Below are 60,866 nucleotides of genomic sequence, written 5' to 3'. Positions count from 1 at the left end.
GGTCAAGCTGTTCTCTGACCTTCAGCTTTCTTCCGTGTACCTTTTCCATCCCACAGGACTGGCAAGGACCAGAAGCAAGAATCTAAGGTGACATGCTCTTAAAATTGGAAGTAGCTACTAACTAAAGGATTCATGGCTTTAGAGAATGTCTCAAGCATTATAATTTACAATGTGACTTTCAATCAAATCCTTTCAATATTTTTGAAACACCATATAAAAAGAACAAGTATTTGGTTTGAAGAGGGGTAGTATATTAATTTATGTTTCTTTCTGTAAAAAAAAAAAAACGAAGTAAAATGCAACATTAAATAAAACAAAGAGCTAGAGATCTGGTTACCTCTGTACTTAGCATTGTCAAAGAACAGAAAAGACAAATTTCCAACTAAAAGCACTTCATTTAAAAACAGAATCAAAAGACCATTGCCAAAATTACACTCTATATACAACGAGTTTATTTCTATTTAGTTATTTATTTTGAATTAAGATCTCGTTCTGAAGCCCAGGCTCACGTGAGACTCACGATGTAGCCTGTGCTGGCCTCAGTCTGACAGCCACTTCTCCTGCCTCAGCTACCAGTTGTTGGGATTACAGATGTGAGCCAAGCTTATGCCAAATTCCCAACTGCCTCACCAGCAGGGATTTCTCTGTGTATCCAAGATGATCCTTCTAAAAGTCTGGACCTAGTTTTCATTATGCAGACAACCCAGCCACAGAAGCCAAGCCGTATTTTAAGACTGCAGTATTTACTAATGGATGTCTGGCTAGAAACAGTGTTGGCAGAATCCTGGCAGAGGCGTCAACTCTCTCTAATGATGTGGAACTGGGCTGCATAATTATGTCCACTTGGATTAAGTCGAGTCAAGACTGTCATGTTTTGCAATGGAACCAGAAACAAGCACCCGCCCTGTGCCACAGTGCTGGGATTTTCCTACAATGACATCAGAACATGAGAACTTGTTCAAACATTCCCCAAATCTTCACTCTAGCCATTCATTTCATTTTGGAGCTTTCTTGGGGGGAGGGGGGGACAAAACTGGCTTCAGATAACATTTTTGTTTTACAGAACACTTTGGTCTAAGGATGGTATATACCATAAATATGATCCCAGATCAGAGAAAAAAAAGTGCTTTGGAAAGAAGTACTCTGTACTCTTCTTGAAGATATATGAACACATTCTTAATATAGAAGGACACTCCATCTAACACGTACCTCCTGCTCCAGAAAAACATTTGCCCATTTTACATTGTTGATTTCCTTTCTAGCTGTTTCTGAGATGTCAAGCATCCATATTTCTTTATAACTAAGGAAGAAATACAAGGGCTGGGAAGAAGGACCACTAAAGTACTTGCCACACTTATGAAGACCTGAACATGATTCTGGCAGAGACCACAGAACAAGCTACAAAGCTGGACACAGCCTCGGTCGGGGGCCTTTAATCCTAGCACTGGGAAGCTGGAGACATGAGGAAGTTCACTGGAGTTAGCCGGCTAGCTGGTATGGCTGAATAAGTGAGCTTCAGGATCAAGGTCTCATCAGATAATAATTGTGTTTTTATTAGAGCTGGGACATTGATATTTGAATACCTGCATTTGAAAAGCTCTAGTCCTGCCAAGGTTTCTATAATGCATCTCCCTTTCAAAATAAGTGATGACTGCCCTCTGGCAGGTAGGGGGTAAAGACCAATTAGGAAAAACACTGGACACCAACTTCTGGAGAGAGAGATGGAGAGAGAGAGAGAGAGAGAGAGAGAGAGAGAGAGAGAGAGAGAGAGAGAGAGAACCACAAAAGGGGAGAGGGGAGAACCACAAAAGGGGAGAGGGGATGAGAACACTCATGTGGTTGCCTGGACACTTTTACTGTATGTGTTAGCTAGCTTAATGTCAACTTGCCCCAATCTATGGTCATTTTGGAAGAGGTAACCTCAACTGAGAGAATGCCCCCAACCAGATTGTCTTGTGGGTAAGTCTGAAGTGCATTTTTGGCTGATGATTGATGTAGGAAGGTCCGGCTCACTGGCTCACTGTGGGTGGTGCCATCGCCGAGCTGTAGTCCTAGATGCTACAAGAATGCAGACTGAGCAAACCATGTGAATAAGCTAGCATTCAGCACTCCTCCCGGGCCTCTGCTCTAGTTCCTGCCTCCAGTTTCCTGCCTTGAGTTCCTGCCCTGATTTCCTTAAATGATGGGCTCTGACCTGAGAGCTACAGACTGAAATAAGCTCCATCCTCCCCAAGCTGCTTTTGATCATGGTGTTTTATCACAACAATAGGAACTCTAACTAACTAAGGCTTCTGTATCGGACTCCTGGAAAAACATATTTTTGTCTATTAAAAGAGTTAAATTGTAAATTCAGATATGTGGAAAAGCATTTGATTTTATTTGAATTCAAGTCATGCATGCAGTCTTAGGAAATGAAAATTAATAAAGCATTAGGCAAGGAAAGTGAAGAACAGCAAGCCTTTCAAATGGAAATCCCTAGAATAAGGGAATAACTCTTATTATAATATTAACACTATTCAGGATTGAAAATGTTGATAGTATTGTCAGATTTCTTACCCTTCTGCCTAGTTTCCAGACCTCTGAAAGACGCTACATCACAGACTTCAGAAGTGGACTATGAAGTGAGGATGCTGAAGAATACATTTTTGTAGATTGCTACTAAACAGAATCTTTATCCTGTACTAATTTAATGCCAATGCACATGAAACATTTTAAATATTTGGAAATGTTAGAACTATTCATGATCTGAATCCAAATATTATGACTGTTTCAAGTGAATTGGAATTTTTATCTGAAGCAAGAACAACTCAGTCTCCCTCACTTCCTCACCTCCTCCCCTCTGAGACAGGAAGCACGCAGCATAGGCTAGCCTCAAAGTCATCCTGCGATTTTAACTTTCCGAGACTACTGGGATGTTAGGCACGTAGCACATACCTGCCTTCCTTTCTTTATTTTTATCTTATTTTATTTTGGAATTTCTGAAACAGGCTCTCATGCTGCCTAGGCTGACTTCATAGAAGGTTTGTGGTCAAGGCTGACCTTGAACTCCTTATCCTTCTCCCTCACTTCCCAAGAACCAGCTCCTTTCTTTCATGTACTCTTTCTCCCATTCTTAATGCCTTCTGGTGTTCCCTATCTAACTATGGCAATCTTACACTGGTGAGGGAAGGTTCAGGAAGCAATGTGCCAACATGCTTCTGTGGTGACATTCAACGAAATTATATTCTTGCAAGCAAGATGCTGTGCTGCTGCTACACACACACACACACACACACACACACACACACACACACAAACACACACACACACACACACACACACGCACACACACACACACACACGCGAGCGCGCGCATACACACACACACACACACACACACACACACACACTATTGCAGANCACACACACACACAAACACAGGCACACACACACACAAACACAGGCACACACACACACACACGCGCACACACACACGCACACACGCGAGCGCGCGCATACACACACACACACACACACACACACACACACACTATTGCAGAGGCAGCAGGAGCTTAGCCCTGCTGAGCATCATGGTACACAGCTGTAATCTGAGTTCAGGAGAGAATCACAAATTTGAAGCCAGCTTGGGCTATAGTAAAACCTGGTCTCAAATAAGGAAAAAGCTATTCATTTACTCTTTAACACTGTCTAGGTTAATACATACCCTTTACTTTTTTCAACATGGTCAATGTTTATATAAACCTTTTAATTTTTAACATTACCAAAGTTAATATAATCCTCTAATGTTTTCAGCTGATCAAACACAGGAATGATCACTATGAAGTAGTTGTGTCAGTAGATTTTCCAGTCAGTAGCCAGTACATTTCAGTGAGTATGATATACTGATAACTTCATTTAGTTGCAAAGCTTCTTTCGGCAAACAAACTTGTATCAAATTGTACGTTATATTGACAACTCCCTGTAGACCACTGCCCAGAATCTCAGGTTTCATTCCATCTTTTTCTGACCTGTTCTTTCTGTATCTCCCCTGGGTTTCATTCCCTGGATGTGTCCTGTCTGCCTCTCTCTCTCCCTGTCTGTCTCTGTGTATATCTGTGCCTCTCCACTCCCCCTTTCCTTACTCCCTCCCTCTCACCGAATGAAGAAAAGTCACAACCCGCTCTTTTGACGCCCTTCCATCTAGGTAATTCCCCTAGGTTTTAGTAATCCTGAGGCTTAGGACACCTCCCTAAAATGATGCTTGAGAGAATAAAACAAGAGCTGATCCAAAGCCATTTCTGGCTGCCAGCATTAGTGCACTCGTGCACGAAGAAATTCTGAGACGCAAATTCAGAACATTCCAATTTCACGTACAATGCTTCATATGTATTCTTTACATATGTTTCAGATCATTGTGAAACCCTATTTCTTTATATTTTTAAATGTTATTTCTGAGAAACCCAGATTCTTTTTATCTTGTTTACTTAGAGTTTTTCAAGTGACTAGAAAACTGACTTGAACAACTGGCTTTTGAAGCTAAGTAGAGTATATTTGTGTGGTTTTGTAGAGTAACCTTGACTAATTAAGATGCAACACATAACTTCTCAATGTTTTAACACAGCAGAAACAAATTGAATCAGTCTTGAGTGTCTCCCACTTTAGAAAGACCAACCACTCCCTGAATGTATGGCTTGACTTTCTTCTCCACTTCCGGGACTGTCTCAAAATCTCCATGTCACTCTGTCACCCACCCAACCCTCTCCCAAGTCTGTGTGGGTCTCATTTAAAAACTCCTGCATGGACAGAAATGTTTTCCCTTGACAAACCTGGCTGGTATTTTCAAGAACAGCTTTTACTAAACATGAGGGGAAACAGAAAAGAAATAATTACAGAAAACATACAGAGTATAAAAATAGCCATGTTCCCAACTGCAGGTTTCTGCTTCTAAAAATCACAGTGGAAACAGGAAAGTTTTGCTGGGCACTGAGTTCTTCAGCCGTGGGCAGCCACGCCCCTTCACTTCCCCTGAGTCCTGTCAGGATGCTTCCTCCCACAGGGACCTCTGCCTGCTCTGAGACCCACCATCTTAAGCAACTAGCTTAAATTCTTGAAAAAAATTTTAAGAACTTTAAAAACAAGTACTCTCCTAATACAGGACTCACAAAGAACTTTATTTATTTTTATTTTTATTTATTTTTTGGTTTTTTGAGACAGGGTTTCTCTGTGTAGCCCTGGCTGTCCTGGAACTCACTCTGTAGACCAGGCTGGCCTCAAACTCAGAAATCCGCCTGCCTCTGCCTCCCCAGTGCTGGGATTAAAGGCATGCGCCACCAATGCCCAGCTGCACATTTAAAAATTTAAAACCAGTAAGCTTTAAGTATCAGCCCCTCTAAATATCAGCATAAATCACACAGTAAATTCTAGGATTTATTCCCAGGAGGATAAAGATACTGTACAGTGATGGGTAGGGTCATGTGTTTTAATTAATTTGGTAGTGCTATGTTAAGGTAAAGTGTATAATTTTCTTCACTATATAACTTTTAAAGCCTCTTCATGTGTGCAACAAATATTTATTGAGCACCTGTAATGTGCTTGATATGAGGAAACCTCAATAAAAGATGGACAAGATAGCTAGAATGTCAGCCCTGGCCTTGTAGAATTTCCACTACATGTGATTAACAAGAAAATGTGATCATTTCAAATATTGATGTGGATTGTGAAGCCTTTAAGCCATGATGCTGCCAAGATTTGCTGGAAGTGGCAAGTCCAAAGACTTGGCAGGAAGAAGTCTGGCGTGTTGGAGAAAGAGAAAGGAACCTTTGTGTCTACAGCTGAGTAGCCAGGGATGAATGTAAGGAAGATGAGATTTGATCTCAGAGACATAGCAATGTGCAGGGGGAATCTACTTGAAAAGTTCTGACATAAGACGATTTGAAAAAGAAAAATTCTCCATCAAAATTCCAACAACGAATTAGAAAGGGCAATCTGCAAATTCATCTGGAATAACAAAAAACCTAGGATAGAAAAATTCTCTTAGTTGATCTGTGAGAAGGGAATTTAGGGGCCAAGGTTTTAATGACAATGGTTAAGACAGTCTCACAGTAAGTAGTTCATCTGAGAAGTGATGATTGATGTGTTTGTGTTTACCTTTGTGTTTGTGGATGGCTCTGGCAGGTCCTTGAGGGGTAGGAGCAGAAGGATTCTTCCTAAGGGTACTGTGGTAAATGAGGGGGGCAGGGCAGTGATGACTTCTTGCTATGGTAGCGGTATTGGCCAAGCTTGGACAGAGTAGGGAGGCTTAAAGGATGAAGACACGTTATTTATTTAAGTTCAAGATAATTACACAAATAAGAGGTTTTAACACACATACACACACACACATATGCAAGAAAGAGAGAGAGAGAGAGAGAGAGAGAGAGAGATACCTAAAGCTGCCTCAGATCCCAGTAACCTCCTAGCACCAGATGAGTGCCCTTTCAGTAATTCCTTGATATGTGGTTTTTTACTTACAGGCTTCTGAGTAGTTTCTAGTACTTAAAACTAAACAACTTCTCACTAGAAAATTGGGGGCAGAGGGATAAAATCAATATAAACTCCTTACAGTAATCAAAGGTGTTCTGATAATAGTATGTGCAGGTAGGCATACTCATATGTCAGTATCCGAAAAGTTACAGGAAAAAAAACAACAACAAAAAAGAGGTCAACTATTTCTCTGTCTTGGGAGCATCAGCCTTCCTCCACCACCCAAATATCTATGGCAAATATGGAGACTGGCAAAAGCTTGCCAATGTGAAATTATGCTCAGCAAGGCTGTAAAGGAACTGTTCTCATTACCATTGGCCTATGCCTGCTACCTGGGTTTTGGGCTAGGTCATGAAGGTAGCATTTCACTTAGAAGTGGATGGGCTTTTGTGGGAACATTTATCTACAGAGAAAAGAATGCTTAGGTCTCCTTACACAAGTGGTTCTCAACCTTCCTAATTCTGCAACCCTTTAATACAGTTCCTCATGTTGTGGTCACCCCCACCACAAAATTCTTTTCATTGCTACTTCATAGCTGTAATTGTGCTACCGTTATTAATCATAATGCAAATATCTGTTATGCAGGATATCCGATAGGTGACCCCTGTGAAAGGGTCACCCCGTCCCCAAAGGGATCATGACCCACAGGCTGAGAACTGCTGCCTAAGAAGCTCATCTCTTTTGCCACAGTGGAGGAAAGCTAGAGAGGAATGAAAAGGATTTCCCAGAGTGTTTTCCTTACAAACGCAGCCCTGTAAGATGCTATGTGGCCAAAGGTTCTAAGGTCATATGCATTTGGGGTAGGTTGCCTCTCCCTTCTCCTCTCGCGGAGTCAGGATGCACACAAGCGTGCAGAAAGTCTCCTTTGTTGGCTCTTAGTGTGTATCGGTGCCTTGAGGTTTGGCTTTGGGCCTCAGCTACTTCCACACTGAGTAAGCTTCTCCACTTCTATGACTTTACAGTATACTGATGACTTTCCTACTTGGTACCTCAAGCCCTTCTCCTGGGCTGTGGGTTTATTTATAATCTCTCCTCTTTCTCCTGCCTAACTCCTCTCCCCTCTCCTTTCATCTTCTCTGCTCCTTGTATTATACACACCTGCACAACCACACAGAGACTCGAGAGCTTTATAGTCTTGCTCTCACAGTATCTCTGAGATCGCTCATATTTTACAATTATAGACTAAGAAATCGAAATAAAATGTTCTGTGTCTGCCTATTATAACCTAAGTGGACTACACTTGTTTTTGAGGTCTGCATTTATAAAGGGAAGAGCAACACACATGGAGGGGAGATGAGACCCAGGAGAAGCAGTCCTAAAAGGGTTTAGTCACCTGAATTTGCCTTGTGTCTGAGAGTAGGCAGGTAGCTTAAACAGAGTCTCAAAAGGGGGAGAGTGGGGCTGGAGAGGTGGCTCATTAAGCTGAATGATTGCTATATAAACATGAGGACCTAAGTACAGAGCTCTGTCACCCACATTAAAAGGCAAGAGCACATTAAAAGTGCACATCTGTAATCCGGTACTGGGGAGACAGAGAGACATAGAGCATTGGAACTTCCTGACCAACCAGCCTGGCTGAAATGGGAACAAATCTGTGGGCTTTGGACTCAGGGAATGGTCCTGTCTCAAAAATTTATCTCTGGCTTCCTTGTGCATGCACAACGACAAACATACATGTACATACACACGTGAAGATATATACCACACACAGACACACATAGACACACACAGAGAGAGAGAGAGAGAGAGAGAGAGAGAGAGAGAGAGAGAGAGAGAGAAACTGTGGAGGGTAGGGATTAGATAGGGACAGGTGATCTTTACGATGCTCTCATGGTGTGACTTGGCTGGTGTCATGTAGCTGATCACATCACGGCACAGTAGAACACATCTCTCCTGCCACCTGGTCCAGTCTTCTGTTTTTATTACACCATGCTACATGAAACTTAAAACTTTTGGTTTTATCTAATTCATTTTTCTCAGCTGCTTTGAAATTTTGTAAAACCATTGTAGAAAGGTACCATAGCACAGCAGACAAAGGATACAACTTGAGACTAGTAAGCCCTGAGTTTGGGTCTAGGTCTATTTTCTGGTCTGTGATCTTGGATGAGTCGCATGACTCATCTCAGACTTAGTTTTGTCACCTGTCAAATGTGACTGTGGCATGAAATAGGGATGCTGGTCAGATTAAGTGGGATTGTGTCTCCAAAGCGGTGTGGACACAATTAGATAAAACCTTTCGCCTCCCCTATTCCGTGTCTCCATCTTCTGTAACTGGTGGGGAGATAAGGAAATAGACCGGCAGCTTCATTTTCTGTGCATGCAGTGTTTACACAGAGAACACTTTGGTTCCATTCTTCTTGAAAACTTGTTCCCCCTCTGAAAAACACACACTGGGAATACAATAGGATCTTTCTTGATTCTTGAAGAGTCTGCCATGATTTTTTGCTTACTCTGTTGAACTTTATCCAAATTGTTCAGTTGCTTAGAGATCACACAGAAGGGATAAACTTACAAAGTGTTGCACTTAGGAAATCTAAAAAGTCTATTGCTTGTTTTGAATTGAAATTCTTGTTAATAATTTCTCTGTGGTTAACATTTCTAAATAGTACACACAGTAAATTTATAGTGGAAGATGTTGGAAAATATTTCCCTGGCTGAATAAACAATGAACAAACTTTAATGCTAACTTTGTGTAGGAAGTGAGTGAGGCAGGATTTTAGACACAAGGAATTACAAAGACTAATTGACTGCAGGACCTGGAGGTGTGTGCCTGTAATCCCAACACTTGGGAGGTTGAAACAGGAGGATGGCCAGAATTTTGAAATCACCTTAGGCTATACAGAGATCACTAAATCAGCCTGGAGCACCAGCATGGGGTCCTGTGTTTACAATAAAAATGGCAATGAAAAGAAATGTTTATGCAGACTTCCAGGCAAAACGGCAGATGAGTAGCCATGGTTAGTACAATTGGAAGACAAGATACTAATAATAATAACTAAATCAGGTTGGGTTCCAGCACTTAGAAGGTGAAGGCAGGAGTGTCAGGAGTTCAAGGTCACCCTTTGCTACATAAGTTCCAGGCCGTTAAAAGCCATATGAGATATTGTCCCTTGTTTTCAAAGGTCCTATTCACATAAGTGAAAGGCTAGAGAAGACAGAAATGAGGCTGAGAAGGAATTTCTCTGCACAGGAGCAGCCGAGCTGCCTGCACCACATTGTACTGTGCCGCTGTGCCAGCCAGTGTTAGCAGTAGCTGAGAGGCAAGTGCCAGAGAGAGAAGGCCCCCTATGTCCAAGCACCCAGAGGCTAGATCTGTGTGCCCAAGGAGACGTCTAAAGCAGAAACGTAGCACAGGACCCTGAAGCTGACACGAGAAAACATTTGTTAGAGAAGGCATCCTTCATGCTCACACATACAGAGGCATACTACACACACATATAAACACATACACACAGGCACTCCGCATACACCCATAGACACACACACACACACACAGAGGCACATCATACACTACATAAACACACCACACACACACACACACACACACACACACACACTGTTGTATGGGATCATGGGAAGTGTGCTGACAAACTTGGCACAATATCCTGACTGTAGTGAAAAAAGGGCCTACATGCCCTCCACAGCCCTTCTAAGCACAGCCCTTGGCTGGAAAGAATGATCCCCAAATACCAAAGATGAGGTTGTAATTTGCAAGCAGAGAGCCTAAGACTGGGGAATTCTGGCAGAAAATAGGCTTTGGTCACAAGAATCCTTCTCATCTGGCAGGACACACTGGCTGTGTTATCTGGATCTTCCCCCAACCAGGGAGGCCTGAGACAAAAGGCCATCCAGTGGAGGAAACAATCCAACAAGGAAGGAATTCTGACTGACTTCATAAATCCTTTCTTTGATTTTTCCTGATTGTTTTAGTTTTACATATTTCTTTGCACATTTGTACATTATAAGTGCTCATTTTTTGTGCTTTAACTTGTGTCTCCTCTGGAATGGGCTTTTATGATTTGTGGTGTGTTTTTTTTTTTTCTCTGCACATACTATACAAGATGTTTCTCTACTTCTCATGCCCCTAGCCCGCGTAGACTCATTCGTTTTCTTTTCCCCTTTGCCAATCTGTCTTCATTTAACTACATAACTATCAATACCTTTACTCTAAGAAGAACTGTAAACCACATTTCCCGCAACCAGTAAGTACCCTTTGCTGCTGCCATCCTGAATCTTACTGAGGACACCAGTGAAACCCACAAGTGTCTGCAGCAAGTCTATACAGACACTGCTGTCGAATCATTGTGTCTGCAAGTCGCCTCTCCTGAGAGGAAACACAGATCCACTGAAGATAAGTCACCAGAGGGACTCGCATAAACTAAAACAAGCGAAAAGAGTGGGACCGTGAATGAGTTCCAGGCCAGCCAGGGCTCCCTAGTGAACCCTGACAAAATGTGAGAGGAAAAAGCCACTAAGTGCTGGGGAGGACACATGCTTCTCAACAGATGTGCAAACGCACACACAACTGTGAAGCAACCCGGTAGGACACACCCACAAGCTGACTACACATAATACTGTAAACCCCGATTAAAGATAGATGAAATGCCAGAAAAAGACTCAAAAGCCCTACGTTTAAAAGAATAACTATACACAGGACTTAAGAAGACATTAATAAAGTTAGGACATCAATTCAAGATCTAGACAAGGAAGTTATCTAAATGCATGAGACAGTAACTTAGAAAAGAAATTAAAAACATAGAAGAAAACCCTGAACAACGGAGCCAGGCAGTGGTGGCGCATGCCTTTAATCCCAGCACTCAAGAGGCAGAGGCAGGCGGAGCTCCAAGTTCAAGGCAAGCCCGGTCTACATACACAGTGAGTTCCAGAACAGCCACAGCTACACAGAGAAACCATGTTCCAGAAAGAAAAAAAAAATGAGCAAGGAAATATCCAGCTCTGTTGTTGTTTGAATAAGAGTACCTCTCATAGACCCATACACTTGATGCTTCATCACCAGGGAGTGGCACTATTTGAGAAGGATTAGGATGTATGACCCTGTTGGAGGAAGTGTGCCACTGAGGGTGGACTTTGGGGTTTCAAAAGCCTATGCCGAGTCCAGACTCTCATCTACAGATCAGGATATAGCCCCCAACTACTGCTTCAGCACTATGCCTGCCTGCCATTCTTCTCCCTGCCATGATGATAAAATGGACTAAGCTTCCAGAACTATAGTAATTCCCCAGCTAAATGCTTTTTATATGAATTGTTGTGGTTGTGGTGTCTTTTCACAGCAATATAACAGTGACTAAGGCAGGCTTAAAAAAAAAAAGAACAGAACAGAAATTCTGGAAATGAAGAGTATATCAAAATGTAACAGACGGGAAGGCTGGAGAGATGATTTGGCAGATCAAAGTGCTTTGCCACACAAGGCTGATGACCTGAGTTCAATACCAGGGACCCACATAAAATTACAAAGAAAGAACTGATACCTGAGAGCTGAGAGACATCTTCTGCTGTTCACATAATGCCAGTACACACATCACATCACATCACACACACACACACATACACACACACATCACACACATCACACACATCACACACACACACATCACACACACACATGGGAGGGGGGTCATTAACAGACATGACAAAGAAAGGCAGAGCAAATTTCAGGGATGGATGACAAGGTCAATATAACAATTCATTCAGACCAAGCAAGAGAAAAGTTTGAATAAGTTCACAGGGGCAGGAAACTTGGAATTTCTCCAATATAATTAAAGCTAACACATGAAACTCCATTTGAGCATTCATAGTTAGTTTTTAGTTAGTTGGTTAGTTAGTTTGTTTGTTTGTGTATTTGTTTGTTTGTTTGGAACAAAGTCTTACTCTGTAGCCCAGGCTAGCCTTGATCTCATCACAATCCTCCTACGTCAAGGGCTGCATTACAGATGTGTGTGTCACCACTTTCAACTACATTCCTAGGTCTTGATAAAATGTACTGAGTATCTAGACACCTAAGTGTTCCTCAGGCCTCTGTAGTTATGACAAAGTGATCTGTCATGCATTCTTTTGTAAGTTATTTTACTCTTGTGGGCTGACAATGTGTGGATCAGAAAATTCTATAAGTAGCACATTTTCTGTTTGAGCCCTACTTCCACCTGTTGGCCATCAGACATGCCCAGCTACCAATATCTGTTCTCCTTTCTAGAAAAACTTCAGAGATATAGGATAGGTTCTGTGTTTAGATGTCTACTGCCCCTCCTTAGATGCTCAAATAGGAGTGTGGAGGAGGGAGAGAAGCAAGTTTCTCTCAACTCCTGTCCACTTGACTCATCTGCCCTCTTGCCTGTCAGGTGAGCCTTCTTACCCATTTCTGTCACACTAGACACAAGAGCATTTTTTTCTCAGAGGAACAGCAGCATGCGACCTAATAATCAACAAATGTACATACATCACTATGAACGTGGAACACGTGAGAAAAGGGTAGGCGGGGGGGTTCTATGTAGCACCCTAGTGCTTTAGAGCCTAACTCAGGCAACACTCCAAGAGAGGTAAAAGGATGTGTGAGGGTGATGCGTGTTCCATAGTGAAGTGTGTGGGTAGCAAGCAGCTTGTCAACAGTTGCTATGTAAATGCTTTCTCAGGCATCTCTAAGGATTGAGTGTGCTAGGTCACAGACCCTTTGGCCACTTTTCTGTCTCCAAGAAACTGGCCCATGACTCTCCCCTGTAGTCTGTCTGCTAGGACAAAGGACTGACAGGTGCGATGCTGTGCCTGTCACTCATATTCAGGACTTGGCAGAGATGGTACCCTGAGATCCCCACCCTGCTGCCTAGGACAAAGACAACATTGAACTGTCTTCCCGCCCAGCGCTTGTCTCCATGACTGCTGGCTAGGTGATGTGATATGCAGCTTTCCTAAGTTCCCTGAAACATCTAAGAGGTTAAGAGCACTTGTTGCTCTTGTAGATGAGCTAGGTTCAATTCCCAGCACCTACATCCTGGCTCACAGCCATCTGTAAGTCTAGTTCCAGGGGACCTGATGCCCTCTCTGACTTTCAAGGACACCAGGCATGCATGTGGGGCACATATAGACAGATGGACAAAACAATAGTACACATAAACTAACCAAATAAATCTTTTTTAAAAAAATGTAAGACTCAGAATGCACTCTGCTCTCTGGATTTAAATTTAAAGGAGTGTGTGTGTGTGTGTGTGTGTGTGCGTGTGCGTGTGTGTGTGTGTCCTTCAGAGTCCCACTGCAGTTATATATGGCTATGATGCAGAATCTTTCCTAATATTCTGAGAACTGCCTCTGCCGTTCCTGGCTTCTGTCACGCTATGCATGGAGACAATCTCTCCCCAAGAGGCTCCTTTGAGGAAGAGGAGCGGCTGCTCTCTCCTTCAGGGTCCCATGACCTAACAAAACTCTTCTGTTGGGCGACCTTGTCTCAGCGTCTTTAAGCAAACCTGCATTTTTAGTTGTAACAGATTGATCCTGATATGGAAAAATCAATGTTTTAAAACACTCTGGGAGACAAACCTTTGTGAAACATGTGAAAAGAGAACTGAGTACACTAAGGAATGTGACAGGTTCACTTAGGAAGTGACTATTTCATCTGAGCCACCCAGCAGGGAAAGTGCTCAGTTCTCCTGCAAGAGCCAGAACCTCTCCTGGCCTTTGCTTTTTTCAGGTGATTCCCCACACCTGTCTTCTTGGCTCCTATCCGTAACTTTCTTTAGTAATCCAAACTGTTCCTGGTTTCATGAAAACCCTGTTTCCTAATATGGCTTTAGGTTAGAGTAGAAATGAAAGGGAATTAAAAGGTCATTTAATTCATCCCCCTGGTCTCTGAGTTAAAGAAAACGAACCTGGAGAGATAAAGTGGGTGCTGACTGTGGACTGATAGAGAGAGAAGCAAGTGGAGAGGGGGAGGGGAGTTGTAAGGTCATTTGTGTAGTGTTCTATGGCTTTGCAAAGTGCTGTCACACAGCTCATGCCAGCCTGTGACACACATGCAGTTACATATCCGTGTTTCTAATGTGAAAGCTGAGACTCAAAGAAATGAGCTGGAAAAGGATAGCATACAACTTTCTCACCATAAAACAGACCATGGCAAAGCCTTAGGCTCCACAGTGCTCATCCGTTATGAAGAGCGAAGCTTGCCAGGTTTGCTAGGCCTGATAAGACACACCTCTTTTAAGGACACACACAAGACACCCCAATGCTGTGAAAACCATAGAAGGACTGAGTATCCCACAGTTCTTTGACCCTTCAAAACATGGATGTGTGGAGACTTTGCAAAGGATCACCTCTTCTGCAGAGAAGCGACATTTTAATCTGCACAACTGAGCATCTCTGAGATCTGAGAACTGAACAAGTTAAAGTTGGCTCAAGATTATAGAAATATTTGCAGCTTAACTTGGAAATGGGTGCACAGCCAGGGGGTAGTGGCGCATGCCTTTAATCCCAGCACTTGGGAAGCAGAGGCAGGTGAGTTCGAGGCCAGCCGGGTCTACAGAGTGAGTTCCAGGACAGCCAGGGCTACACAGAGAAACCCTGTCTCAAAAACCAAGAAAGAAAGAAAGAAAGGAAGGAAGGAAGAAAGAAAGAAAGAAAGAAAGAAAGAAAGAAAGAAAGGAAGGAAGGAAGGAAGGAAGAAAGAAAGGAAAGAAAAGAAAGAAAGGAAGGAAGGAAGAAAGAAAGGAAAGAAAAGAAAGGAAAGGAAAGGAAAGGAAAGAAAGGAAAGAAAGAGAGAAAGAAAGAAAGAAAGAAAGAAAGAAAGAAAGAAAGAAAGAAAGGAAAGAAAGGAAGGGAAGGGAAGAAAGGAAGAAAGGGAGAGAGCGAGAGAAAGAAAGAGAGAGAGAAATGGGTGCACAATAGAGATGAACCTTTGGACTTTGCTCTCGTTTTTCTTTTAAAGTAGTACGCATTTTGATGACCATATGTTTTTCAGAGTGATTCTCAATAGCCATTTCTTAGAAATTTTCTTTACTTAGAAAAACTCAGTATTGACCTATCATGGTGTCAAATGTAAATCCCTTGTCCAAACTTTGCCAGTGTCAGGGTCATGCCAATAAGTAGTGTTCAGTGAACAATGCCACGATGTAAGGTCAGGACCTGCAAGGTATTATGACTGTCCTGGCAAGAATTCAAAATTCTAAAGGAACATATGTGCCTCTCCCGTTAGCTATCAAACTGTTGAAACAATAGTGCTAGAGAAATGTTAATATCCCCAGATATCTCATGCTGGGAGGAGGAAAAGGCTGAGGTCCTAGTACCAGCCAGAGGGAGAGCTTGCCTCCAGTTAAGATTTAAGACTTCAAGATGGCTGTGCAGGATATAAATTACAATTTATAGCAGTAGTAAAATTATAGTCATGAACTAGCCATGAAATAATTTTATCGGGGTCACCAAAACGTGAGAAACTGTATCGGGGTCACATCACTTAGAAGGCTGAAACCACTGTGGTAGAAACTCTGTTGCCTACCAGCATAATCCTATGGCTAATTGGGAGCCGGGGCCCAGGCATCTAGAAAGAGTAGCCTATAACTTATTGTTAGCCTAGGAGAGGATCAAATTTCAAAATTTGAAATGTGGCCTATAATCTCAGCACTACTGAAACTGAGGCAGGAAGATTGCCATGAGTTTGGGGCCAGCCTAGTATTTGACTAGCCTGGGCTACATAACCAACTCAGTCAACAAACAGAAGGTTAAGTATGTTTTTCACTGGGTTTGTGCCACTTTTACAAGAAGAATTAAAATCATCCAATTTAATCAAAAGAATTCAATCATCCAAAGGCAGGGACTGGGACAGGGGAGATATCTCTGTTTCACTTGTTAGACAGCCTGCTGACCCAAGTTAATCCCTAGAACCTGTATAAAAGTAGACAGAAGCCAAGAACACCAAGTTATTTTCTGACCTTCACTCATGCACAGTAGCATATGGCTACCCATAATAATTAATTAATTAAAAGTCAGAGACTAGCTAAGTCTATTTTCAACTCTGCTTTCAATTTAGTTCTCTTCCTTCTGAAGCTTCTGTAGGTTCTGGGTCTCTTCATTTATAGCTGCAAGTGATACTCACACCAGAGTGGTGCAGAAACATTATTTTCTATAGTCTAGTGACAGTGGCTTATCAGAGAGCCTTGATGACAATTGTGAAGCACTTGAGGGTCAAGAAAGACCCTAAAGAGGTAAGATATTGTTCCTGCTCCTGTAGCAGAGAAGCAGAAAGTGGGTCCCACTGGCTACGTGTGTGCTGACACAGAACTTGACAGGCCGTGGATTCCCTTTTAATACAAATGTTTCCCATTTCATGATGGCTGTGTATAAAATGGAGGTAGCTAGCACATGGCACGTATCTGCTGTCTGCTTCATATCAGCAGCACAAGATAAAAGGAAGAATAACTCGTGGTCCTGGCTGGCAAAAGGATCAAGGATGACAAGCAGATGTGATATTGTTGGAAATGTCTGCATGTTCATAAGAAGGAGTGATGTGACATTACCCTGCAGAAGAACTTTGTTAGGAGAATTATAGGCTCGTGACCATAGCCAGCCATGACAAAGCCCTGAAGCAGGAGAGAATTAGGAGAGTTGGGACATTGTACAGTGGATGGTTCAGTAAGAGCTTGAAAGAAGAGAGAACATTCAACTCCACGAATACTAGGAACAACAGCATCACACAGAGGCAGCATAGTGGGCTCAAAGGGAGAGGGACCCTTCAGTACTGTAAGATGGGAGCTTCTGACTGAAAGTTTTTCAGGGAGTAAGGGATGTTCCACACCATGTGGCCTAGCCTGGTCTAGCTAACATGCCAAAGAATTCGGAGGCAGGCACTAGGTAGAACCATGAACTTATTTTGCAGTTGCTAGAAGGGAGAGGAGGGATTCTTATCACCTTGGCCTAAAGAGGGATGGGCTGCAGGAGGGTGTGCCACGGCTTCTGGGAGATGAAACATGCAGTTGGAAGGTCTGTAAAGCAGTAGGTACTATCTTCCTATGGTAGCAGACGATGGAAACCGAGGCTCCAGTTGAGGAGCTGAATCCCAGACTGATCTGGTTCTAATGTTTTATCCTTTGCAGGCTATACCTCACTATCTTCACTTAAAAGAGAACAGTAATCCAAAGGTGTGGTCGCACACAACTGAAATCCCAGCACCCAGGAGGCAGAGGTAGGAAGATCACTAGCTAGCCAGCAGTACAGTCAGACCTCATCTCACAACACAAAGAAACAACAGAAATAGGGAAACAGAGACACGGAGCCAAGGTATAGTGTCTACTGTAGTGTTTCACTGAGTACACAGAGCTCAGCATAGTCAGTGGGCATAGGTCCCTGCACATATGTAGCAGAGGTGCATCTTAGTGTTCATGATGGGTTGTCCAATGACTAGAGTAGGGACTATCCCTGTTGCCTACCTATAGATCCTGTTACCATAACTGGGCTGCCTTGTCTGGCCTTAGTGAGAGAGGGTATGCCCTGTCCTGCAGTGACTTGTGCCAGGGTGAATTGGTACACAGGGGGCCTCCCCTGTCTCATAAGAGAAGGGAAGGGAGAGATGGGGGAAGGGGCTGTGTGAAGGGAGGGCTTAGAGGAGAGGGAGGCTGTGATTGGGATATAAAGTGAACAAATAAAAATAATATCATTGTCGTCATCATCATCATCAGTGGGCAGTGTTAGTAATGTGGTGTCTGGGGGGAGAGAGTAAAAATAGAAAAATAAACCTCAGAGTCCATAAAGTAAAACATCACCTACTGTGTGGGGGCTGATTTTGGCTTCAGCATAAAAGACTTCCCAGGGTATTTATAGACCACCTTTACCCCTTATGTCATACAGGCTTCAATTTTCAAACTGTCCATTTCTTAACAAAGACAGGCTTGGAGAAAGGCAGTACAATTTGGAGAAGCAGCAACTAAAAGTATTGGTTTCTTTCCAGAGCTTGAGGCTCTAACCAGGGGTCTCATACATGCTAAGTAAACAGTCTGCCACTGAGTGACATTCTTGGTCCAGCAGGATGATGGGTTAATTGAATTACATGATATTGTTATAGGAATGATTGGGTTCGACTCTGAGCCATTATAGCACTCTAACAAGCTAGGTTTGGGCCACCCATCCTCAAGCAACCAACAAAACAAACAAGTTATAGGGGAAGCAAAATAAGGTGATTCATGACCACATCAGGAAGAACCGCTCTTCTACCTTGGGAGCACTAATACACTGTTTAGATTTAAATAGGAAGCCAGAGGTGTGCATAACTAAGTGTAGTCTTTGTCATCACCATTGTCTCACCTACATTACACTACAAATTACAATGTATTAAACATCTGATATGCAGGATATCTGATATAACACCCGTGTGAAAGTGTCAATCCATCCCCAAAAGAGTTGCAACCCACAGGCTGAGAACTGCTGCTCTACAACATACTGTGTTGTGTGTGGCATTTTGGGATATTCTGTTTTATGGGTTTTGCATCCCATTTGTCCACAAAACATTTGTTCAATAAGTTAGACACATTAAACGTACCTCCTGTTTATATTCATCTTGGGATGGTTTGATCAAGGTGTAACCCTAGTGTGGGTCAGGGAGCATCCGTGTGGGTGTGCATGCTCTTCATCTTGGCCTCTATCCACTGCTTGGCTTCTAACAAGTCACAAGGCCTTTGAGCCAAAGACTAAGTATCAGAAAAACCTCTATTAAGGACAAAGGAAGGGTCTTGTTGTAATGGTTGTTTTATATATATATATATATGTATATATTAACCAAAGAACTTCTGATTCATGTAGCTATCTCTTGCCTGGTTCAGAAGAAGGCATATCAATTTCTATATGCACTTTTTCTGAGATACTTTTTCAGACAAAGGTGCACTATCCCAAGGCTATAGATGAGAAAATGAATACTTGATCTTAGAGCTTTTTGACCCACAAGATGATTGGGGTGTGGGTGGGGTCAGTGAGCTAACAGATAAGCTTAGACTCCTGCAAGGACGGGAGCACATGATTACACATTGCTCAGGGAAGTTATTGAGGGCCTAATTTAGATTCCTTCTGAGTTGGTTCTTCCAAGAAGAGCCATAGCTCTTCCAGACAATAAAGAACAAAGTACCCTATCCAAGGGACCTGCATGCAGGAGCACAAGCCAGAAAATACAGGAACTAGCAAATACGTGTGTGGAAGAATTTGAAAGGAGAGATGGGGGCAGCATCAGGAGATGGACTGGACAATGAGCAAAGGTAGCTTGCTTTGAAGGGTTCTACAAAGTCTGATAAGACATAAGTAAATAATCGTAACACTGTAGAAGATGGAATGGTTTTCAAAGGATCAAAAGAAGTTCAGGGCAGCTCAGAAAAGGGAGCCATGACTTCCCACTAGGATAAAGGCTGTGTCAGTGATGCCAAGCTAGCTCCAGTTGGTCCTTTTCTTATGGCTGGAATTCAAGTAGATGTCAAAGACCTGCAATGTAATTATCTGTCTGACCGTGCTCCCCTTGAGTTTAAATATAACTTACTAGAGCTAATGTTAAAATGCTAACATACTATTTATGATACCTATTCCTATTATATAACACATCCCTCTGCTCTTCACCATTCTGTCTGCCAGTGCCTAAAATGGTACCTGACATTTAGATGGTGATGCCTAAGTACTTGTTGAATCAGTCTTTCAAGTGATGTATTTTCACCTCAACTACACACTATGGATTCCTTTCTAGAAATCTGTTTGTTACACATCTAGAATTCTAACTTGGAAAGTGTGGTAACAGGGCATACAGATGCAACCAAGGAAGGCTGCATGCCGATGGCTCAGAAACTGCCCCTCCCTGTGCCAGCTGGAGTATTTGGGCGGAGGGAGGAAAGAAGTGTGGTTTAGTGAGAGTGTGCTGTTTCTGGGCGGGTGGCCTCAACCACTCCCTTTTGCATGGTTGGCTGCCCATGCCATCTTAGACCAGGCCAGCTATTCTGTCTTGTTCTTTGCCCACTGAAGAGGCTTTGAGAATTTTGAGTGAAAGCAGAAAGCATTAGCATCTTGGAAAGGATGTAGTTGGAGCACTTGTGGCCTTGCTTGGCACTTTCAGAGCTCTGCTTTTGTAGAGAGGAAAGACTGTTCTGCCCACAAACTTAGCAACTTGCAGCCGCTGCTTGGAAGGTAACATTTAAACATGCTTCATTACCATCTCCAATAGAGCCTCAGTGAATACCATTACTAGCCCTGTGTGGCCTTCTTTTTTTAATGATTCCAGTTCTGTTCAATTTTGGATTCAGGTGTGAAAATTTTGGACATACACAGATTGTATTGTGAACTAAAAGAGGCTTGTCTTATATTCTGAGTTTTCACAATGTATTTTTCTTGCTGCTCCTTGAACAGTTTGAAACCCATCTGCATTTAGAAAACAATAGAGAAAGTGGCCTTTCTTAGTGGATTTACCATCTCCAAACCCATGGGAAAAATCTGATCTTTCCCCTCCATTTCTTATGCCACTCCATTCTTCAGTCGACCTAAGGTTATTCACACACGTGTCTCTTCTTGTCCCACATATAGACAAGACTCTCAGTATGGGTTATTTTACTAGTCTCTAATCTAACCTCCCTGGCCTCAAGATCCTTTTATCAAGACAGTCTTTACACTGCTCTCTAACTAAACTCCTTACAAGACAGTCCGGACTGTGGCTGATTAACACACGGGAAATAAAGTTCAAAACTTGCAGACAGCATTTGGACATGGAAAATGAGTAGAATAAAAACATTTATAAAATAAATCAACTATATTACATAAAAGTTACTGTCCAAAAATCTACCCCCCAAAAAATAGGCCCGGGAGTCTGGCTTTAACAGTATAGCAGTTACCTAGTTCTATGTAGGCCCTAACTCCAGTATGTGCTTGTGTGTGCATGTACTCGTAGAGAGGTGTCAGTATAAAAATGGTTGTTATGTCATTAGGGTTCCAAGCAAACTATTCAATGTAAAGTTTGTGAGTACCCTACAGGATATGTACAGTAAAAAAAGAAATGGTCTAAAATACCAGTAAACAAATTAGGAAAGTCATTAAAATCTAAAACAAATGTATAGTACTATACTTTCATTCCTGTCCTTGAAGTGACCCAATAAGCAAAGACTCCCATAGCTAACAGCTATATGCTTCCAATGTACCAGAATATGTTCTAAAAGTTTGCTAACTATTATCTTGACCTTACAACTTCCATAAAAATAGTATCTCCTCACTTTGTACAGAAGGAAACCAAACACAAACTCATACAGGGAATGCTAAATGTAGAATTGGAGGTGGCTTGGTTTTAAATGTTTCTATTATCAAGGAAAACCTGGTATTAACCGGAGAGTTATTGGGAAGAGTCAAGGCCAGTTACTAAGTGTCTAAAGCCAACAAGACAAGACTAGATAAAGAACAAAACTGAGTAATGGGACACTTTGTTTATAGGGCAAAGAAATCAAACTGGAACTGATCTGAAAGCTTTCTACTTGTTAACTAGATTTCACAGTGCCTGGGAAAGGTGTTGTGCAGGCTACAGGGGCTAGAAAAGGCTTCAGTGATATCCCTGTAGCCAACCCTGCAGCATAAAATACTAGCCTGCCAGGCAAGATGTGACCTCTGGTGTGTTAGTGGCATGAGAGTTATAGGGGTAACACCTCACTGCTTTTAGATTTGAGGCCTGATCCACAGGAAGGAATTCAGGCTGAGTGCTGTCAACCTGCTCAAAATCCCATGGCTTGGCAATAAGCCAAGAGAAGGACCTACTATTGTTGTTTTGCTAAGCCACATGTTGTCAAATTGTCTTATAAATATTTATCTTACACCCATAGATTAGTGATTCCCTCAACCTTGGCCAGAAAAGTTTCTCTCTGTAGTTGGCAGCAGTTTATACTGGGACTCATAAGTGGTTAATTGCTAAGAGTAAGTGTCTACTGAATGGTCAGGACATCTATGTCAAGCCTCCAAGGCTCAAGAAGCACTATAGAAGGGAGGTGAAAAGAGTATTAGAGCTAGAGGAGAGGGAGGAGTGCTGTGAAGGGTTGTCTCTGGGACATGACTTGGCCATCGTACCCAGGAACTCCCTGCAGCTATTGTGACATACACAACATCAAGTCAGTGACGTCAGCCAACATCCCAACAGGCCACACCAGTTGGACAGAGAGTTACTAACAAAAAAGAAGGGTCAGTGAGAACAAAAAGTGAGGAGGGGGCACCTTATGGGTTTAATGCGGGCAGTGGGAGCGGGAAACTGGGACACACATGATAAAGATGCACCATTTACAAACTTAAAGTGTCAAACAGTAAGTAAAAGATATTCTTTTTTAAAAACTAGGTAGTCAGGGTTGGGTACATGGTATCCAACACTTTGTTTAGGTAATTTTCATGCTGATAATATTTCGATGTTCATGTTATGAATAAAAGCCATTAAAATTTCAGTTTATAGAAGGTCTGCACAGAAGTGTTATAGAAGTGTTCTGCACAGAATCTCTCCATAATTCAAATGAAGTGATGATCAGATGGGAAATTTAAGAATGAGGTGGTAGTTAGAGGACTGAGAGATGGTGAAACTTAGAATTGGGGTAAGATTGTTAATTACATTAATTTTTAGTATTTGCTTTATTTTATGTGTATGGGTATTTTGTGTGTATGTATATATATATTTATATATATGTGTGTGTGTTTGTGTATATGTATGTGTGTGTATGTATGTATGTATGTATGTATGTATGTATACCCCATGCATGTGTTCAGGGATGCCAGAAAAAAGACACTGGATCCCTGGATCTGGCATTACAGATGGTTATGAGCCACCTTGTAGATGCTGGAAATCAAATACAGATCCTCTGGAAGAGGAGCCAGTAAGTATTCTGAAATATTGAGCCATCTCTGCAGCTCCACTGGTTCGCTTTTTAAGCGGTCGTTTGTGGGCCTGGTTTGAGGGTCATTTCCATAGTGTAAATATGAAAGCATGTTACTTTAAAGAGAGACAATGGGAAAAAGAGACTAAGAACAGACACAACTGCTACCTTGTGAGAGTCTTGGAGAGTCACAAAGAAAACCTCTGGCGGAGTGACAAGAAGGGAAGTCACTCTCTTGTTCCGGTATGTCAGAAAGAAAAAAAAAGTTAAAACAGCGCTTTTGCAATGGATGAGTTTACAAAATTGTGAGAAATATGACAAGATTTAAACATGGGATTTTTTCAGACATTTTTTTGGTTTTTTTGTTTTTGTTTTGTTTTTGTTTTTGTTTTGTTTTGTTTTTCTGAGACAGGGTTTCTCTGTATAGCCCTGGTTGACCTGGACCACTTTGTAGACCAGGCTGGCCTAGAACTCAGAAATTCTCCTGCCTCTGCCTCCCGAGTGCTGGGATTAAAGGCGTGCGCCACTACGCCCGCCCAGACATGTTTCTTAAAGATTTATTTATTTCTTTATTTCATTTATATGAGTACACTGTAGCTGGTTTCAGACACACCAGAAGAGGGCATCATATCCCATTCCAGATGGTTGTGAGCCACCATGTGGTTGCTGGGAATTGAACTCAGGACCTCTGGAAGAGCAAGCAGCCAGTGCTTTTAATCGTTGAACATCTCTCCAGCCCCTGAGACATCTTTTTAGTTTCTTTTTTCTTTGAATTACTTCCCATTGGAAAACTGAGGTTGTTTGCTGAAGTGGCTCTTCTTGACACCAAGATAAATAACCAGATATGCATTGTGAGTTTGAAAAAACAAAAACTAGACTACCTAGCCTTGTCCAAACCTAGGTTCTGCCACTAGCCAGATGTGGGCTTTCAGTCAAATGTCAACCCCTGTAACCATCAGTTCCTTTACTAATTAAAGAGAAAAGATATACTGTCCCAACTCTTTGGGATTGTTACAGGTCTGAGATTGTGCCTGGCCCAATGCACAGTCAGTAAGTATTTACCAAAGGTCAAGACTGATTAGTGGGGTTATAATTAATCCTCATTCTAATTCTCTGTATTTCTCAGATTTTTCTACTGTTTTGCTACCATGTTGCCTTTTGTATCGAGAAACAAACAAATGAACCTAAACGATTGAATGTATTCCTAAAGAGGAAAGAGAATTCTTACACTCTGCGTTTGCTCTCCCCTCCTTTGTCTCTTCTGGGTCTCTGCTCTTGTCGTACAAAGCACAGCTCTTTTCTGCTCAGCAGCGTTCAGAAGACAACATAAGATGGCAGTTACTCACCATACTCAAGTAGGCTGCTACAGAGGTCAGCTCTACACTAGCCCTGCAGCGCTTCAATCAGCCTGAGCTGAGAGTAAGAGCTCAGGGCGTGCTGGGAGCTCTGTTCTATAGCTCATGGACTCCTGGCCTGTTATTCTCTCGCTTAGCTGCTTGGCTGGGTGCTCCTAGCTACCCCCTGGTCCTTATCGCCCTTCTTTTAGTTCTTTTTGTTCAGCACCAAGGACTGGAGGCTGACACAGGAGAAGAGCCTGCAGTTGGTCTTTGGAAACTGGAGAGAGTGTGGGCGAGTTATATGAAATGAAGTGAAGCTCTGGCAGGAAACTAGCGTCTAATCTTGAAGCTTTCCCTGGTCATTTTTTTTCCTCCATAATCTTATGTTTGTGGGTCCCTGATCCCCTCTTTGCCTTTCTTGAGTCGCCTTAGCAACTAAAAGGAAACAGTGTAAACACCAGGATTTAGAACTGAGTTACTCTAGCACCAGGAAGCATACATTGTCACATTCGAAGCAGTTCACCCACTGCTCTTAAGCAATGGTTTGTGTTCAGGGGTGTGAAGTGGTAGGATGTACCTACCAAAAGGCCAGGGGGTTCTGAGAGTGTGAGCTTTCAGAGTCAGATGATGTTCAGTAGCTTCCTCCCTAGCCACTCTTCTGGCCTGGTTCCCATTTCACTGAAGATGGTTGCCTCTACCCAGCTTCAGATGTAGGGGTAACTTCAGAAATCTGGAGTTACCCCTAAGTACCTTTCCTCTTTCTCATCCCCAGCCAGCTATGCATGCTATCTTACTCTTTCTTTGTCCTGTTCCTCTTCCTCCGCCTCCTCCTTCCTCTTCTTCCTCTTTCTCCTTTGAAATAGTTTTGAAGGCATCCTCTTCTTTCTATTTCCATGGCTGCTAGCTAGTTCAATCTACAATCTTTGGTCATTTGGTTGGGGGAAGTGTGTGTGTGTGTGTGTGTGTGTGTGTGTGTGTGTGTGTGTGTGTGTGTTCAAATATATGTTCACAAGTATGTGCAGGTATACATGTATGCATGTGTACATGGAGGCCAAATCAACATTAGATATCTCCCTTAATTTATCTCTATCTTAGTTTGTTTTGTTTTTGAGATAGATTTTATCCCAGGCTGACCTTGAACTCATGATGGTTCTGTCAAAGCCTCTTGAGTGCTGGGCTGAAGGTATATGTCACATGCTTGACTTCAACCATATTCTCATCTCTATAATTGATATCATCCATAAAACATTATTTTAATATCAAATGGCAGCTCCAAATGATAGCCAGAGAAGATATGGGGCATGGAAAGGCCACACAGATAGTCTGCTCTTTGGGCTTCTACAGAACAAGACAGTCTCTTCTGGACTGGATGAGCACAGGATATACCGAGATGCTGGTGTCTCTCATCATTCTCTGAACATCTCTGCTGAATCTCCCTCTCCTCCTTTAGCCATGTGACAATAGAGCTATACTCTCCCTGTAAGAAAAGAATCTCCACATAACCAAGGCTACTTCCCGGAGTCTCTCGTGCTAAATCTGGGTCCCATGTGACTATCCAGCCACTCTTTCTACCTTTGCAGCATAATTTTGTGTAGCTTTGAAACAAGGAGACCAACTTTGTTGTTCACAGAACTGGAGCTGAATAGATTGATCTTTCAGGATGATTGTATTAAGAGGGATAATGAATGTTGTTAATCCAAGCATTGATTGGATGCCTATTGTGTCTTGGACACTGTTCTGGATTTCTGGTGGAACACAACCCTGATTAAGAGATCTCTAACTTTATGGAGCATATAGCCTACAACTTAAATATAAGCAACATTCTGAAGGCTGTACAGTTTGAACAGAAGCGGAGGAGTGCCCTAGAGTCAAGTCTCTGTGACTTAAGCTACAAATTAAAAAATGGTACCCACTAGTATAATTATTATACAGAGACAAATGAAACAATAGGAATGACACTGAAGCCTTTAGGTGTTATAATTTCCTTATGAGAATAATACTTTCAGAAAAAGATGAAAGGCTATATTGGTATTTCAGGGGCATAATAACCATTACATCAACCATGGTTTCAAGTTGTCTTGGAAACCCTTTCTTTCCCATTAATCAAGTTCTGGGTAATTGAGTTGGCTTCCATAGTATGATTGATGGCTCAAATCTGTATCACTTTTCTTGACTTTCTTAAGATGAGTGTGAGATTCCAGTGCAGAGCAGCAGCTTCACTGCGGAAAGGATGCAGTAGCATTTATGGGAACAGCACCAAGCTCCCTTCTTTTGTCTGTCTGCTAGAGCCATTGTTTCAAATTGACTTCAGCCATCATCTTGCTCAGGATGCTGTGGAAACAGAATCAGCATGTGACATCAAGGATACTTTCAGCTTTTCCCAGAGCTGTGTCTTGACTTCCTTATCATCTCACATCACAGCTCTCTCTCTGTCTCTCTCTGTGTCTCTGTCTCTGTCTCTGTCAAGAAATGGAAGTTATTTACTGTAAATTACGTAGTCTCCTTTCTAGGTTGAAACCATCATTCTTCCTGTTTCTCTTCAGTGTCAGACAATCCAGGCTCTTGGGTGGGAAGAGCATGAAACTACCACCTAGTGTTCGACTGGGGGAGGGAAGTGGCCACAGATGTCACCATCTGTGTCAGAAGTGTGCAAGTATTTAGCAGGAAGCAACCTACATTTTCCAGTAAAGCAGGGTGACTTATCTGAAAAGATGTTCCTCATTCAACATGCAAGAATGACACGTAAGATCACTTTTAGTAAGCCTGGTCCCATGCTATGCAGAAGAGACTTCTTAGCATTGTCTGTATCTTTATGTGTTGATCTTTTTTTGTTTTTGTTTAGGGAGGGTTGTTTTTGTGTTTATGTTTGTGTGTGTGTAGCAGTGTGTTTTGATCTTAATGATATTTACTTCTTTTTCAAATTTATTTTTATTTGTGTGTGAGTATATGTTTGTACATGTTTGTGTGTGTATGCACATGTATATGCTGGTCTGCAGAGGGCAGAGGCCAACATTGGGTGTCTTCCTCAGTCAATCATCCTGCAATTTATTTTTGTGGCAGGGTCTCTCAGTGAATCGAGAATTCACCAACTAAGCTGGGCTGCCTGGCCAGCAAGCACCAAGAGTCTTCCTGTCTCTACGCTCTGTGCTGGGACTACAGGTGTGGATCGACACCCCCATCTTTTTATGAGGGTGCTGGGGATCCAAACTCAAGTGCTCATGCTAGCCTGGCAAGCACTTTACTGACTGGGCTATCTCTCCAGCCCCTTAAAGGTTTCCCTGGCGGTTAGTGGTATGTACAATTAGCGTAGTATTATACTTGGTGGTTTATATAATCTCAGTTAATCATCACAATAATCTGCTAGGTAAACGTGTCATTGTCTGGCTTGTGTGAGAAAGCTACTTCAGAATGGGCAAGAGGCTCATTCAAAGTCATTTAACTGAGAAGATTCAGGACCAGTCTGGTGATGAGAGAGCTTTTGGCCTTTATACTCTCTTAACCCACCGCCTCGCTTGTGGGATCTCATCCATTAACTGTGTCCTCATCTGTTGTCCTCTATAGAGGTTTGTAAATTCTATAAAGGGGAGACGACTTATTTCGTTATTAGATTCATCTGCGCAGAGCAGAGCACTAGTGATTCAATAAATAGTTTTTAAGAAAAAATATACAGGCTCTTGTTCTCTTGCTCAATTTCCTGCTCCTGCTCTGTCCTCTCATCCCGCCCCCCTCCACGTGCTCATGGACAGCCTCTACTTCTCTACTCTCTACTCCTCTTCCTCCCTCCTTCTCTCGCTCTCTCTCTCTCTGCTTTTCTCTGCTTCTACTACCCTCTTGACTCCCCTCCCCATTGCCCTGAATAAACTCTATTCTATGCTAGAAAGAAAGAAAGAAAGAAAGAAAGAAAGAAAGAAAGAAAGAAAGAAAGAAAGAAAGAAAGAAAGGGAGAGAGAGAGAGTGAGAGAGAGAAAAGGAAGGAAGGAAGGAAGGAAGGAAGGAAGGAAGGAAGGAAGGAAGGAAGGAAGAAAAGAAAAATATACAGTCTAGGTTCGATCCCCAGCATTTTCCAAGTCAAAATGAAAACAAAGATACATGTATGCAAAACAGAATATAACACTGTAGCTTGGATGTCTGGCTCCTTGTGCAAAATTACAGAAAGGCCTTCCCTTCAAGGAAAAAAAAAACTGTCCGTCTGTCTGTCTGTTTTTTGTGGTCAATACAAAGTACCAGTGGAGGTCAGAGGACAGCTCTGCAGGGTTAGTTCTCTCCATCACTCGGGATCGAGGGATTGAACTTAGGACATCAACCCTGTTAGCAAGCACCTTTACCCAGGGAGCCATCGCAGCAGCTCAAGGCCTTTTTTTTTTTAAGATGAATAATGAATCATATCAATTTATGTAGTCAAAGTGTTGCTAGCATTGCAAAGGCAAAACAAAACAAAAAAAAAAAAAAACATTTCCACTATGGTTAGAAATCACACATCCTTTTGTCCACGGCCAGGGAACATAGAATCATTCCATTCTTAGCGTGCCTCTCTGAAGACATGTAGTTGTTCACATGTAGATAGAAAAACTTGATGTTCTTCACAAATAGGAACGTGGTGGGAGTTACTATGCAGAGGGCATGCCAGAAAGCTCCCCCTTATCCCAGCTTGGCTCGCTTGGAGCAGATGCAGAAAGATGGAGGTTCCTCCCAGCTGTTCCAGTTTGCCATCTTGAAAAGACCTCTCTGACTGGGGAGCAAGATGCTTAGAAAAAAGTGGGTGTGTAGGGATCAAAAAGCCAAAAAGAGGGCAGACCAGAGTGATTCAACAATGACCCACAAGTACTGAGGGCTCCCAGTGCACCAGACACCAGTGGGTTTTGTTTTAATCCTTGTACGAGGCTAGGGGCTGGGTATATTGTACATGTAGAGATGAGGTTTAGAGACATTGAACAACTTGCTCATTTTCTCCCTGTCAGTAGACATAAATCTGGGAGAACTGGACTAAAATCCAGCTGACTCCAACTTTGAGCTCTCAGACATTAACACTAATTTTTAACTACATGTAATTAAACATTTTACCTGCTCCTTGTAGAGCAAGGACTGAGGGCTGGTTACTAACACATCATTACACATCATCTAGTGTCGTTATTTACAATTATATAGAAAATAGATGCTATCCACTTTACAGAATTTACTGTTCATTGTTAACCTAAGTTCTGGGGTGTCAACCTCTGCAAGGTAACATACATGCACATCTGGGTTAACTGCCCCAAAACTGACAAGTTTACTCAAGAAACAGATGTGCAGAGCTGACACACCAGATAAGCAGGGCCTGTTGTTTGGGTCTGACAGAAATCACCATCTGTCTCACTTAATTTAGAGCTTATTATGGTCTACAAGGTATCTCATTCATGTCTAGTGTTTGACATGGTCTTCTCAAAAATATTGTAAAGTAGACAAAATAAGTATAGATGAGGAGATTCACATCAAATTATAAAATGAGTAAATGGTAAAAGCAGGACTTGACAGTCTGGGAATCAAAACCCAAATAAACTCATTTCTATCTCTTTAAGCAGGTAGGACCTACGCTCGGATATTGGTTCAGATATTGGTTCTATCAGAGTATTGGTTTCTCATCTGTCCAAGTAGGAGTGAGGATATGTACGTCACAGAATTGCAAAGCTAAATAAAATAATGTAGAAAATACAGTAAAGTGGTGAACAGGTAGACCCACATCCTGTCCCCTTAGAGATTATACTCTCCTGATAGGAGACGAAGAAGTGAAAGCAAACAGGCAGCCTTCGAACACCTGTAACTAGCTGAGACCCAACACCTGCTTCTGGCCTCCTTGGGTACCTGTGTGCGTGTGGTGGACATACAGCCTAGCAGAGACACGCATATACAGAGAACCAAGAAAAGGGAAAGAAAGTGAATATATAATTCTATGCAATATAAATGGAGTAGCCTGATCTAGCCGGAGGCTCAGAGTAGGTCTCCCAAAGGAATGATAGCCAAGCGGGGACCTGAAGCAAGGAATTGATCAGGTGATGTGGGTAGGAACCTAGTGTCGGATATGGGTTACACCACACGGTGTTCTAAGCAGCACTGATAAAGAAGTGGGGACCCTTGAAGAGCAAAGGAATGTCCAAAGAGCCTCAGGGCTACAAGGAACTACATAGATGAGCCAATTTGAGGCCAAGCAGGGCCTTTATGGACCAACTGAAAAGTTTTAACAGAACAGCATTGAAAAGAAATTAAGAAAAGGGACAATGTGATTGGATTTGAGCCTTGAAAACTTGCATGTCCTGGCTGGACATGGTGGTGCATGCCTATAGTCCTATTAATGCAGAAGTTGAGGCAAGATGGCATCTGTGAGCTTCAGATAGCTATCTTGTAGGATTATGGTCCTGTATAACTGTGATTTTTTGCCTCCTCAAAAAGAGCAACAGCAGCAGCAGCAACAAACTTCTAGTTCCTAGTGAATAAAATTGACAAATTCACATATGTATGTGATACTTTTCAAAATTAGCTTCCTTAAACCAGTGTCGAGTCATGTGTCTTTAATGCAAACACTAGGGAGGTAGAGGCAGGTGAGTTTGAGGCCAGCCTGGACTACATAGTGAGTTCTGGGACATCCAGTGATATGTAGGGAGACTGTGTTTCAATATATATATATATATATATATATATATATATATATATCTTTGTCCGGTTGGGAGATGGTTCAGTGGATTAAGTGCTTGTCCCTGCAAGAGTGAGGACTTGAATTCTGTTCACCAGTGCCCACAGAAAAAGCCAGGCACCTTGGAAACCCAGCACTCCAGAGGCAGAGTTGGGCCCTTCAGAACAAGATGGCTAGCTAGACTTGCTAGAAAGTCAGTTCCTGCACCAAGAGACCCTACCGCCGCAGCAAATACAGAGGAAAATGATGGGAAAGCTTCAACTTAACGTCAACTTCAAACACACGCACATCCAAACATGCATACACACCTGCAAGCTCAACACACATGCACACATGCATGTGCATATACACATGCAAACACATATACACATACATGCATATACACACATGCACACATACATGCACACGTGAACATGAACAAACACACAAACTTTCTAAAAATCGTCTTTCTCTTTTATTAAGCTTTTCTATAGCCTTACCTTGAAAAGAGAGTCATAGACTGTTTTAAATGTAGAATCAGAGGTCTTAGAACAGTTAGATTCCTGGCTTTTCTACTTTCAGAACCTAGTAAAAGTGTTATCTGGCGGGGGGGGGGGGGGGGGGGGGGGAACCGGCGGGGGGGGGGGGGGGGGGGAGAGGGCTGCTCCAACTATTTGATGCAGTTGCTTCTCTCTTTCTAGGTGAGAATTAACCTCCAGTCCTGAAAGCTAGTGTGAGACCTGCATGAGATTTTTGGAAAACTAATTTACCCATTCTCTTTGTTGAACAAAAGAACAGACATTAACTAAGCATCAACTGTGTACCCAGGACTATGTTGGCTGCTGAGAATGCAGAGCTAGAAAATATAAGGGCTCTGTGTCTTAGGAATGTACTGTATAGTGGGGAATAGGCCATGAAACTAAAACAAATGCATAATGACAACAAGGTAGCATCTGCTGCAGGTGTGGAAGCAGGAAAGGAGTCCTAGAGCTAAGAGTTAGAGAAAGGGTTAGAAGGACCTATATGTAATGTGCGCTCAGTAGATACAGGATGGGGAGATAAATGCCTGAGCAGCTGAAGGATAAGGGAACATGGAGTGGGCAGAGCAGGAGGAACAGTGAGTACATTAGACCATAGATTAAGAAATAGTTTAAAGTGGTCCCTTGAGATTATTTAATCAGGAGTAAACCGGACGGTTTGAAAAGGAGAGATTACAGACCAGGAGGCAACTAACCCTGGTGAGAGTGGAGCAAAGGGATGGACTCTTGGCAGGAGCTGAGACTTCCTTCCATTTCCTTAACCTTAAGCTGCACCAGGCAGCACAGTGCCTGGCCCATGGGTGGTCCTTGTATCGCCCCGTGAATCAACCCAGGCTAGTGACCATCTTTGCTCCTGCAATCCTCCTAGCATCTGATGCGGTACTTTGAATGACATGCACGCCTGTCAAAGTTGATCCCCTGGGCTGAGGTGGAAAAGAGAGGGGCAGGAAGAGAGAGGAAAAGCAGGGCAGCCAGTGTTGGTCCCAAAGAACTTGCCAACATCTTCCCTTTCCACAAGTGTAATGATGCACTCATGTGATTGGTTTAATTCTATAACTCTTTAAGACGAAAGAGCTATCAAGGATTATAGCTTTTTTTTTTTTTTTTTTTTTTTTTTTTTTTTTTTTTTTTTTTACTGTGAAAGGTCTTAAGAACTTAAATGTCCATCTGTGGATTGTCATGCTGTTGAGGTGTGGTCGCTGATGGGAAGAAGTTAATAATTTGCAATTTCATTCAAAAGGAAATAGATGCTAGTCATCATGTACTTAATCATCCCGTCAATGTTAAAAACATTCATAAAAGGTTGGAGATGATTTTATATGATGCTTACAGTTATTTTTATTGTTGGTGGAAAGATGACTGTTCTTTGCTTCCTTTCTGACCTCCGACCCACATCATGCTTTCATTCACTTTGCTAACTCCTAAACTTTCTTTAACAAAACCATCAGGTTTAAAACCCTGCTGTTTAAAAAAAATGTAAACAAAATGAAAGACAGAAAGAGGTAACTGAAAGAAAGGTGTCACGATGGATCAGAAAGGGAGACAGAGACAGGCAGAGAGACAGAGACAGACAGAGAGAGGCAGAGTTAGAGAGACAGAGAGAGAATGTAAGGAAAAGATGTGTTTGGGGAACTGGGGGGGGGGGCAACCAGATTTTCCAGAAAGTTAAGAGGAAAAATATTTTTGTTCTCGGAGTTTTTTTGCATGCTTTCCAAGCCATTGCATTCCTAAATATAACCAAAGATGATCATTTCAGAAGCCAGCCAATATAAACAGAGCAGATGTTTATATTTCAACATTAACAACACGACATCGGAGCTGCAGAAGATCTTTTAAGTTGGCTTTATTTTATTTTCCTTCGAGTCCTCTTTTACAAAGCACCCTTTCCCCCTCATCAGGACCCTATGTGTCAAGGAGAGGCAGAAATGGGATGGAAGGGACAAGAAGGGGATGGCAGAAGACTCGGTGACATGAAGAGGGAAGAATTCAGCCCAGCCTCGCTCTAAAGCGGTACTACTGAAATGTTAGTGTGCCTTTGGTTCACCCTGGTGCTTATTAAAATGCAGCCTTTGGGGATGCTCATGTCAATGGTGCGGACAGCTTTGAGGGCAAGTACTAAAGGATTTAGGACATTTTCAACCCATTCTCATCTCTCTGGGAACCTCCAGTTGCAATGACTTCTTTCTTTCTTTCTTTTTGTTTGTCTTTGGTTTGGGTTAAAATACCAAATAGTAAAAAACTTCTAGGAAAGTCAGCTGATCAAGAATGAGGTACCGTTCAAGAGTAAAATAGGAAATAGAAGTAGGAGTGGGAAGAGACCTCTGCTATACAGAGGTCACAAACAGTTTGGGGTTGTATGGAGAAAAAACCCTAAAGTATTATCTGAGGACTTGATTTCAACCCTAGAAATCACAGGCTCTTGGGTCCATCATTTCCCTGGTTCAGTTTCGTTTTCTATCAGAATCCATCTCCATAGCCTCTAAAATCTTTTCAACTCTGATGCATCAGGAGTCTATAGTCGAGAAATCCTTTACTGACATCAAGCAAGAAAGAGAAGGATGAGCATTGCCAGGGATCCTGAGTATCTGATGCTATGGTGGAAATTCCCTCCTGTCTGCCCAAATGTAGAAATGTTATTGGAGCAAGAGACTGGGAGACTTGCCTGCTTGGAAACCCTAGTGCCCTGTCTTCCTGGTTTTGGCAACCTGGTCTTGGGAATCTGTCTCCGTCTCCATGAAGTAAGGCATACACTGTAGACAGAACTTCTAAGAGTAAATGCCACACTTCAGCATTCATATTCTAAAGTACTCAGTCCTCAGTTCTAAGATCGAAATGCATTGCCTGTCTCCTTCCTCTAGGCTGGTCAACAGGCAAAGTCTGCACCCTCTTGCCTAAGGTCTCTCAGCCAAACGGCTCAACTGCCCGTCTGCCTATGAACAGAAGCAGTTCCCACAGGACACAAACTCTTTACCAACAGCACCTTATTAGACTGTGTCTCCCAGACTGAGGAGATTTCAATTCAGTCCCGCAGCAGCCAAGCCTCCAGATCACCCGCAGCTTGGGAGGCTACGCTTCCTTCTCTGTGTTTAAGACAGTACCATGTACAAAGTGAGAAACAGCCCCTACTGTGTGATAAGCACTGGGTGGGAGACAGACCTGCTGGAGGGAGATTACGCCAATTTCTATCAAGCCGTTCCTCATCAGACCTCAGAGGTTTGGACTCCTCGTCCTGAGTCTACTGGACAGACCCACTCCTCAGCTCACCAGTCCCAGTAAGCATGCCAACTCCCGGCAGCTTGGTGGGGTTTCCTGAAGGCTCTGGGAAGGGCTGCCAATCTTGTCTACATTCCCGAGGTCCTCTTCCCCAGCTGAACAGCCTTCTGAGGTGCCCACTGGGGATACAAAGACCCTGCCCACCACCAGAACTGTTATTTTTACTCCAAGCCCAGTGGAGGCCAGCCTGAATCATGTGGCTGGCTGGTACAAAGGCTGCTTTTTATAAAGTTCTTCATTGGAACTTTTGGTGTCTGGAGAGGACTTCCTCTCTCCTCCCACAGTCAATTAACAACATCACACCATTTCCCTTTTCCCCACACAAAGTCTGTGCTTGCCTCTGAGGCCAGGCACAGGGGATTGCAGGTGTGGCTAAACACTCCTTGAGGTTAACCTCAAACTTAAGCTTAGGGCCAGAACTTGGCCAGCAGTAGTGTGAAGTGCACGGTAGTTTCCATTCTGGGCCTAGTTGGCAATCGGGCACACGCCCAGGGCAAGCTAGGGACTTGTTTTCTAGTGTCCCAGGCAAGTGAGAGATGAGAGAGGAGAGTGGGGAGCCAATGTGTGTTTGGCACATTTGTAAATTGTTTCTTCAACAAAGACTTTTTTAAAAAAAGACAACAGAGTGAAGCTTTATATATGTGAATGAGAGGCATACAAAAGAACACACTGTCCTGAGATTCGCATGAGTAATTGTGCATGACTTCAGCCTTCCCGTTGAAATGGTAGGAAGATTGTGGGCATTCCAGCATTTTCAATAGGAAGGCGTTGGGAGGAAGACAGCCGAGTGAGAAGCCTGAGCCTGAGCCTGAGGCACTCAGTTTGGGTCTCAGTTTGGGTCGATTGAAGCACTTCCTCCTACTTCCTGCCCCGCCCCATCACTTCTCGCTTCTCCGGACACCTCTCTTCTGCCAGGTCAATGTTTACTGGACGATGGTTATAGCCAACCACAGAACAGTGAGTGTTGTCCTGGAGACCACATTCTGCCAGATATGTTAACAATCTGAAAACAAAAAACAAACAAACAAACAAAAAAAAAACAATCTGGACAAGCTAGCTATCCTTCCTCGGTCTCACTTCTAGGGATGTTGAGAGGTTAAATGTGTGCATTTATGTAAGATTTTGCTCGGCACCTGGAACATAGTATGCCCTCAATAAAAGCAAGGATTACTTTTTGTGTCCCATTTGCTAGCACAAGACATCATATGTCACGGATGAGTGCCTTTCATCTTGTGTGTCGTAATTACTTGAGGAGCTTAAAAGGATCAAGGTTCCATTACTCCAGGGGTGAAAGCAGCTAATGATATTTTGGAAGGCTTCCCTAAGTAGTTTTATTAGACAGCCATGTTGAGAACCAGTATTATAGACACACAATGAGTATTTGTTGTGAAAATGTGGGAATAAACCAAGTGGGACCAGAAAGAATAAACCCGGGTTGTGCCATCTTTATGAACGTCAGCCGTGATTCTGTCTTTTTGAGAGAGTTGTCTTCTCTGAGCCAGTAGAGAACCAGAAGCTAACATGAGAGACCAGAGAGTGTGTCATTGTCTCCTGTCTCTCTGTGCAGACTTACTGCCTGGGGTTTGGAAGAACTCCAGCCAGAAGCTGACCTTTGAACTTTCGTCCACTTTTCATTTTGAGTTGCAACCTGACTTGATTTTTCTCCCAGATCTTTAATTTAGTGGACGTAATAAAAAATTTAAAGAGCACAAATAAAATACTTATACTACTCCAATATGCAATTATCTATAGATAAGAGCATAATTGTAGTTGACTGCACCACCTAGTTGGTCTACAAATTTTACCCTGATTGCTGCTTGTGGAACATTGTGGGGTAGCTAAATAGAAGCAAGAGTCTGCAGCCAAGGAAACCCCACCCCACCCAATGACTTACATGTAAATGAAAGAAGTAATGATAAACACACTTAGGAAGAGAGGAAACAAATATGGAAACAGTGAATGGCCATGTAAACAGGAGAGCAAGGGTGTTAGAGTCTACTCTACTTCTTTGTGTCTGTGCTCTTAACCTACCTGAACCTTGGGTCTCTCATCTACTAAATGGGATGGCGTTTGCTTCTTTCCATTTTTTTCAAGACAGAAACTAGTAGTCATGACGCTATCATGAGGATCATTAGTATTATACAGCCTTCTGAGCAATAGGTTCAGCTCCCCCATCCTCCACCTCAGAGAGCTTTGGTGCATGTGTGTGCATGCATGTGCCATAGGTGGGAAAGAATTGATAAGACTGTCGTGAGGCAACTGCTGGGATGTAAGTGCCTGAGAACAAAGAGGAAGAGGATTGGCTGTGAGCCTAGCTCTCCTACACCCGGAGACGGTGGGGAGGTGGGGGGAAGAGCTGTGCCTATCACACTTATCATCTAAGTAAGCTGCAGCTTCATAAGTAAAGGCCAGGAGCGGAGAGGACAGTGGTCCTCAAGCTTGCCTTCTAGCCCATGTGCATCTTACAGAGAAGATGTCCTACTTACAGGATCCACACTGACTTTCCATTCACCAGAGGATCCCGGAGGGAAATAAATATCTCAATATTGGGGTTGCGAACTTGAGTAGTATACCCACTAATTAATATACCTTCAAACATAGGTAGGGATAGGAAGCCAAGAACTACGAGACATCTGAGGAAACCTGACTGTTGCAAAAGGAACACAGATGAGCACTTTGGAAGCTAAGCCCAGAGGAAAGGTGGGTAATTGAAGAGACAATTTGCTGTAAGCAGTTGCCATCCTTAAAGATGCACTCGATATTGTGCAGGTTGCTATGGAAAAGAACAGATAAAGAAAAAAAAAAGGAGATTAAAAGTAAAACAGTAAAACTTAACAAAGTAGAGGGTGACTAACAGGACAAGTGGGGGGTGTCGAGAGGAGTGATTCAAACACTAAGTAAAAAAAATATATGGAAAAATGTGGAAAAATAACAGTGCTTTGAATTATGCCGCAAATATACCTCTATTTGTATGATGAAGCAATGCACATGCACACATGCACACAAAAACATGCACACATGCACACACGTTTACGTAGCATGTCACAACATTTGGAGGTAAGAGCTGTGTGGAGTTTACAAAACTTAAGTGAGATCTTAGGATAGAGTCCAATCCAACAAGGGGAGGAGGAAGGGAAAACAGTTGGTTTGGTTTTGGTTTGGTTTTTCCATGCTAGGTGAGGATATGGCCAGAGGGAAGCATTGCTGGGAGCAAGAAACTTCTGCCAGTGAGTGACTGGGTCGGCACCATAGCACTTGACTTCTTAGCCTCTGAGAAAACACATCCAGTTCAATGAGCTGTTTCTGTGGCATCTGCTTGAGACAACCCTAGCAGACAATGCAGAGTCACAAAGCATGCATTCAAAGGTCTCCATCGGAAGGAAGTACCCTGAGCAAAGCAAACCCTATTAGGGAGGAGGCTCAAAGAGTGGTAATGGGAAAAAATACTTAAATCCAAAGGAGGCCCAGGGCTTCCCTGGGACCTGCCCAATATCAGGTAAGACAAACTCTTGAAAATCCTTTCTCAGATAAATCCTAGGGGCATTTCAGAGCTAAGAAAGAGAAAGCTTTGGACACATCCAGAAAAGAGAGACACATTACCAAAAAGAAATAAAAATGAGATTGATTTTTCACATAACTGAATGCAGGTAGTAATGAGACATGAATTTCAAAAATGTCTTTAAAAATTGTTCTAAGATTATTTATTTTATGCATAGAAGTTTGGCGTGTGTGTACATGTGTGTGTGTGGGTGTGTGTACACAATGTACATTTCCTGGTGCCTGCAGAGGTCAGAAGAGGGCATTAAGTCCTCTGTGATGTTCCCATGTGGGTGCTAGGAACAGAATCCAGATCCCTCTGTAAGAGTGACCAGTGCTCAGGGCTGGCGAGATGGCTCAGCGGGTAAGAGTACGGACTCCTCTTCTGAAGGTCCTGAATTCATATCTCACAACCACCCATAATGAGATCTGATATCTTCTTCTGGTACATCTGAAGACAGCTTCAGTGTACTTATGAATAATAATAAATAAATCTTTGGGCCAGAGTGAGCAGAGACTGAGGCAAACAGAGTCGACCAAAGCACACAGAGACGACCAGAGCAAGCAGAGGTCCTAAAACAAATATTTCATTCCCAGCAACCACATGAAGACTCAAAACCATCTGTACAGCCACAGTGTACTCCCATACATAAAATAAATAAATAAATCTTAAAAAAAAAAAAAAGAGTGACCAGTGCTCTTAATCACTGAGCCATACACATCTATGTCCCAAAAAAAGAAAGTAATTTTGGGTTTTGCGCTATGTACTCTGCTGGCCACAATGATATTCAAAGAAGATAGCAAAATATGATCATTTTCTAACATGAAGATTCAAAGCGTTTGCCTCCCATAGAGTTTCTCCTAAGAATTGTTTTCCTTCCAATTTTAGGATCTATGCTGCTGGAGCAAGTACTCACAAAATTCTAGAGGGAAGATACTGCGCACATGGAACAGTGGTGAGAAGAGAGATGTTTGGATGCATAGTTGTTGATTAAGTTTTAATGCCCCATGTGGAAAACAAAGTATCAATCTATAATCAACCCCAAACGAGGAAAGCACGGCAAGTATTGGGGAAGAATAAGCTGGTACAAATATGAACTGAAAAATTCATACTGTGCAAAAACAGTACTTAAACCTAGGGCAAAAAAAAAAAAATCAAACCTTGGCTTCCCTAACCAACAAACAGGAAATAATACAGAAGGCTGGGAGAGGTGGATCAGTGGCTTGCTCTACCCACTGACAGCCCGAGTTCCATCCCTAGCATCCATGTAAAGATAGAGATGTCTTCCAATCTTCCGTAAGCCCAGAGCTGCTGCCCACATACAAAATAATAGTAAACATGATAAATATTTCGTAAAATGACTGCAGACATAAATCATACTCTTGGATGGAATGTCAGTATTGAAAAATTGTCAGTTCTCCTTGAATTGATCTCTAAAACAATAAGATCTCAATTAACAGTGCGATTTTTTTTTTTTTTTTTTTTTTTTGGTATGTGTGTGTGAAACTTGATGAGCTGATTTCTATAGCTCATCTGGAGGAGACAGGTGGCAAGATTTCCACTGAGCTAATGTTTCAGTGAGCCAACGGAACAGACCCAGTAAGTTCAGTCTAGGTCATGCCCTGTCGGTAAAAAACAATAAAGTCCCTTAGCAGTTATAGATCCTATTAGGACTGAATCTCCCTAACACCTTACCTGTTTTAAACCCAGTGTTTCTCGTGGGTTTTAAACGTGCTGCAGACTGAGGGCCTTGCAGCTTTTACTCTCCTGACCTCTCAGTGCATGGCAGGGACTCTCCAAACACCATCTGTGCTCACCAGACTGAGGAACTGTTTGTCTGCCTGCGGGACTGCCCATTTCCCCTTCTGCTCCTTGCCTGCAGCCCGATGTGCAGCAGAGGTAGTCTGGGCCTCTGATAACAATCCTGCTGAGGCTAGCACAAACAGTTCCCGAACAGGGTAAGCCAGGCTCTGGAAATGGAATGACTGAGACCTGAGAGGAGGAGGGGAATAAGACCAGAGATGAGAAAAAGAGTTTACCAGGAAACTAGCCTGGGGGTGGGGTAGGAGGGACTGCAGAGTGGAAAAGAAGCTGGAACGGGGCTCAGAACATCTTAAGGCCAATAAAGGGAATGGGAGGAGGTAAGAACTAAACATACAAAGAGTTTGAGTCCTAAGTGTGAGAAATACACATATTAAGTATATATTAGATATGATATATATATATTTTATTATATAACATATAAATATGTAATATATATTATAAATATCATATAATAAAGGTAAATGTATGGATTCATCACAGAGCGAGCCAACTGAATAATCAAATGCTGTAATGGGCCCCAGAGTGTTGTGGGGAACAAGGACAGGACATGGTCATAGCTGTGTGACGTGGAGCAAGTTTCTTTCCCCCTACATTTGACTTTTTAGTCTGGGTAAAAGCACATGAGTGCAGAGAAGTAGCATCTCCAGCCCTCTTCGTCCCCTGTTCAGTGAATCCGAATTTCTTTCTCCGTCCATCAAAACACATCACCCGCACTCTCTCCCTACACAGAGGATGGACCAAATGAGCTGGGTTTGCTCTCTAGCATTAGCAAGTGTGTGCTATTTGCAGACTCTGTTCTAAGCCATTTGCAGTTGAGGACTCAACCCTAACAATAACCCTGTGACATAAATAACTCATTATAAGTAATTTGCCCAAGTAGCTGAGGGAATGAAGGGCTCTAACCACAAAACCCATAATCTAAGCCACTCAACTGTATTCCTTTCCATCAAAAAGGCAGAAAGTAGAAAACAAAGCCACTGGAAGGCCTGGTGGAGACACTGATGGAGGGCCCCTCTGGGTGGGGGAGCATCTAGGAAGCTTTCGAGAAATCCCCCTTCTGACTGTGGGGTCTGAGGGGGACAGCACTGCCACAATGAAACTGTAACACACTTCACTGCACTCTGAAAATCTGAGATGGCTCTGGTGGGGGTGCTAATTGCAGATATGGCCAGAATAAAGTGGAGCTGGGCATGGCTTCTTGTTTTGAAAGTATCTTGACATCTAGGAGCACTGTGTGGTGATAAGTCCAAAGAGAAGACTGAGGATCCAAGAGCAGTCTGAAGAAAACAGAGTCAAAGTTTATCCACGTGTCTGCCACCCACGCTGTTCAGACTGATTCAAAATGGTCAGTGCTGGTGCTGTAGACAGAAAGCCCTGGAAAGAGAGGAGAGGGAAGGAGGTATTGTCCAGGGAAGATAACACACACACACACATTAAAAAGAAATGACTATGATCATCCATTCATTTATTAATATGTGTGTATGATATTCATGTTTTAGATAGTAATTGTGTCTTGACCCTATGACATTTTCTGTGTGCCCTGAATTCATTGAGTTTCCTTTAAGTCTCTTCATTTTGTTAAACACTTAGGCATGATATTAGGGAGTATGTCAGATACTATACACAGAGGTGTCTATCAGACAGACATGTTCTCTGCCCACTTGGAGCAGTGCACTATAGAGGTAGATAGCAGTTATCAGTGGCCATCTCCAAGCAGGGTCGACTTGAAAAACCACATCAGGCCAAGTGGGGTCTAATTTTCCCAGGTGTAGGCACTCGGGAAAAAGAGCTAGCTCTAAGCATGCTCTAGCTTATCTACAGCATCATTTCTGCTGAACAGCAGAATAATTTGAATTTACAAAGTTCTCTCTTTCTAGCCTAGCATCTAGCAGAACTATGAGAAGCAGCAAAATGCTACCCAAGACGAAGTTTCAGGAAACTTCTCCTGCCTCCTTCTTGCTTCCCCGAGACAGCAAGGGCTCAGAATGATTCCCTTCTCCTGGTTCTCACACCTTCTTGTAATTTCCCACCTTGTGCCATGCCAGTGTTGCCCAACACTAGATAATTTGGGAAATGGGAGATGTGATAGATATTTCCTATCCAGTGTGTGTGTGTGTGTGTGTGTGTGTGTGTTCTCTTAGATTTTGAAAGAGAGGCACATTTTGAGTAAAAATGTTGATGAAGCTCATTTGGAGAGAAATGGAAGCCTCTATAGACAGCCACTAGAGTGAAGTAGCATATACATTTCCTATGCCTAGTTTAGTTTGTTTAGTTTTAGAGATTTTATTTATTTTTATTTTATATATGTTGTTTTGCTTGCATGTACGTCTGCACTCACATGGATGCAGTGCCCGTGGAGGACACAAGAAGGTATCAGATTTTTCTAGCACTGGAATTACAGATGATTGTGAGCTGCCTTGCGGGTGCTGAGAATTGAACTCGGGTCCTCTGGAAGAGCTGTCAGTGCTCCTAACCACTGAGCCATCTCTCCAGTCCCGAAGTCTAGTTTGTAAAGGCAGTAGCTTGACTTACATGACAGGTCATAAGCCATAACTATCCAGCCTGTCCATTCTCAAATGTCTCATATTCATAAATGATGTAAGCTTTTTTTTTTTTTTGCTGCAAAGTTTTGGTGGTAATCTGTTTTGCAACAATACATAAGCAACATAGTGCCTGCTCTGTGTACTTTGTGTATCCTGCTCCTCCCATAGGGCACTCACACATGGTGTAATTACCCATTTGCTTGTTTATCTCATCACACTCGGAGCTAAGGGAGATCATATTTCCACTGCTTTTGTGCCCTGACCACCTGGCACACGCCGGATTGATCCATAGCAAGTAACCACAATATGTTGTTGGATAAATAGCTCTCATCAGTGCAGAGCGTTGGGATCGAAAAAACATTCCCGTTTCTGTGCTCTCATCTACTCCTCGGGCAACACCAAGAGGTGAGTAGTCACAGACAGGGTCGCTGAGACATATTGCCTTGTGTACATAGCTCACCGTTGGTAACTGATAAAATCAAGACTCAAACCCAAGTCACCCAATTCCTACTCTATGTTCCTTCTGCTAATCAACTGCTCTTCCCTTAGCTTGGAGAAACACTGAGAGATCAGTGTTACCCAGTCATGAGCAGGGTTCCATGGAAGAGATACTGAGGAGGGACTGGCCCATCTACGGAGCTAGAGAGTTGAATGGTTAGAAACACTAGCTGCTCTTCCGAAGTCCTGAGTTCAATTCCCAGCACTCACACAGTGGCTGATAACCATCTACAACTGGGTCTTCTGCCCTCTTCAAGTGTGCAGATATACATGTAGACAAAACACCAAAACACCTCCACGCCTTACTCTCTCTCAAATTCGTGACCTCTTTGTCTTTAACTTTTGATATGTACATATTTCTAAATTCATAAATACAACATGCTCTGTCTGTATAATGTTAGTTGCATGTGCATGGTTTCAGGCGTATCCGTTTGACATTAGGTAACCAGTCAGCATGCTCTTCCCTGGGGAAGACTGTTTCTCCTGGTCCCAGCATTCCTTACTTGCCTGTAGTGCTTTGTCTAGTGTTGAGACCTGATGAGATTTGCCCCATCCATGTTACATGTCTGTTGGGGTCATCCTTGATCAAGGCATGTTTAAGCAGCCATGCTGGTGAAACTTCATATTTTGCCTGCATGTCTGTCTGTGTATCATGTGCATACCTGGTACCCCAAAAGGCCAGAAAAAGATAGTAGATCTCCTGGTATTGAAGTTATAGACAGTTGTTAGCTGCTGTGTGGGTGCTGAGAATCAAACCTGAGTTCTCTGGAAGAGAACCCAGTGTTCATAACCTCTGAGCCATCGCTCCAGCCCCCAAGCTGCTTCCTTTTCCCAACATTATATGTTTCAGCTCCAAGAGTAATTCCTGATTACAGTAGAGTCACATGGGACAATATGCCACAGTCTCAGACCCTACCTGTATGGCTGTGTTCCGTCTCATCTACAAACTGTGTCCCTGTCACTGATGCTTGGGACCAAGCTCAGTGCTTTATATTGTTCTGTTGGTTGATGAAAGGAAATATACTTTTGTGCCTGGAGACTGCTTCAGTTTTCATAACTTTAAAATGAGAAAAAATGGTTTTTATGGTGATCGAATAAAAAGGTAGGGTTTTTTGTTTGTTTGCTCTTTTGTTTTATTGAGACAAGGTCTCTCTGTGTAAACTATGTAATCCAGGATGGCCTTGAACTCACAGAGACCCACATGCCTCTGTCTGGAAGTGCTGGGATTAAAGACATGCACCCCTACCACCTGCCTGTTGTGTGTCTCTGTATACATGTGTAGCCATGTGTGTGTGTGTGTGTGTGTGTGTGTGTGTGTGTGTGCGCGCGCGCGCGCGCACAGGTACATAGTATACACAAACATGTTGAGGTGTGCACACACAGAGGTCAGCAGAGAGCATAGGATTCCTGGAGCGGGACTTATAGGAAATTGTGAGCTTCCCTGTATGGGTGTGGGGTATTGAACTGTGGTCCTTCTCAGGAGCAGCAAGTATGCTCAACCCTTGGACCATCTCTCTGGCCCCCTGCTTCATGCTTTTGAGATAGGGTCTCTCACTGGCCTGGAACTCCTACTGAACTCACTGGCCCAAGAGCCTCAGGGATTGTCCTATCTCTTTTTCTCCAGCACCACGCCTGCCTTTGTGGTTGGGGGACGTGGGGACGAGGGGACGTGGGGACGTGGGGAGGAGTTTTGTTGCTGTTTTCTAGGCAATAGCTTACCAATTGGTTTGACCACAACCTGAGAAAGCGTATTTAAAATGCGTATCACAGAGTTGGTGTTCCCAAGCATAAACATATTCTTTTCCCCTTCTGGCTGTCTCCTATGTCCCTCCTTTCAGGGCAAGAGCACACAGCCTTCTGTGAGCCTCTCTTCTCTATCGTAAGCTGAAAGCTCAGCAGCAGGTGCAGAAACATGAGAAATGGAAACTGTAAGTTCCTGCACCGTCTCCAGCCCGAAAGGAGATCTGCCACGGGAGTTTTCCATTCTACAGCTGCACAGTGAGGCTAGAGACCTCTGCCCTTGGACGGCCGCTATTCCGAGGAGTCAGACATGGGGTAAGCCTCAGCTGCTCTGTGGGCCATGATGGAATGTGGCTCAGGGCTGCCTGACGCCATGTGGAGTTGGGTAAATTTGGTCTGTTCTCATCCCTTTGAGAGACCTTTCACCTTGAGGACTCAGGAACTAGAAAAACATTCCAGGAGCCAACAGTTTCACATTCTCCAGTGATCCATGGAGGAGACTGCTATTGCCTGGATAGCAGGACAAACCCAGGAACTGTAAGAAGAATCCCAATCTGATCCCCGGAAATAGAGCAATGATTCTTGTGGGCTAGAAGATACAAGCTTCCTGCCAGCAAGAAGATCTGGGCTCTGTCTTTGTGTGTACCAACCAATATAATTAAATTGAGCTGTCCAAGGTTCCCCAGGTGAGCAGTGGAGGTGCTCAGGCCAAAGACAATCCTGAATTTCACAGTCCTACTAGATGAAGTTTGCAGACATTCACCAAATAAGAACCTGGTAGGTCCAGGTATTATGAAGGCCATTGGCTTGGATGTTTGAGAAGCTTTTGCTTAAACACTGCTCTCCCACCTACTATGTTTAGGAAAGATACTACTAGAGCAGGAAGTTGGCTCCGTGGTTTAGAGCACTTGCTGTTCTTGCAGAGGACCCAGACTTTATGCCCAGTGCCCACATGGTGTCTCAAAACCATCTGTAACTCCAGTTCCACAGGATCCAACGCCCTCTTCTGGCCTTCACTGGCACCAGGGACACTCGTGAAGCACATATGTATATGACAGCCAAACATTCATATGTATGAAATAAAATAAATCTAAAGATAAAAATTTTTTAAAAAGATACCTACCCAATCCAGTCCTAATTCTCTTATCTGTAAAGAAACTGAGAGGAACGCCTGGTTTGCAAGTCAGAGACCAAAAAAAAAAACAACAACAAAACAAAAAACAAAAAAACTCACATGACATTACCAAATATAAAGGGCAGTGTTCAGTTAGTCATTTTATTATTACATTTTGTTTGGAGGGAAGTGGATAACAGTCACAGTCGGAGGGCAGAACATGTAAAGTTCAACTGAACTCATTTGCCTTGTTTGAAACAACCACTGGAGATGCTCCGAGCGCTAACATATTGAACATGAATGGCCTTTGGACTAGAGGAAGTCATGCTTTTGCAACTGACATGGATGGATAAGTAAGCAAATAATTTCAGGGAGATGAGTGACAAAAGCAAGTGGAGATGCTGCAGCAGAAGAGTGGGGGTGGTGCTTAGACATCTGAAGGAGTCAGGGGAGGCCTTGCTGAGGAAGCAACTCTCAGATTCTGATGGCTGGGTTTTAAAAGACGACCAAGCAGGAAATCACCAGCTGGAGTGGATGTGGGGAAATTGCTGTGATACCTTTAAGAGCATGAAGAAAATGCACAGAAGAATGAAAGCTCGTTGTGGGGGGAGGGGCAAGGAGCAGCTGCATATCACTAACATGATGGACTCTGATCAGCCAAAGATGTTCCCAGAGGACCTAACCTGCCTGCTCAAGAGTCGGGCTTTGCTCCGGAGGCAACAAGGGGGCTGGGCAGACAAACAAACAACAGCGTGATTGATGTGGGTGCATATGTGCATGCCTGTGCATGTGAAAGTGTGTGTGTGAACATGTGCATGTGAGCATGTGTGTGTGTGTGTGTGTGTGTGTGTGTGTGTGTGTGTGTGTGCGTGAGTGTGTGCCCAGGCTAGTCTTGAACTCTTGGCAGTCCACTGGTTTCAGCCTCCCTCCAAAGTGCTGAGATTACCAGTTATATGACACCATATACAGGAATTTTTTTTTCCCAAGAAAATAACTGAGTTGAAGACGGGTATAAAACAGAAAGACTGGAGGCCAGGAGCCTTGAGGAGATAAGCAACCTATCTAAATAATTCCTTAATTCAGAAGTCAGACAGTGATCTAGATGGCTAGACCTGGCTCTGAGACTGAACTTGGCTAACTTGCTCCTTTATGTATGTCTCTGAAGCCTGACTATTGTGTAGAAGTCGTATAGAGCAACTGAGATGTATAAGCAGGGAGATAAAGCTACAAAGGGTCAGTTAGGCTTGGGTTAGCCCAAGACTCACCCAAACCCATGGTTTGCTACTGCTTTAAAGAACACTCAGCACTTTTTCTGCATGTCCTCATCCTGAGGTCTATATTCACAAGGAGAATGAAAGCTTTTATTGGAGACAGTCATTCATCCATCCCCCCCCCCCCCATGGGGCATATTGACAGAGCTTGAGTCTAGTCTCTGGTGGATTTCATGAGAGATGGAAGACAATTCTGACCTCAGAGGATTCATGAATAAATTCAGCCATAAAATGGGTGGACAAGGCCCGGTGGTGTGAATGTTAATCTAACAAGAAGGGCGTGCCTACTACTACAGGAGCTTGGACGAGGATAGAGATGGTTGGAGCAACCTGAAGCAGAGAGCCCTATGCTAAACTCTGAATAGCAGAGAGGGCACAGAGGAACCCGAAACTAAACCAACACTGTACACTCTCTGGGTTTGGAGGGCAGGGGGGCAGTGATTAAAATTCAGCAGAGCCGGGCTGATGAGATGGCTCAGTGGGTAAGAGCACCCGACTGCTCTTCCGAAGGTCCAGAGTTCAAATCCCAGCAACCACATGGTGGCTCACAACCATCCGTAACGAGATCTGGCGCCCTCTTCTGGAGTGTCTGAAGACAGCTACAGTGTACTTACATATAATAAATAAATAAAGAATTAAAAAAAAAATTCAGCAGAGCCATCTTTGCACTCCTAAAGCTGGATGCATGCTCTGTCTGTTTCCATTGCTATACCAGGCCTAAAGTATAACTTTCCTCTGGCTATGACACTAAAATCCAGTCCTCCTCTCCCCTAAATTAACAAGTAGTTGGCATTAATCTACCATTATCTCATCTTCTCTGTTAGTTTCTGCTTCAAGGTACCCCATTTCTGATCTCAAGGATTCCCCAACAGTGAGAAATCATGGCAGCACCTCCTGGGCAGTGCCCAGGTTCCCAGTTCACTGTCATTCATCTCCCTGTCACTTATTAGTGTGTGGGCTCAGTTTCTGAATAGCTTTTACACAATGAAATGGGAGTGCCATGTTCTCTCCACATTGTGACTACCACATAGTTTAAGGTGTTTGTCCTATGAGAGGATCTATGTTCAACAACTGTTTTTCTTCTCCTTGTCTTCAGTGAGGCACACAACTGTCACCATTTTTCCCCTGAGCACGTACTCTCTTTATGGTGACATTCCTGTCTCTGTTGCCACCTAACTTTTAGCAGTCTCATTAATGAAGCTCTGTCATGATACTTGTCCTATGTGGAATTTTAACAATCTCTCTATTTTGGCCTTTCCATCCGACAAGAATCTCTGTGGCCTACTCATTTTTCTTCTCTAGTTCCTACACTTGGTGACATCAGTTAGTATTTGAAGAATGAATGAATTTGTAAAAGAATGGACAAAAGCCTTTGGAACAAGCTCTTATCAAAAGAACATTATTCTAGAGGTAAGTCTGCCATGTAGAAGGGACCAATGGAGAGCCAACTGCTCAGAGTTCTGCTGTTGCCCAACAAGAAAGGCCTGGGGTTGCTCAGCCTGGTACTGTGTAGCAGTTTTCTGAATGGAGCTCACTCTTCCAGGGAAGCACTTTAAGATAGAAAGTAAACAAGAGCTCCAGGAAGTCTCTGAAACTGACCAGATTCACCAGCCCCCTCTCTCCCAAAGAAAGCATGAAAGACTACTGAGAGTCACTTTCAGATATCGCAAGCTGCAAAGAAAACTCAGACGAGCCCAGCTGCTGGAAAGAAGGCTTAGCTCAACTGATCCCACTTGGAAGGAACAAGCTTCAACCTGTTCAGGTACCTGTAAGCTGTGTTCCAGGTCCCCAACTTTTGTGAGCTGTCACCCATGCTGGGGTGGGCTTTGGTGGTGCTGGTGTCTTTGAGTCATTTCTGCTCCCGTAAGTAACCCCTCACTCACATTCCTGTAAGCCACCCCAATAACACTCACTGGAAGTTGAAGTTTGGTGGTATCTGTACTTTGATCTATTGTGGGATCCCTATCTTGGATAGTGTGTGCGTGCATGTCCAGGAAATCTTGTCATAAAGTACCTTGGTCTTGAGTTAATCATGAGAAAGATGTGCTTTCAGGGAACAGAGAAGAGACACATCTCAGGCTTTGATTGCTTGGGCCCTTTCTGTCCTCATTTCTCTAAGTCCTTTTCTTTGGGTTTGTGCTACTTTGTGTGAGTCTTATTCATGAACTAAGTACTATTAATGATGTGCTACTTGACCTGAATTTCGCCTCAACATTAATGCAGTGGAAATCACTAAAGAGAAGTAAATTAAAGTTAATACTCACTGAAAAGAAATGACTAGTCTCTGGTTTATTATTAGAACTGACCTTCAATCTAATTTTTTATACTAAGATCGAAAATCCTAAGAAGTCTGATTGCCTCGCCATGTATACCATATGGTAGGAGTCCTCAGCCAAGGCCAAATATGGGAAAAGTCAAACAGTCTATAGGAAACAAATAAATGAATCACAGTGTTGGGTAAACTGCAATTTGGCCTAGCTCCATGAACACAAACCAAAGAAGTGTCTCTGCAGAGATGTAAGAAATAGCTTTGGAAATATTTCAAAAGTGGATTTGAATTTGAACTTGACCCAAAGAAATGACTACAGCTGAACCTTGTCCTGCGGACCTGATACCAAATGTTTTCTCCTAGTTCATGTTTGCTCACTGGTTTGTCTATGGGTCATGAGAGAGGCTCCCTGCAGAGTGAGCTGTGCTCCAGAATGACCTTAGCCATCATGGTGTGACCAGAGCCAGGCTGATCCCTGACTGTGGGAAGTAAAGACAATGTAATCTAAAGGCTGAGCAACCGAGTGAGTTCTGGGCTCAAGCATGCCACCAACTGTACACTAATACCTGACTTGTCATTTAGTTATAATAGGATGTTTTAATCTATGTGATCACTATTTTATAGCTCAAGTCACCTTGTGGATAACCAAAAAGGAGGAAAGAATATGGAGCTAAGTTTTTCAAAACTTGCCAAATGTTGTGGGCTATGTTCTAAACCCAAAAGGAGATATAAAAATGACAAGGTACAAATCCTCCTGAGTCAAGAACTGGAGGGAATCTCGGGAGATGGCTTAGTGGGTCACTGCACATGCATGAAGACCCAGGTTTGTATTCCTCACATTGATGGAAAAGGCTGAGCATGGAGGCAGGGGAGGAGGATCAGTAGAAGCGCTTGCTCTTCCAGAGGACCACAGTTCAGTTACCAGCACCCATATCAGGCAGCATAACTCAAGCTCCAGTGAGTCCAACGCCCTATGCAGGCCTCAGTGGACACATGCAAGCGCATGTGTGCGCACACACAGAGAGACAGGGACAGAGAGACAGACAGAGAGACAGAGAGACAGAGACACAGAGAAGCTTAAAATGAAATAAATATTTAAATAATTTTTAGAAAGAAAGAGAAGGAAAAATATGGAAACATCCCAGAGCTGGCTGTGTTAGAGGACACTGAAGCAAACAGTGGGGAAGAAGATGGGAGCTCATGTCAGGGCCAGGCTGGAAGTGTCACTCATGACAAGGGTCTTTTCTAATCCAGTCTCAGTACATTGCCAAACTGATGAACATAGGGCCAAAAACCATGCCTCGAAAAAAATTTGACAAGATAATTAAACAAATGAGATGGTTCAGAGTAAAGCGATGAATTTGGTCTAAAAAGTACAAGGGGCCGACATGTCTCAAATCCTCATCCCAGCTTTCTGTTTGTCAACTGTGAGTCTCTTCCCGGATATGCTTCACTGGACAGTCCACTGGATGAGCGCTCACACATCAGAGTCTCAGATGGAAGCCAGATGTGAGGCAAGAGTCCTTAAGAATCGTGGGAGCTTTTAAGGCATCTTTAGAAATAGCAGGGGTGTAACTTACTGCCATAATAATACAATATGTAATTATATATTGTCTCTGTGCTTATTTTAGAACTGACGGGGCCTTTAGAAACCATATGATCTATGCCCATTTATTTTGCAGATGAAACTAAAATGGTTAAGTGGATTGACTTAAAGTGACTCAGGAAATCAACAGTAAAATAATGTTTTTAAGACAAAATGCTGTTTTGGGTAGACATGTGTGAAATCTCCCACATGATAATCTTTCTGTGTGTCCTGACATATGATCTTTGCTGCACTGTGCTGGGAAAAAATGTCTTGTTTAGTCAAATTTTCAGTGTTTATTAGAGATTTTTAATTGCTCTTAGCAGTATGTGTTCCTCCCAGGACAGTGACCATGGAATCCATGTTTTATCACAAGTGAAGCCTGCTCAATTACTCTGGGATCGTAGGCAGGAGTCCAGCATCCTAAGAAGTTGTCCTTGGTCTGTCCCAAGGCCCAGCCTACTGCTGTCCTCAACTCCACTTCTCCTTCTGCTTACAGATCCTGAGGACTCCTCGCTGCATCTGTAACCTTGAGTAAACTACCAAAGGTTCAAAGGCTGTGGCAATTAAGAAATTGCCTGGCCTGTCAGGATGGCTCAGCAGGGAAAAGTGCTTATCTCTGAGAATGAATGGTGCCTTGAGTTCTGCTCCAGAGCCCAAAACGAAGGAGAAATCAGTTTCCAGAAGTTGTTCCTGACCGCCACATAAATGCGCCTCACCCTCACACATCATATATGCACCCACAATATAATAAAGCAATTTGTTTAAACAATACATTTTTGACATGACCACCACCCTGTGTTGCTAGGACTACTCTGAAAGCTCCTGCATCTTCAGGTATTTAATCCAACAGCTTTCAGTCTACCCTTCTCATTGCTATCAGAAAGAGCTCTTTAAAGAGGACCATGTCAGACCTCTTGTCTGAAACCTGGGATGGCTTAGCATGGCCTACAAAACAGAACCCACATCCCAGCATAATGTCCATACCCTCTACCATCTGGTACCTCCCTTATGGGACATGATAACTAATTCATGGATGACACTGTCTGTGCAGAAAGCCTTTTACCGGCATCTCCACACTGGTATTCAATAATGAAATTCAGTAAGTGCCCACATGTGCAGGATGTTTCCTGTTGTTTGAGTTCTTTGTTTTGTTCTGTTCTGCTTTTTAAGATAGGCTCCCTTATAGCAGAGGCTGGCCTTGAACTTAATATGTGGGCAAGGTTGGCTTTGATTTCCTGATCTTCCTGATCCCACCTGCCAAGTGTTGAGACCCTAAGATCTGAATAATGAATATTTTATTATAAGATAGTATAAACAAATGAGGACCTAGAATTTAGAGTTCTGCCTTTGGGGGCAGTTGCTGGCCTTTCTGCTGAGCTGCCTCCATTTCTCCATCTGTGTACTAAAGGGCTCCGCTAAGTGATTCCCTAAGGTCTTACGGTCCCTGCTGCTAGAATCCTTGTGAAGATCTAACCGGGACTGTTAACCCACAGCTAGTTGCCAGCTCAGCAGCTTGCCATCATCTTACGGTGTCTGTCTCATCCCTTCCTCACTGGCTCTTAGGCAATGCTGACTCACGGCACCAAACTGAAATGTATACTGTGCCGAACAGACCCAGGAGCTCTCTGCACCTTCAGCTGGGCCTCTGTAGTCACACCAAGGAAAAAGAAAAGGCCAGAGGAAATGGTTAAGTCAGTAAAATGCTTGCCTCAGTTCGCACCTAGGACCCATTTAAAAAGACAGGCATGGCTGCCTGCGATTGTGATCAGTACTGGGGACAGGGAGAGAGGTGGACTGCTTGGGCTCACTGGCCAGTCAGGCCCAAATAGTAACTTTCAGACCAGTGAGAGACCATGTCTCTTGCAAAACAGAGCACAAATAAGAAAAAAAAAAATGGTGGATGGTGCCGGAGGAGCAATACCAGAGACTGACATCTGGCCTCTACATATGTGTGCACACATACACACACACACGAGAGAGAGAGACAGAGACAGAGACACAGAGACAGAGAGAGACAGAGATAGAGGCAGAGACAGAGAGAACACCACGGGACTAGAAAAACAGCTCAGTGGGTATATAAATGAGTTTGCTGCCAAGTGTGCTGGCCTGAATTGGATCCCTGAGCCCCACATGCTGGAAGGAAAGAGCTGACTTCTATTAAATTGTCCTCTGACCTCCACATAACATAAGCACAGAGGCATGCATATGTGCGCACACATGCACTGGAAAAGAAAGACTGAAAGGAGGGGGAAAAAAAAAAAAAAAGAATGTTCACTCCACTCCAGGAAGAGCTAATGCTGACTCGGCGTGCTGTAGGTCTGGTCTTGAAGCAGGAAGTTGTATAGACCCACAGGGCTCTGCAGGCTTATGTAAGAATGAGAGCAAAAGGTCAAATAAGCAAGAAAAAAATGTTCCAAGAGGGATTTTTTTACAAGGCAGGAAGGCTTTGGGGGGGTTCCCACTTGGGGGGAGCTTTTGTGTATTAGTCGCCTCATCCTGGGAGTAGCTCTACAGTCTGGCTTTGCTATCTCATTCACAGCTGGGCAATTCAAGGCTCTGATAGTTATAACTAGGAAATAACCATGGGGTTCAAGCATATCCCTCCAAGGTCCTGAGTTCTTATTTTTGCACAGCCTGAGAAGCATCTGAAAGGAATTTAGGAAGGGCTTAGGAGTAAGACTGGATGCTCAGGAACTAGTCCCTGAGCAGTGAGGAATCAGGCACTTTACTAATGAGATAACACTGCACTCTAAAGCCCTGACATCAGCCACGGGAAAAGGCAGAGTTACAGTCACCATACTAAATAGCTTTAGGTCACAAAAGAATCCTCATTCCTTTGCAAAGACAAAATGACATTTGCTAATTCCTTGACTGAATGTGGCTAATAAGCTGGAGACAGCAGCATCTTGTCCATAGCTGTCTGGGCGGGCTAATCTCTGGCGGGAGTCTGTAGCCGCTGTCTGTCTAGTGACATGCTGCTGTCTAAGCTCCTGGCTGCACAGTTAGCTTGGCATTTTGCTGAGTCCGACTCACCCTCTCCCAGCCTCAACTGTTCCGAGCCAATGTCGACTTCCCGTACAGTTGGCCTACTTAGAGACAAAGAATGTTAGTGTTGGAAGGGAGCTACTTTAGAAGTCACCTACTATACAACCTCTCAATGCTACAAATAAGGAAAATGAGCCCGAGATTAGGCTCACCTGTGTCTTGTTTGACTTGGGGTGGGTTTAGGGATGAAACCTGGTGGAACCTCAGCACTAGAGCCTGTAGGGAAGAGGGGGAGAGGTGAGGCGGGGCAAATGTGGAGCTAATGAGGCTACCTCTGCTGCAGGGTTGCCAGGGCTGGAGTGGAACTCTGGGTGTTCCCTGGGAGAATGGATTGTGTCAGCAAAGCAGCATCAGGATCCAAGCCAGGCAGCCTGAAGTTCAAGGCAGGGCTTTTGTCCAGGCAGGGAAGTGTGAGCGAAGAGTAGAATTAGGCAGAAGGTCAGTTATGAAAACTAGACGGGTGAAAGGGTACAGAGAAAAGTGAGAGAGGTGATTCAGACCATCAGGGTATACAAAGTTCACCAGAGCTGTGATGAACTCCACCTCCCAACTTTTAGGAAGAGGGTTGGCTTGAGACAGGATCTCACAGTGTAACCTGTGCACTATGTAGACCAGGCTGGCTTTGAACTCACAAAGCTCCACTTGCCTTTGCCTTCTGAGTGCTGGGATTAAAGGTTTCCCTGGCCCCTAATCATGAATCTTAATGTACTTCCTTCAACCTGGACTTGTATAACTTAGTTATCTTTCAAGTCTAGGTCAGAAGAGACCTGTTCTTTAACATTGTACCTTTAAAGGTAGACCACTCCCACTCCTTGGCTTGAATAGATTTTTCTTTTTTTTTTTTTTTTTTAAATGGCTTGACTGCTGAGGAAGAAGAAGCAATTTTCTTGGGAGGGAGGTGGCCACTCACAGGTCATCCATGCCCCTATGGGTGATCCCATATTCACGTATATGTGATCGGCACAAATTGAAATTGGTGACTTTTTTTTTTTTTTAGAAATTGGGAAGAAATTAAGAAATTTGGGAAGGAATGGGTTTCAAAGACAACATTTTTTAAAAGACACAGCCTGGAGCCCCCTTAGATATCAACGGCAATGTGAGTCTGGAGCACACAATTCTGGATTCTCAGTTCATCCTTTGGTTTTTCCCCATGACTGCACATAGGTTGAACAATAGTGTGTCACTTGTCAGGTATCCAGCTGTCAAGCTGGAAGACATTCTGATTGATTCCTAGTGAGGGAGGGAGTTCTAGTCTCCCTGGTGATGGGGGGAAAGCTTATATACCTAACTGGAACCAAAAAGGTATTAAATATGGTATAGGGAGATGTGCATATGACCAACTTGATCATTTGCCAGGAAACGAGAAAGGAGAAAAAAGAGAAACCATGGTAGGATTGACGACAGCTATGCCAAGAACTGACATATGAGATGACTCATGGAAAGTGTAATCCGGTTATAAAGGGAACTTACGATTGAGTAGACACAGTATCTCACTTAGACGATCTCATTGGTTTGTAGACAACCCCGGGGCAAATGGTGCTGTGTGTGTACACACATGCACACATACACACACAGAGTTGTTATAATCTCCTCTTTACAGGGATGATCAAATCTCTGACAAAAGTGACATGCCAAACATCGACTGTTCCTCCACAATGCCTTGGAAGCCCGAAGGTCTACCCGCCTCCTGGTCCAGAGCCACGGTATTAAAAGCCAGCTGCTTTTAGGAATGAAGAGGCGGCTCCTCTGACCCAAAATCATATAGAATGGCTCGTGGAGGATTTTTTTTTTCTGAGCTATGACTCAGAGGGATTCTCAGTAAACTACAAACTTTTCTAGGTTGTTTTATAATAAAGATAGAAAATCATTAGTCAGCTGATTTGCAGAGAGTTGGCTGATACAGAGCAAATCTCTGCTTGAAAGAGGCATGGTTCAAGTGGACCAGAGAATCTGGGGCAGGAAAGAAGAAAGAACAGAGGGTAGTTATTTATTACCTGCATGTGACCCAGGGACCATAGAGGGTGACCAATGGGGACCCTGCTGCAGAGCTATTGGGTCAGCTCAAGACACACATCGAGGGAGCTTTTGAGAGCTAGGATGGACCCAAGAGAGGTTACTCAGCTGGTCTCTGTCTCAGATCTATCTGTAAGGGACCTCAAAACACAGGAACCACAGACAGGCTCTGCTAATGCTTCTGTTGTATTCAAGCAGGATACAGTTTTGTCACCTAATCAATACGTGTTCCCCTTAGAAGCACAGGCTTAGTTTAAATAACTCTTTCCCATGATGCAAATCTCTGAATGTATAAAACAAACATTAGGAAATGGTTTGTAATTACAATAAGAATTTCAAGTTTTCTTTAAAAACATCTTTACCAGAATGTGAGATGTAAAGGCAGGTGAATCTCTGAGTTCAAGGCTAGCCTGGTCTACCTAGCGAGACCTTGTCTCAAAAAAGAATTATTTTTTTTCTATACCTACACAGGATGTGATTCTTCAATTTTTTGTCTCTCTGTCTCTCACATATTAAAAATTATCTAGTTGGTTTTTTATTGTGCTTTGAATCTGAAATGTCCCTACAGGTTCATGACTTCAATGTTTGTTCCTCAGCTGAGAATGCCATTGGGGCCTGGCAGGCAGAAGTCACTAAGGGCCAAATTTCAGAAGCATCAGCATTCTTTCTGTCCCCCAGCCCAATGTCCTGTGAGCTCCCACTGCCACAGAGGGAGCCATTCTTTCATGCTGTCCCTGCTATGCTAGTCTGAAAAGCCTCAGAAACTGTGAGTCAAAACTAGCTCCCCCTCTCTTAAGTTGTTTCTACCAGAATGGTAACTGCAGTGATGCAAAGCAACTAATGCTGTTTTCAGAGAAGATTCGCTCACTCCATACCAGTCTAACAGAGCTTGAGCAGACCTACTAAGGAAATAAACATGGTACAAGGATTATATACTGGGGGGGAGAGGGGGGGAGGTCCGTAAGTCCAAAGCCATTCATGGGATGAATTCAAGGATCTAGAACTTCAAAATATCAGCAAGGGTCACTGTCCCACCCCCACCCCCAGCAGAAGCCAGAGCCTCAGTTACCTACACCAGGGAGTAAGAGGAGAAACACACAAGCCCCAAAGGTCTGATTTTGCAACTCTGCTCTACCAAGTCTGTTTGACAAAAGAACAAGGTCTCTAGTTTCTGGATTTCTCATTTCTTCATCTCTGAAACAGAAGGAAATCATTAAGGCTAAGTCTGTGTTTGCCAAACACGTCTTCTGATTCTAATGTTTCTGTCTGCCTGGTGGTTTTTGCATCTTTTCTGGAATTTCTTTCCTCTACTTTGATGCTGATCTATTGTGAGGCTCACTAGCATGCAGGCCTTCTGTGCAGTGGGTCTTCCAGCAACGGGCACTCACACAACTACTATGGAGTACTGCTGTAAACTGAGGCTGTAAAAGAAAATCCAACTTACACTGTTACAATGGTTAATTTAATGTCAGCTTTTCTAAGTCATGGGGCCCAGATAGTTGCTCAAACATGATGCTTGATATTTTTTTTTGAGAACATTTTGGAGTCAATTAACATTTGTATTAGCAGATTAGGAATAAAAGCAGATCATAATGTAGAGGCCTTACTCAATCAATTGGAAGCCTGAAGAGAACAAAACACCAGCTTCCCCTGAGCATGAGAGAACCTCAGCAGATGACCTGGAGACTTGAACTGCAGCACTGGTTCTCTCCTGGGTCTGCAGCTATCCTGCAGAATCTAACCTTGTCAACCTAAGCCCAAGTTGATTCTAGGCGATGGAGAGATGTCAGTGGATAAGAGCACTGATTTCAGGGGACCTGGGTTCAATTTCCAGCACCCACATGGTGGCTGACAACTGGTTGTAACTCTAATCTTGAGTGATCCGATGCCCTCTGGCACCAGGCACATATCTAGTATACAGACATACATTCAGGCAAAACACCCAGTAAATACAGTAAAAAACAAACAAACAAACAAACAAACAAACAAATAAAGCAAAAAAAAAACCTTCCCCTTGTCTCTCCTTATCTCTCTCTCCTTATCTGTCTCTGTCTGTCTCTGTTCCCCTCCCACCCTCTCTCTCACACACACACACAAGCCTGGAGGACCTTGACTAACACAAATGTGACCAAGATTTCTTACCTGCGGTGTTTTCTGACAGAAGGATGGTACATGCTGCTTCCTGGGAGAAAGCAAAGATTGCTGGGAGCTGGGGAGCAATGTATTTTCCATGACCCCTGTTCTCCACTCCTAAAACTGAGCGCCTTGGTGGAGAAGTGGGCTTGACAAAGGACATAGAGAAAGCAGTTCCAGAGAGTGAATAAACTGATTTATTACTAACAGACCTCATGTACTGTGTAGGAAAATACTTTCTCCAATAACCAAAAACCAAAGAGAGAGGCTGAAGTGGAACAGAAGGAAAAGGAGATAAGGCCTTTCCTGGCCTCTTGGATCACTTCAGATCAAGATCTTAATTGAAAAGTAGGACTGTTTTGTTTAGTGTGTGGCTTGGCAACAAATCTGCTATGTGACCTTCAGCAGACATACTAGGTGTCTAGATGAAATGCTCATTATAAAAAAGTCATGGCACCTGTTAACGTGGTGACACAGTCAAGGAGGTAAACAGGAATGTCCCTCTAGGAAGGATTTGCTGTCCAAACATAAGGAGTGTGGCCCGAAGAGAGCCTTCAGTTCTAGTTCCTCTGGATGCTCTTAGCTGCAGAGACTTAGTTTCTCCCAGACTGTGGGATTCCCCCAGCATCTGTCCAGTGGCTAAGTAAAAAGATGCAGTTGGGATGCTCTGGAGGACAGCATGGGCTCCAGAGCTCTTGCCTGAGAGACGGCTCTCTCTGGCCCTTTATGAAGTTTGACTTTCTCCTTTCTCCATTCCACTTCCTTCCTTCTTTCTTTACATAGATTGACCCCTAACATATACCAACCCCATTTCCCTCAGTATCTTCTTCCAAAGAAACCAACCTGTGACATCCATAGGCAGTTACCTTCATTGCAGGTAGAATATGAGGAAATGTATTGTGAACATGAAATCACACTTAGGAGTATGTTAACACGTGAGACTCACAGCTCTATATAGATGTGGGACAGAAAAATGAGCCGAATTAGCTGAAAAGGAGGCGTTTTATTAAGAATTAGGGGTCAACAGTCAATGGAAACTATCAAAAGCTAAAGTTGGCCTTTCTTTCCCTCCCCACTCACCTCTTGTTCTCACTTTCTGTCTCCCTCCTTCTTTCTTCCTATTTCCCACTCAGCCTGGTGCCTTGTCTGTGTTCTTCATATTAGATCCACTCTATTATTTTTAAGATTTCTTTTTTGTGTTTGAGTGTTTACCTGCATCATGTGTTATGCCTGCTCTTTCCCCGAGAGGTCATTGGATCCCCTGAAACTAGAGTTATGGACGGTTATGAGGTACCATGTGGGTTTCAGTAACCTAACCCAGGTCTTCTATAAGAGCAAGAGGTTCTTTTAGCCAGTGAGCTATACCACCAGCCCCTTGATCCATTCTTAGTGCTTATCAAATCACATGGCCTACAAGCAGAAAATCCAGGATATCAGGCTCAGTGACCCTAGTCTCTGTCCCCTTAGAGGATCAGAGCTCTCGGCCAACTGATCCTCTCTGTGGATTCTCAAGCAAGCCCTTACTTGACTTCCTCTTCAACCATCACCCATGACTGGAGACTAGGCCATTTGGGATGGAAGGCTATCTTCCTTCTAAGGTTATACACAGAATTTATTTTCTTAGAAGAGGATGTGAGAGCGAGGTGAGCATCTTTGACACAGTTCTCACAGCTAAGGTGCTGTGGAAGAAATGTCCTGCTTTGTAGTCAAAGGGTCAGTTCTGAGTTCCTCATTTACCACCTATAAGTTACATTAAATCGAATAGAATCAGTTAAAACTGATTCTGTTCGCTCAACTGAAAACAGGGACGATTCTTCTGGCTCAATGGTGTTTTTAAAACTTGTTTACTTTTCAAAAGCAATTTTACATTTTATTCGTTTGTTTGTTTGTTTTCTGAGACAAGGTTTTTCTGTGTTGCCCTGGCTGTCCCAAAACTCACTCTGTAGACCAGGCTGACCTGGAACTCAGAGATTTGCCTGCCTCTGCCTCCTGAGTGCTACCATTAACGGAATGTACCATCACTGCCTGGCTAAGAAATGTTTTTACATTTTTAAAAGTTGGCTGCTAGCCGGGCGTGGTGGCGCACGCCTTTAATCCCAGCACTCGGGAGGCAGAGGCAGGCGGATTTCTGAGTTCGAGGCCAGCCTGGTCTACAA

At 43.2% G+C, this 60,866-nt stretch overlaps 1 long non-coding RNA gene across 1 annotated transcript; it reads left to right on the top strand.

The window, feature by feature from the left end:
• The first annotated feature begins 22,724 nt into the window (after positions 1–22,724).
• On the top strand, positions 22,725–52,249 carry LOC110299524. Its single transcript, XR_002378465.1, has 4 exons — positions 22,725–22,784; positions 37,736–37,834; positions 39,561–39,627; positions 52,016–52,249. It is a non-coding gene; the product is annotated as an uncharacterized LOC110299524 (long non-coding RNA).
• The last annotated feature ends 8,617 nt before the right edge of the window (positions 52,250–60,866 follow it).

The sequence above is a fragment of the Mus caroli genome, chromosome 7 (assembly GCF_900094665.2).
Source record: "Mus caroli chromosome 7, CAROLI_EIJ_v1.1, whole genome shotgun sequence".
Lineage (NCBI taxonomy): Eukaryota > Metazoa > Chordata > Mammalia > Rodentia > Muridae > Mus > Mus caroli.
The sequence above is the reverse complement of the archived record's forward strand: the minus strand, read 5'-3'. Positions and strand labels throughout refer to the sequence as shown.